The 60,700-nt window shown below is 39.3% G+C and overlaps 3 protein-coding genes, 1 long non-coding RNA gene and 5 other non-coding genes across 9 annotated transcripts; 8 read left to right on the forward strand and 1 right to left on the reverse strand.

Annotated features, from left to right (window-relative positions):
• Positions 1 to 6,690: 6,690 nt before the first annotated feature.
• On the reverse strand, positions 6,691 to 27,013 carry trim2b (tripartite motif containing 2b). The gene is made up of 14 exons (XM_051944470.1): positions 26,836 to 27,013; positions 20,651 to 21,311; positions 18,212 to 18,360; positions 16,098 to 16,278; positions 15,737 to 15,996; positions 14,666 to 14,804; positions 14,393 to 14,578; positions 13,680 to 13,875; positions 12,971 to 13,074; positions 12,712 to 12,879; positions 12,404 to 12,572; positions 11,163 to 11,233; positions 10,897 to 11,037; positions 6,691 to 10,806 (listed from the first exon to the last, which is right to left on the reverse strand). Exons 2-14 carry the CDS (start codon positions 20,747 to 20,749, stop codon positions 10,654 to 10,656), a joined length of 2,016 nt encoding a protein of 671 aa, XP_051800430.1. The 5' UTR covers positions 20,750 to 21,311; positions 26,836 to 27,013; the 3' UTR covers positions 6,691 to 10,653.
• A 4,385-nt stretch (positions 27,014 to 31,398) lies between these two features.
• On the forward strand, positions 31,399 to 35,748 carry LOC110970836 (uncharacterized). The gene is made up of 7 exons (XR_002597096.2): positions 31,399 to 31,431; positions 32,280 to 32,401; positions 33,256 to 33,302; positions 33,516 to 33,602; positions 34,667 to 34,715; positions 35,205 to 35,262; positions 35,496 to 35,748. It is a non-coding gene; the product is annotated as an uncharacterized LOC110970836 (long non-coding RNA).
• LOC127532746 (small nucleolar RNA SNORD14) lies at positions 33,093 to 33,185 on the forward strand. The gene has a single exon (XR_007940376.1). It is a non-coding gene; the product is annotated as a small nucleolar RNA SNORD14 (small nucleolar RNA).
• LOC127532754 (small nucleolar RNA SNORD14) lies at positions 33,351 to 33,443 on the forward strand. Its single transcript, XR_007940384.1, has one exon. It is a non-coding gene; the product is annotated as a small nucleolar RNA SNORD14 (small nucleolar RNA).
• Positions 34,499 to 34,591, forward strand: LOC127532756 (small nucleolar RNA SNORD14). Its single transcript, XR_007940386.1, has one exon. It is a non-coding gene; the product is annotated as a small nucleolar RNA SNORD14 (small nucleolar RNA).
• On the forward strand, positions 35,039 to 35,131 carry LOC127532757 (small nucleolar RNA SNORD14). The gene has a single exon (XR_007940387.1). It is a non-coding gene; the product is annotated as a small nucleolar RNA SNORD14 (small nucleolar RNA).
• On the forward strand, positions 35,336 to 35,427 carry LOC127532755 (small nucleolar RNA SNORD14). Its single transcript, XR_007940385.1, has one exon. It is a non-coding gene; the product is annotated as a small nucleolar RNA SNORD14 (small nucleolar RNA).
• Positions 35,749 to 37,615: 1,867 nt separating the features above from the next.
• rnf175 (ring finger protein 175) lies at positions 37,616 to 53,329 on the forward strand. Its single transcript, XM_022221159.2, has 9 exons — positions 37,616 to 37,755; positions 38,100 to 38,137; positions 38,841 to 38,982; positions 42,505 to 42,659; positions 43,847 to 43,954; positions 44,364 to 44,484; positions 47,282 to 47,415; positions 50,533 to 50,634; positions 52,436 to 53,329. Exons 1-9 carry the CDS (start codon positions 37,735 to 37,737, stop codon positions 52,554 to 52,556), a joined length of 942 nt encoding a protein of 313 aa, XP_022076851.1. The 5' UTR covers positions 37,616 to 37,734; the 3' UTR covers positions 52,557 to 53,329.
• Positions 53,330 to 58,051: 4,722 nt separating this feature from the next.
• LOC127532577 (serine protease FAM111A-like) lies at positions 58,052 to 59,441 on the forward strand (the record flags this gene model as incomplete). The annotated part of the gene is given in 2 exon segments (XM_051944482.1): positions 58,052 to 58,796; positions 58,799 to 59,441. Coding segments are annotated over 2 exon segments (1,146 nt in total), but the record flags the coding sequence as incomplete, so codon positions are not given.
• Positions 59,442 to 60,700: the final 1,259 nt, after the last annotated feature.

Genomic DNA, 60,700 nt, shown 5'->3' on the forward strand with positions numbered 1-60,700 from the left:
CTCTGAGTTTTGGCTCTGCCGATGAGGAACCCACGAGACAGTGTCCCTGTGCTACTTCTTTGTCTGTGCCCAAATGTGCCCCACGGGGCCCCAAGGCTCGTCCACCAGATGCTGTCTGGTGAGTTACCCTCTAAGGCCTGGCTCCAGGAGGGAAGCCCAGTTTCCCTGATCCAGGTGTGGTGGCAGCTTCCAATGGAATAAATGTATGCAGATAAAAGCGTTTGGGGTACTTGGTAGGGATGTTACAGTGTGGTGTGTAAGCCTGTATAAAATGCTTTTATAGGTGTTTTGTTGTTGATGTGGTCTGGAGAAAAATGTGAGCCGGTCTTTGAAATTCTTTATCTAAGCTAATGTCTCATTGTATTTCTGTAATTAGCTAAATTAATTAAAGGCAATGCTGTGACAACCACCAACTCTCAGCTTGTATTGACATGTGGCCACATACACCTGCATGTGGGTAGAGAAGTTTAAAGACCTGCTGTAACTCATGTCCAGAAATCTACTACATTCATCTGATGTCACTTGTTAAATTCTATTGAACGTGTAGGAATGTGTGGGTGTTCATGTTCATGCATGTCTGTGTAAGCAGAGGGTGGAATTTGCATTCTGCATCATTTCTATACTTGGAAATGGACACAAACACCAACATGCACACACACAACCAGGTGTCTGAACAAACACAAACACAGACACAGCACACTCAGTCATCCCTGCCAACACCTTAATCCATTTTGTTTGCATACATTTTTTCCTTTGGCCTCCAGTCCTCTGTAGTACAGCAGTTAATGAACAACGCCTGTTTTTTCTCCTTTGACCAAAATGAGAAAATGGCACAATCTGGTGGAAAACAGTGAAAATGATATAGCCAAATCTCCACAATGACACCAATAACACAGAATGCATGATTTCATGATTTCATAGCATATTTACTGCATATATTGTAGGTCTGAAGAGAAAAGGAAATGAAAGGGTTAAAAAGGACACAAAATGTGTAAAAAGGAGAGGAGGAAAGACAGATTGGTGCAACTACAGTAAGTAATAGTTCATCAACTTATGTACCTGGATGTGAATCATTGGCTCATTATTTTTCTCAACTGCCATTCATACTGAAAGTTTTTGAGGTTTTTTGGGTTTTTTTGCCTGAATAATTTATTTTAAAAACACAGGTCTTGAAGAAAATATTTTTTTCCTTTTCAGTTTTTCCTGTTGCATAATCATTGCTAAACATGAAATTACATTCAGCTTAATCTTAGAGATGGAAAACTCATCTATATGTTACAATGACAGTTACACAAGAAGCAACAAAATCCAGCTGAAGCAAATCACAAACATTCAGGCAACAGGTGACGTTTATAACACCTGCTGTAACACAGGTAATGGGGATGTAAACATGTCAAACTTTTGTGTTTGAGAAAGAAGTAAGAAGAGATAAAAACAAAACTTCCGACTGAAACTTGATTTTAACAATGTCTGAAATGATGAAGTTGGTTTGCAGTGAGCTCGAAAAGTGGATTTAATTGAGAATAAACACCAAAACCATTTTTCAGAGAAAAAGGTGCATTTAAAAATACTAACAGTCAATCAATAAGTTATTAAAGAACACCAACCTTGTCTGCAGTGTTTCTGATTCTCCTTAATATCTCGTCTCAAACTCCAAATGTGCAGTGATGCTTCTGCCTCTCTGTTGAAGATGTTCATGTGTCACAGCAGCAGGACTGTGTGAACTTTTTACATGATGCAAAACAAATTAAAGTTTCTGCGTGACTCTCTTACTGTAAACTAAACCATGCAAATCCATCCATCCATCATCTTCCCACACTTCACCCTTCAGAGGACCACAGAGGGGTTAAAGTCTATCCCAGCTGACACTGGACAGAAGGCAGGTTCACCCCAGCAGTTTCCAACCACTATGGAGACTTTACACAGCAAAAATCTTTACTTTTTCATCCAACCATGAAGCAAAATATCACTGCAACTTTTCGTACTTAGATTAGAGCGATTCAGCAACAAACTGTGGTTCAGGACCAGAGTGTTTATTTAACTAAGCACTGAGCAGGATTGACATATTTTCATCCTAATGGTTATTATTCATGTCATGAGTCCACTAGACTTGACAGGATTCAAATAATATGTAAAGAAAGACAAATGCTTTGTCAAATGGACGTGACTGTATTCTGTGGAGAGCACGCACAGTGTAGTTTGATAGCCACCGATTTATGTCCTTCATCATTAGTAAACTTTGACACCTCATCACTCAAGAATGACATGGAAAACGATTCATCAAAAGAGCATTTTCCGCAGAGACAACCACACTGCCATTTTCAAAGACTTTTTCATCTCAACCGATTGTACAACCATACGTTGAACTACCACTTGTACTTTCATCCATGGATTTTTTTAAACCCTCGGTCTCGGTGGCTGCAGGCAAAGTCGAGCATTCCAGACATCCCAGTTCCTCCTGGGGGATCCTAAGGTGATCCCAGGCCAGATGGGATATGCAATTCCTCTGAACCTATCATCGATCCTCCTCCTAGTTGGAGAAATCTAGTAAACCATGAGGTTCTCAAAATAGATATCTTTTGTACCACAGCTGTGCATTAAGATCCTGTGCATTGTCACAAGATCAGAAACAAGGGGCAACACATTTCCACTGGATGTTCATCGAATGAAAGATAGTTGCCCGTTGATTGAGATGAGAGAGATGAGATGAGATTAACTTTATTATCCCCAAGGGGAAATTAAGACGTTCCAGCAGCACAGTGCAATAGTGTAAATAGCAATAAAGCATAAAAACATAAAAACTGAGCTAAAATCAACAAGGACACAAGAAACACAGCAGACCTCACACAGAAGACCACGGCCAAAACAAGGACAACACTGCACTTCGGGAGAGAGTTCTCAAGAATTGTACAGTTTTATGGCGGTGGGTAAAAAGGAAAGTCTGTAGCGCTCCGTTTTAATGTTCAGAAGGGTGAGCCTCTGGCTGAAGGTGCTCACTCTATCCCGCAGGTCATCATAGAGTGGATGAGAGGAGTTGGCTAGAATAGAGTCAATCTTGACCCTTATCCTCCTATTCACGACCGACTGCAGCTCTTCCATTTTTAAGCCCACCACCGAGCTGGCCTTATCGATGGTCTTACTGAGCCTGCTGCGCTCCCTGGCTTTAATGCCCCCACCCCAGCAAACCACTGCGTAGAACAGGATGCTGGCTACCACAGACTGATAAAACATCTGTAACAGCTTAGTGCAGATATTAAATGATCTAAGTCTCCGCAGAAGGTACAGTCTACTTTGAGCCCGCTTATGGACTGCCGCCGTGTTGTCTTTCCAGTCCAGGTCCTTGTTTAAGTGGACACCCAGAAATTTGTAGCTGTCCACCATCTCCACTGCTTCCCCACGGATGGCGATGGGTACTGGGGTCCTCTTTCTGCCCCGCCTGGGATCAATCACAAGTTCTTTGGACTTTTTTGGGTTCAGGAGCAGATAGTTGTGCTCAGCGCAGCCGACGAATCTCTCCACTGCGCCACTGTATTCCTCATCCCTGTCCCCGGTGATGCACCCCACAATGGAGGAGTCATCCGAGAACTTCTGGAGATGACATTATCCAGATCTGAGGCACAGAAAAGATTTTGCTTTTATTTGTTTCCTCAGTGAAAAAAAACAACCACAATCATGTTCAATATGGACAAATGAGTGATTTGCAGCATCTGTGGAGTCATTGGACATCTTGATTTGTGAAAGTTTCTTCCACTGTCGAAATATCTCTTGTTCAGATCTATCCGTTTGACCCAGTGCCTTCTCGTGAATAAAAGGCATCTGACATGCAGAGTTTTTTTTCACGGTGCCATTTTGTGGAAGAAACAGGAACAAAATAATTTCTTAATCAAAGCTACAAGCAGTGTTAATCAGCTACATGCACATGCATACACGCGTTGCAGTTAAGGATTTGATGTACATCTTCAAGCCTGAACTCTTATCAGTTGGTGTATAAAGAAGCTGTATCCTACTCACTCCAGATTTGGAGGACATTTTATGTTCCATCCATCAAATGTCAAATAATCCATGTACAAAAGACTAAAGCATGCAGTTGTTGTGTAAATGGACTTGTCCCGAGACCAAATCTAAAAAAAAAAAAGAAACTAGTAGAAAAGAACATTTGAAAACATTTTAAAAACACCAAATAAGTCTGGAGTTCCTCCTAAAATGTCATTTTTCTCTTGTCCCACCACTCTGATGACCAGATTGAATGTAAAATAAAACAATTAAAATCAAATTACATAATTTTTTATATCATTTTCACTGATGTCTCGTAACTGTGGGACCATTTTTAAAATTTCAACGTAATATTTTAAATACTAATTATTATGCATGGAACATGTGTCCACAACATGTTAGCACGACCTTTTTAGCTGGTAGAAGAAGAAAACAGTGAATCACATTATACACTAGAATTAACATCATCAAACTGTTTCCTAAAGAATGGGTAGAGCAAAGCTTTGTCCTCTCTTCTATTTTTCATCTTTTCATCACATTGTCAGTCTTGATTGAATGTCTCACTCTACCTCATATTATCAGGATCAGACCAGGAGTGAACTAACCCTGACATCAACGCCGAGAAAATGAAGCCCGGATTTTGCTACTTCCCGGTCGCCGTTTTGGATTTTTTGGAGCCAGTGACGTAAAAAGCTAGCCTAGCCACGCTAGACAACCCACGGCAATGAATTTAATTCTCTGCCAGGGTGGGTCTAGTTACCCTCCATAAGGCTCGAGGTTGGATTCTCCTAAAACTGGCCGGACCAATCACCATGAAGTGTAGAGTCAGAAGGCGGGCGTAACTAAGTGACGACAGAGGCGCTACGATTCTGACAGAAACAACCGGAAACAACTAGCCTAGCCGCGCTAGACAACAGACGGCCAGGGTGGACAACAAAAACGACAACAGTCGTTGAGCTTCATTAGCACCGACTCTGAATAATCTTTCTGTTAACATGTCTGTAATATACTTGAGCTTCACCCACTGACTGTATAAATAAGGCTTCACCGAACTACCGCATCCTCTGATTTCCGACGCTCTAGGAGCCTATTCATTGCGCTGATTGGTTGTATACCTACCCAATTGCTGCAGAGTGATTTGATAGACAACCTTTTAGCCCGCCTCCCTCCCTGTCGAGCGTGCCTAGACCCTTGTGTCTTCAGAGCATGGGTCTAGCGCGGCTAGGCTAGGAAAAAGTGTCATCAAACAGGCTGGACCGGAGAGCAGCTAGGGGCAGGATTGGCTGAGGACTCTCTTATCCCGCCCACATTTTACCGCAGAGGCTTCTGTTGCTGTCTATCAAGTATAGCCATGCCCCCTGGCTCCGCCAACTTTAACGATTTATTTAAAATTCAGCATTGATTTATTTTAAGATCGGCCACCTGATCTCTCATTTTGACCATGAAAACTAACGGGGAAAAAATCCTGAGCTGTAGAAAATCAGTCTATCAAATTTTATTTTTTCCAAAAATGAATTGGGGTCTATGGAGAAAAAGCTTTTTGGAGCCAACCCTAGCAGCCGGCGTGATATCGCAAGTTTTTGACACTTCCGGGTGGGCTTCAATTCTGGAGCCAGATGCTACGTCCACTATATATACAGTCTATGGATCAGACTCATTCTTTGGACTGTTTTCCATCAGTCAGTTTGTCCTCTTGGTCAGCAGTAACAGCTAGCTAAATATCTATCTTCTACTGCTGAGAAAAAGCTAATATTAGCATGGATTAGCATCCCTGTTACTGTGATTAGAGTAGGGTTAGCAAACGGCACAGAAAACATGGAATAAAATGTTACCATTGATGTGTAAGCTGAGCCAATCCAGCCTTAGATAGGTTTTATTTTAACTATTACTGATGAATATGGAGCAGAAAACTGTCAAAAAGGTTTATTTTTCAAAAATGTTGAAGCGCAAATGTCCTCCAATTCTGGATTGACCCATTTACAGTTTGCAATAAAACTCAACTATAATTGCATCACCTTACATAATTGCACTACTTTGAAGCTGAAAAGTTTAATTTATTACATTAAGATTTTGTTCTTTGTTCAAAAACCACAGTTGAAGAGTTTTTCAAGTTTAGTTTTCTTGATTTTTGCTTGGAAACAAGAAAAAAATACACAAGCAGTAATTTTAGCTGTTATTGAAAGTTTAAAAGGGAAAAAAAAGCCTTTTCACTGTGAGACCTGAAACCTGCTTTTGGTTTTGAAACAAAGAACAGAAACATGTTTCTTTAATCTTTTTTAAATGAAAGCTGAATTAAGAAGTAATCGGTAATACACAGACTGGTTGATCTGTTTCCTTTGTGACTATTTTTTCTCTTTTTTTTCTTCAAAAATTTATCCTTGGAGATTAACATAATCAAGTTACATCTATTCAACCACAAGGCTTCTGATTTGAGCTTTACAAAAGAAGAATGTTTCATCAGTGTAGACATGTTCATGCATTGCTAGTTCTAAATATGATATCACAGAATTTAAGTGGAAAAATGAACAGAATAGAATTCACAATTAACGCTGTAACATGCCATCCTGCGTATTGTGGCGGAACCTCTCAACATTTTTCTTGATATTTGAGCTCCAAGAATGAGGGCGACTCTTTAAATATGTCACATGGCAAATTTAATGTGCAGGATTTTCACAAAACCAAACCACAACAGCTGGCTGCCATTTAGGAATCAATGCTTTATTTCAGTGTTGAGTGTGTGTGAACATTAAGAGATAGCCCATAACAGTGAACAGACATGACAGATAGTAATTACAGAGAGCGAAAGAGCAGGCAAGTGACCGATAAGAACTGAGCTGTGTTCCAAAACACCACATATCCATTTGAGGAAAAAAATGTAACCAGTATATAATGTAGATCTATTTCATGGTGAAAACTCACACACACACGCACTCACAGAAGCCCAAAGATATTTTTCAGCGGAATCAAAGTTCTCTCAAATGGATGTGTAGCCTCCAATCTAATCTATTTATGCTTGAAATGGTTATTATCTATCTATTACTTGCTGTATGTCTACGCAAAGTTTCAAATCAAGATTACTGAGAAGGCAGTTCCATCATAACAACTTTGAAACAACATTCATATGTATTACTGACATTAAGGCTGAACATCCAGCAAACAAAGCCTGGATTACTTTAAAAACCGTGGCCAGATTTTGTTGAAACAATCAATGAGCGCAGACAAATCCAAAAATCTCCTCCAGGATTGTTGGGCGCTTGAACAAAGTCAGAAAAAGTACTTTTAAAAGACTCTTGAACAGACTGACAATCAGCACAAATGGGGAATTCTTTCCATTTTAGCCGATTATTTTCATTGAACATGCACTTTTGTCCGTTTTTTTATTTTCGTCTAAAAACTATAATGTCTTAGCTATCTGTAAAAGTGATGAGCATTCAGCATCTAAACCAATGGCAAAAATGAGCTATTAAGTTAGCCTGTAACCACATTCAAAACTGGCAGTATTAGCATTCAAAAGCAAATTGTTTTAATCAATTTGATCATTGTGCTGTACTACAGGTTACTAGTTAGCTTTTTGACCATTGGTTTTGATCGGAAATGCAATGCTAACAACCTATTCCGGCTAACTGGCAAGCTTGAATATTTTTTTGCCCCACAGCATGACAGTTTCAACTTGACAAAAATGACAACAACAAAAATAAATAAAGAACAGGAATAAAATGTAGCAAAACACACATAACAGCCACCACAGTCACATTCAGATAAAATGTACAAAAAGAAGAAATGTAATGGGCACTTAAGAATCTCAATGCACATGGTGGAACACAATCTAATGGCAAGATTAAAATGACTAATCAAAACAATAAATAATAAATAGAAGTAATAAATAACTTAGAAAATCTTCAACCCGGCTGTGAACATGGTGATTATTGTTTCTCTTAATTCCTTCTTCAAAAAAGACTGAATGTTGTGTGAATAACTGACAGGACGCCACTTCTGCAACCACAAGCATCTGGTGTTTCTCACATATTAACACTGTCCAACTCAACGATCATGTAAATAACGTAAATGTGGTTCTTGCCTCGTCAATAGCTCATGTAAATGCTCTGTGTTGTTATTATATCACACGGCACTTTTCTAAAAGTTATGAGTAAATGCTTTGGAATTTCACAGGTGTTTGATGTCCTTAAGCATACTTTACTGATGTTACTGTCATGGTTGCTTGACTCGTTTCCACATAGCTTTAGGGGGATATATAGTTTACGCAGTGAAGGACTCTGGGGAATTAAACCAATGCAGACGAACAGTGGAACATCTGTTAGTGCTGCTTCTGAATGCTAACGCAACAGGAGTCAATTTCACTCGACTGCACTCCACTACAGTCACGTTTCCATCTTGTTTATTGTGTTTTTGAATGGTCCCATTAGAAAATTAATGGCTTGGGATGGTTTTTAGCATCTTTTCTGAAGAAGTCTCACCTTTCCTTATCTTCATCTTCAGACAGCGCCAGTTTGTTTTTAACAACCTAATGTAGCCTCCAGTAAACAGGTTGATGTGTGTCTGCAAAGCCACCTTTTGTTTGGTGCCCATAATTCTGTATAATATACAGACTATGCCCTCTAGTGTTCAGTGTTATGAAATGCATCATTTCAAAGATGGACGGAAGGCAATAGGTTTTACCCCATCTAGTATTATGGAACATGAGCGTGGAACATCAGTATTTCCCGCTGTAAAATGGCCATTTTAGTACCAGGGTAAATATGGATTGACTCACTTCTGGAGCCAGTCTCATTTGGTCCAGTGGTCATTCAAGGAAATGCAGGGGTTGGCACTTAGTTTTCAGCCTTGGAGGTTGCAGTGTGGTTAGAACATATAATCATGAATCGTGCATTAAAGTAGCTCAAATTTACTATAGCACTCTTTCCAAAATCCATTTCAGAAGTCCACATTGTTCTAGATGGTCAAGGCAAACTTCAAACTGAAAAAAACAGTGAAGTAGCTCCACAGAGTTCTGGTTGACTAGCTATGTGGAAACGAGGTGTTAATCGTCTTTTGGTGCGGGTGAACAGTTTGCAAAATGGGAGCTTACAGTTGAAATCTGGTATGTCAGATGTCAACAATTACATAATAACAGAGGCATGCTTCTAAAACATTGAGGTATTCTCTTTTTTTGGGCAGAACGTGAAATTGTACAAGCAGGCGACAGCACTTCACGCAACTCTTACAGCATTCTCGAAATCCTTGGTTTCGGCAAGGATTGAATCAAACAGTCTGCAATTCCCTCCCCCACTCTTTTCTCTTTTGCTACGGAGATGTTGAGCAGAAACGAGTGTGAAAATGTTGCTGATTCCAAATATGTTGATTACTTTGAGCATTTTACATATTATTAAACGTCTTCTCACAAATATATAGGATAGATTTATAGACTTGTTCTCATTGCAACGGATTTTTCAGGAAAAATATATGAGCACTCAAACCAAGCAGAGAGAGACAATGATGCCCATCAAAGCTACCGAGTCAATCAAGCCAATCAATCGATCAATCAGTCACTCAGACAATCAGAATTAGAGTCAAGCAATCGTTTCTAATTTGTAAAGAACACTAGCATATGGGAAACAAAATAAACATTCCATATTCAAACAATCCTAAGTTACAAACAATGCACAACAGGCTAAAAGTGGCCCATGTCTTAGTCTACCGTTCAGTTGTTTATAATCTGCCAAAATTCACTGGAAATTTGACTGGGAGAAGTTGCCCCCCCCCGCCGCCCCTCCATTTTTTAGCAATATTTACAAATTAATGCGTCCCTTGCTGGGAGTTTCCCAACATGACTGCGTGGCTCTACTGCTGCACGAGTTTAAAGTTGAGTGCAGATTTAGTAGCAAATTCTAGCTTCCAAAGTTACGGGTTAAACTGCAGGGACGTTTGTTATAATGTAAAGGATCAAATAATGTCACAGACATAGACCTCTTTTAGCTCATTGGCTATTATTTTGTGGATTAAATACAATATGAGAAGGCAGAACATTAGAAAACTTTCAACCTCCAATCCATTCTCTTCACTTCATATCCTATATGTATGCTTTCATGCCTTTGATACTTCTTTGATACCTTTATCCAGCATTCACTACATTGTAGATTACGGAGGCGGTGGTTTCACAGCTCTTCTCGGAACCTTATTTTGTTTTCCCTTTGTTTTCTTAAAGCCTTTTTCATTCAATCCTCCATTGTTCCACTCATGTCAAATTGGAAGAAGAGTGGCCTCTTGATTTGGCATTGTTAATTTGTTGCTGCACTTCACATTTCGCTTGTGTCGCCCATTCTGGTGTACTTCTTTGTCAGGAATATCGTATTTTTCCATTCCATCTTATTTTCTATGAGCTTCATCCCTTCTTCAGACATCTCAAAACCATCATGGATGACAAAGTTAGATATTCCCATTGCAGTTGTGACAATGTATTGATGGCAGTTTAGCTAATCCGTCTCCTTTGCTTTTTCCTGTCTTCTGTCCATGCTTCCATCCAGAGTTACAGGCAGCAATAGAGGTTCATGCAGTAATTCCTACAATTTGACATTGCACACCGTATCTCCAACAACATCCAACAACTGCTCCCCCTGTCCACCTCTCTCCTGCCTCCTCTTCACATCTCCGTCTAAGCCTCCATCATTGTAGGTATCGGTAGACTTTGAAGCAGTGGTTGCCAGAGTCGGCAACCACCACATGTCCATCTGAGGTCAGAGCCAGACCTTGAGGCCCGTACAGAGGGTCTGCTGATGTGTTGATGTAGGATAGGAAGGAGCCGCTGCCATCAAAAACCTGGAATTATTGAAGAGAAAACGTAGTCATTTTCCAAAAGGAAGCTCATTGTCATTACATGTCGACAAACCCTGCACGCCAGCGTCATACCTGTATCCTGCTGTTGCCCCAGTCAGCTACAATGATGTTCCCATTGATGTCCACAGCTACACCGGTGGGAGCATTGAACTGGCCATTTCCTTCACCGTTTGATCCAAACTTCAACACCAGCTCTCCCTCGGGGGTGAAAACCTGACCAGAGACACAAAGAGGAAGACATCAGATTCTATATTCAGCTAATCCTAGAGCTAAACATTTATTGTTTACTTGTTTGCAAATGTGAAATCAAACAAAGAAGAACATATACTGTTTAGTACCTTGACAGAGTGGTTATGGAAGTCTGTCACAATGATCTCATTGTTCTTGTTCACTGCTGCAAAATGTGGACCTTCAGGACAGGAACACAAGAACAATAAAAAAAACAGAATGTGCTTTCAGTTAAGGCATTTCAACAAGCAAATTGTTTACATTGGTTACATTACAACTGCTGCTTTCACAATTTTCGCTTCAGTCACTTTTATGTGCTTAGACAGATCTTAAAATTAGGATTGTGGAATTTTATAGTCATCTGCAGTAGCACAATCCTGAGCCTGATTCTTTGTTTGCATCTGTTCCCACACAGAAAAGTCAAAAATAAGCTGTAAAATGCCCTTAAGATGTTTCACTAGGATGCAGGATCGCTGTCTCACAGTTTAATGAAACACTTGTTTACTGGACTGAAGTCAGTAATTCCCTTGCAAGTCTCTATGACGGTACTCCTTTAATAGCTAAACTCCCACGATGCTCTTTGTTTGCCAACATGTAAGTGCTCACCTCTGTTCCTCTGGTCCTACAAGATTAAACCATAAGACTAGCTAATCTGCAATATTTGAAGGGTGCATTATCTTGGAAAATCCAGATGGGATTGAGCGCAAAAGAAAAACCTTACTTGGGACATTTCTAGCTTAGACTAAAATTGTTTTCAGAGGTATTACTTTATCTGCTTTGATTACACCTTAAAAGAAACTTAAATTGCTTTCAGTGAATGCACTTCAACTTTCAGACATAGCACTTCATTTGACAACCGTTTTGACGATTTACAACCCCTTTGACTGCAAGTTTCGCTGCTTTCAGAGATCAAAGCTTGGTTTCTCTGAGAAAGTACACCGCAACTCACACATAAATGCTAGTTTCACAACTTACAAGTTGTTTGACACTTAAAGCAGTTCTCAGTGTTTACATGGCACTTCAACCACCTTCAGAACACTTTAAGATAAATATTTTCATTGTTGTCATGGTATCTCAGCTGCTCTCAGTGCTCACACTTTAGCAGATATTCAGTCCCTATTGGTGGTTTTTACCTTGGTAGACAATGTTTCTTTTTGACTGACCCATTTTTAGTGTATATATTCAACCAGAATTCCAGTTTTACTCATATACCATAGTATTAGTAAGTGATGTTATTCATATATGTGATTTATATCATTTGGAATATGATAATTTAGTCTACAAAACATTCAAGATTGGCTTATTTTCATATCTTTCCTGGCAACGGTTTATGTTTTTGAAACAACGTTACCTGCAAACTGCTTGTCACCATTGCCCCGGCTACCAAACTTGGTGATGAGCTTGCCAGTCAGTTGGAAGATGAAGACAGTGCACGCCTTGTTGTCCACCACAATCACGTGACCATTTTCATCCACGGACACACCCTTAGGTCCCATAAGTCTACCGGAGCCGAGCTTTGCCTGGTGGATCACAAGTACAAACATGAAGACAATGGATAATTCAACAAGGCACAAGATGCAAGAGAGTGAAAGGTTAGTTTTTATGCAACTTAGGGTCACCTTTTAAGTGTTTTTGCCCATGCCACAACAGCAGACCCACCTTGAACTTGCCCTCGCAGGAAAAGATGCTGACCCATTTGTTGTCGTAGTCGGCAATGATTATGTCACCACTGGGGTGCACGGCTACACCGGTGGGGCGCTGCAGTTGGCCCGGCGACCGTCCCCGCACTCCAAAACGACTCTTGAATTCTCCCTCGTTGGAGAAAATCTGGAGATATAGTGCAACCTTTAGATTGTCACTTAGACGCTGGGTTTTGCCGTTAAAGACAACATGACCAGAAATAAAAAACAAATGCTACCTGGACACACTGATTGTTGCTGTCGGCAATCAGTATCCTGCCAGTGGAAGAGGCAGCCACTCCTTGGAGGTTGGTGAACTCTCCTTTATTCCTGCCTTTTGTTCCTGAAGAGCACAAAAAACAGTCTCAAGCATCTATTAGACATGGTAAATCTTGGGATTCAGAAATTTCATATATAGGTGAAGCTTGATCTGTTGCAGTTCCTTGAAATTGCAATTGGACCCTGGTAGGTAATTTTTAAGGTTTTACCTTTCTGAATTTGCTTTAAAAATTATATGAGGACTTTAATCCTTCAAATCCTGTGCCTTTTGTTTTTATTCATACAATTATGATCCTATTTTGACAATATATTGAACTAGTACAAATTAGAAATACCTTGTCTGTATGTGTGACATTGTACATTACACAAGGACAGTTTCTACTTTAAGCACAGACAAAATGAGACAATCTGAGGTCCTATCATCCTGGAGTGCTTTTGGTTTTGCCTTGAGCCTCATTAATTGAACCAACACTTACATTTTGATGTAGCCATTCTTCAACAAAAAAAGACGTCACCAGGCTAAACCAGGTTCTGTTTTGTTGCCCAAATTTAGGGGTTTAAGCAGTGAACCAAGTAAAAATATCTGTAATTTCAATAACTGTAGTGCAGCAAATGCCGAAGTCCCCTTGTTTCTCTGCACTATTTCTTTCTTCCAGATGTGTTTCTCACCAATCCGGAAGATGAGGTCATCCTCGATGGGGTTCTGAGTTTTGCGTCGCGGGGTGCCCAGGGCACTGCTGGCCCTCTTGGAGCCCTTCTTCTTTTGGCCAGGGGACTTCCCTCGTCTCTTTGCCCCCTCAGAGGAGCCTGTGGATGGGGTGGCATTGGCTGCTGAGTTGGTTGCTGTCGTGGTGGATGGAGATACCTGGAGAGGTGGCAATGGAGGGAGAAGGCGCTGCTTACAGGTATGAATTCAACTGCTTAATCCTCATTTGGGTCGTGGGGGGATGGCGCCTATCCCAGCTGGCTTAAGGCAAAGACGGGACACCCTGGACAGGTCACTTGTTTATCTCAGGGCTACATATTGTGGCAAATAATCACACTCACATTCCCACCTATTGACAATTTAGAGTTACCAATTAACCTGAGCAGGTTTTTGGACTGTGGGAGGAAGCCAGAGTACTTGGAGAAAACCCATGCATGCACAGGGAGAACATACAAACTCCATGCAGAAAGATCTCAGGACAGGATGTGAAATGGGGACATTCAGCTCTAGTACCCTCATAGATGCGTGAAGAGTCCCTTTTGCCCTATGCTTAGTATTTATATGTTCCTCACAGGACAAATTCCATGTCTGTAAAAAGTTTTCACTCAATGTGCAACCCCCATAGTTTTCACCTCTTTCCCTTCTTTATCACAAATGAAAAGATAGCTCTACCTACCTCTACTTCTGCCTCTGAGACCCTGGTGATGGTCAGTTTGAAAGGACTTCCCTTGATGTGCTGGTCGTACAGTCGAAGTGCCAGGGAGAAGTCGCCCTCCTTCGGCACGATGTACACAAACTCATATGTCCCGTTCTTGTGGTCCACGATCTCACCATCTACGATGCTGCCATCTGGGGTGAACACCTGCATGAACACACGAGTGATGTTTTGTAAATTTCTTTTACTCTTGTTTCCACAAAGCTGTGATAGATTGTGGGTGTAAAAACTAACCTCAGCCGATAGGATTGCGTTACCACTCTTGCACGCTCCCCCAGACTTGTCCCTTGTTACGATAGTAACCGAGGCAGGATGTCCGACTACACACTGCTCCAGGCCGGCGCCCATGGCTTCACTTTGGCTCGCCACCGCACTAAGGAAGACAAGACAAGACAAGACAAGATAAACTTTATTGATCCCACAGTGGGGACAGTTCACCACTACAGCAGCTCAAAAGATGTGCGGTAAAAGAATGTTATAGACAGTACCACAATTGCAGAGAAACATTATATACATGTGATGACATTTTCAAGAACACTATATACAAAAGGATGGACAAGGAAATCTGTACCCCATGTAGATATTCCATTAAAAATCAACTGTTTTCAGTTAAAAGAGTCATCTACCACATTCATTCAATGTCATCTTTATAGAAAAAAATGCTTTTAGTTTTAAAAAAAAGGATATTTCTAAGTGACCCCAAACTTTTGAATGGCAGTGTAAGTCAGTGGAATGTGTAAGTAAGAAAAAAAAGTGCAGCAGTGAAAGAGGTAGACCAGTGAAGTTATAATGTGTCATTGTAGTCTGACTGATGTAGGGATGAAGGACTTGTGGAAACACTCGTTCTTACACTTAGGGTGTAATAGTCTGTCACTGAAGGCGCTGCTTAAGGAGTTTATGGTCTGATGCAGAAGGTAGAAGGTGCTTCCTGTGATGGACAGTTTGGCCAGAGCCCTCCTCTCAGACTGAGCTGGTTCTTTGAATCAATCTGTTGAGTCTGTTCTCGTCCAGCACACCTATGTGGTCAGATAGGAGACCACCGATGCCACCACAGTGTCATAAAAGGTCTTCAGCATTGGCCTGCATACACCTAAAGATGTGAGCCTCCTCATCAGGTATAAATGACACTGACCCTTTTTATAAAAAGAGTCGTTGTCTGTCCAGTCAAGCTTGTTATTTAGGTGAACGCCCAGGTACTTCATGCTATCCATGTCAAGTCCCGGGATGTTCAGTGGAGGAGTGTTTCAGGGTTTCCTGAAGGAAGGGTGAGATGGTGTTAAGTGATAATGATAAGCGTGGTCTCACCTGGTGGTGACGATGGTCCCCAGGTTGTGTATGGACTTCCTCAGCCCGTCCGTCTCCATCACCAGATCCAGCTGGTCGTTCTCCTCCGGCTGGCATGGCAGGCCCAGGCCCACCAGCTCCCCCAGCTTCTCCCGCAGCTCCTGCTCCACCTGCAGGCTCGCCACGCAGGCCTCCCCAGCCAGGGCCTCCTCCGTCTGGGTACAGGTGGCCATGATTTCCCCCTCTCCCCGGACAAGGCTGTCTACCTGCGCCTGAAGGACCTGGAGACACAAAGAGCTGATCTTTATGGGGTTTTGTTGTTTTGTTAGATGTATTTTATTGAGTGAAGTTTCCCTGTAGTGTAAAACTTGTGTGCAGATGCCTTCTGTTTGAGTCCGTATGTGACTTCTAGCTCCATCAGCAGGACACTCTTCCGGACATCCAGCTGCTTGTGCAGGTCCTCGAAGCTCGACTGGATGTCCTCCTCAATGGAAGCTCTCTGATTGGTCAGCTGCTGAAGGATCTCCTTGACGAAGGACAGGGCATCTGAAATCTGAGGGAGTCTAGAACCGGAGTCAAAATCAAATGTCAGGTAAACAAAAGATGAGGCTTCATCTGCGCTTTAACACTTTAATTATTCATGTGTGCAACAAGCATGAATATACAGTTTACGCTTTGTTTTTATTGTATATATGAAATGTCAATGTTTCTGTCTAACTTTCACATCTTGATTCATTCTTGTCCTGCATTTCTTTGGCTGTGCACTAGATGTCAGCATCTCCCTACTATTCCACTAACTGTACCTGCACTTTAGATAGACAGGTGTATAGAATATGTGTGTGTGTATATATGAATATGGATAGATAGACAGATATTTATTTAAGTATTTTAATTTTAAACTATTATATTTTTGTCTTGCGCTGTGATTTGGAGGTAAATGACATACTTTTCTCTGTTACATTTGAACTACATTGATTTACATAGAAAACCTGTTATAATATCGGAAAAAAATTGCAGTTTTCCAAATGAAACTCTCCAGTGGCATGTGGTTTTGTCAGAATTAGCCTCACTCGTAGTAACTGCAGTTACAGGAACAACAATAATTCAGAAAGATCTGGTAACTTTTTCCTTTCTTGTCCTTATGTATTTAAAAAGGCCCTTTTTGCTATTTCAGAACTCTTACATTTGTGTGGAAAAAAACTCAGAAAGTCACCAAAATACTAGTAAGCTGTTTGAGGAGCAGGGTTTTTATTCCTTTTATGGATTTGTTTTGAGCTACAGATTATTGATTTTAAATGTGAATTCTGTACTCCGGACTCTTTTGGGATATTTCCGGGCTTAAAATCCTATTGTTTAACAACCGCTGAGAGAAATTTCTGCAAACACTGAACAATGTTAGTGAATGTAAAGAAAATATCTGAGAAATTAGCATCTTGGTGATTCTGGATTTTTTTTTTTTCTTATTTTTGCAAACTTTTTTGCTTTCTTTTTCTGCCTCTGTCTAGCTCATTTGCTGTTGAGGCTGCGTTGGTGATTTATAAATGGAACTTTAGAGCATTTTGGGTGCAAATTCAGAATTCAAGTGTTGTTACGCTGCACAGAGACCAATTCACCAAAAAATTCAATTCTCTTCAAAAGAGCATCATCTTAAAAAATGATTAATGCCACTAAATTTGAGTAAAGCACAGACTTTGCTTAACCTGAGCCAATGCAGAGCAGTGAGAGTGCAGTTTCTAAATCGAGAGGTTACACTAGTCCATCAAAAAGGGCTTCAGCTCACTTTAAATCTTATGGCACCACTATTTAAAATCATAAATATCCTTGAAGGATTAAGCTTAAGTGAGCTTAAGTGAGTATAGAACCTTCACCAAACAAGTGAAAGATTGGTTTATGGAGAACCAGAGATGTGAACATTAAGAGTGTGTGATGTGTAGAAGTGAATGTTACCTTGTACGTGATGAGTGAGTTTATTAAGTTTATGAGATTATAAAGGCATTTGCTTGGGATGATGAATGGCTGACATGTTACGGAAGTTTTTGAAGAATAATGAGTTTTAATTCTGCAACTCTATGAATGGGACTATTTGACAATAGTCAAAGGTATTTTATGTGTATTTGCACCTTGGCCCCCGTCCCTTTCCCAAAGGACTACAGATGGAAAAAGGTCTGGTACAAACATCTTTGCTCTTGAGCTTAATGTCACTGTACACTGTCCTGATAAATAAATAAATGAAATGATTCATTATACCACACATTATCCCCCTAAAACATTTCAAAACCCCACCAATCTTTTAGCTGAAGACAAATTTCACATCCAATCACAAAACATCTGCTGTCGAAGAGTTTTGTGCATATTTCAGCACCCACACTTTCCTGGAGAATAACCTTTCTTCGCAAATTTGATATTTTTAGCAACTACTGACACACCAAAGCAGTTTAGAAGACTAAAAGTAACTTAGTTGTTTTGTTTTTTAATAAATGGCTAGCGATCCAGGACCTGTTGTTGACAGATCCCAGCCTCTCCTGCAGGCTGCTGCGATGCTGCTCCAGGGCCTGGGTGAGGGCCACCTTCGGGTGCTCTCCATGGTCCGACACACAGTCTTCACACAGCGCAACCTCACAGGCCGAACAGTACAGGTCCGCCACCTGCAGATAGAAAGGCAGAAGAGAGGATGAAAGCTAAATTCACAGGTTGCTTTATTCAGACACAAGTCAGTCGACACAAGTCTTTGTCGTGGTGCCCCTTGCTAGCTAAAATGCTGTCTGCTGACCGACATGAACTGTAGTAAGCTTTATAAGCTTGTAGCTTCTTCAGGGTGTCCATTTTCACAATGTAAAAACTGACAAGACTCCATTGATCTCAAGTGGAGATTTGACTTGTGTAACATTGTGAAATAAACAAACAATAAAAAAATGATAATAGTCTGAGTGACGCCTCTTCTGGTCTCTATAGTATCAATCAGGTACTACAGCTGATCTACAATTAGCTTATTTTACTGATCACCTACGTAACATAAAGGAATAGCTTGGGTGCAGTTTTTTTTCGTAATTTTATTAACTTTAATGTACTTGAAGTGTACATTTTCAAGGAAATCTTACTTTATATCAGAAAAAAATGAATATTAAATAACTAAAAATGTAACCTTATCAACACTACGGTTCAAAAGTTAGAGGTCACCCAGACAATTTTATGTTTTCCATGAAAACTCACACTTTTATCCATGTGCTAACATAACTGCACAAGGGTTTTCTAATCATCAATGAACCTTTCAACACCATTAGCTAACACAATGTAGCATTAGAACACAGGAGTGATGGTTGCTGGAAATGTTCCTCTGTACCTCTATGGAGATATTCCATTAGAAATCAGCCACTTCCAACAAGGATAGTCATTTACCATATATCTTTGTAACGAAAAGTTTTTGAAAAAGTTTTTATCATTTCATATTCTAGCTATTCCTCAAAAAACATGTTTTTGGTATCATTCCATTCAATTTTCAAAATTAACTTCTATATTTTTAAAGAAGCTGTAAGATTTGTGTTACTACTCCAAGTTCTTTGTCACTGATAATATCATACAACAGGTGATGCACAAACTTTGAGGGATGGACATCAGCAACAGCTGGAGGAAAGGAAGTAAGTAAGTAAAGTTTATTTATATAGCACTTTTCACAGATATAAAAATCACAAAGTGCTTTACATTAAAAGAAAAGAAAAATAAAACATGAAAATACAGTAAAATAAGCCTCCACGATGTAAAACCACATTTCTCATAAAATCACACACATGAAAACACACGTAAAATAAAACACATAAAATCATGCACATAAAATCACACATGTAAAATCACATAAAATCATCCACATAAAAGCCCTCTCTCAACTAAAAACCTGCTTGTATAAAAAAGTTTTCAGCTGTTTTTTAAAAGAATCAGCTGAGTCTAAGCATCTCAAGCAGACAGGCAGCGCATTCCACAGTCTAGGAGCTACTGCCTGAAAGGATCGGTCACCTCTAGTCCTAAAAAGCGTGCATGGAACAGATTGCAATCTCTGACCTGAGGACCTCAGTGCACGAGCTGGTGCATGAGGAACAATAAGGTCAGAGATGTCAGAGGGAGCTTGATTATGCAGAGCTCTAAAAGTAAGGACTAAAATTTTGAAGGAGAGGAAAAATGTCAATAAAATGGATGATGACATTCTTCTATTGCTCTTCTGGCTAATATTCTTCTTTTTCAATTATCAAAATGTTCAAAATATGTTATAAAGTGAAAAATAAAGATATTTCAAACATGAAATCCTTCTTGTGAGGACAAAAATACAATACAAACAATAATACAAATGATTATTTTTAACCAAAATGATCCAAATGGCATTAAAGCACTTTCATTCTTATACAGATAATTTTTGATCCACTTTTGAAAGAGTGCATGTAAGGGTTAACAATGCCTAGACTGTATTTCTAATTCATTTCATGTCATCTTCATTGGGAAAAATGCTTTTGTTTCAAAAATAAATACATTCCTAAGTGAGGCCAAACTTTTGACTGGTAGTGTACATTAGACTGTTATTACTGACGCATTAATGTGAACGCACTCTCCAGGAATAAACTGATTGTTTGGAGAAATTCTGAAAATACTGAGAAACACCGTCACAATGGCCCCTAGCACAAAGTGACGTCTTCACAATGCAACATTATTTAAGTTTTCTTCTGTTTTGTGTGAAAAACTCTAAATTTTTAAAGTAACTGAAGCTGTTGGATGACTGTGGTGAAGTTAAAAGTGTGATGTTTTTGAATGGAATTTTAAAACATCATAAAAAAGAGAGACTCAAATAAAGCACAAGTAACTAGAATCTGTGCTTTGTATGCACAGTGAGCTTTTCATCTGGCAAACACTTCACGAAGAAAGAAACGAGCGTTGTCAGTGTTGCACTCTTACCTTCCCTGCATGTTGTGGGCAGGCGTTTTTGACGGGCGGAGCCTCCAGGACGGTGCACTCCTCACTGCTGCTATCTGGGGAGTGTTGGTGGGCCTCCATCTGCGAGCGGCAGCCTGGTGGGGGTGAACCTCCGAACACACCCCTTGTTCCCCTCTGCAGCCAGGGGAAGGGGCTTTATTTTCCGATACAGCTACTGTCTTTCTGAGCAGCTTGTTGTGGTTCTTCTTCTTGTGTTTCGGGGTTTATTCCATCGTACATTCAACGGGAGGGAGTAAAACATTCAAACAAACTCCTTATGGAAACCCTCGGCAAAGTCTAGCTTGACAAAAATGCTCCGTTCTTGACGTGTCCACCACTAAGAAGAGAGGCTAATGGTCTTTATCTGAGCCTGTAGTCAATCAATCTTGGCATACGTCATTCCATTAAATTCCTGTTGGGCGACAAAAGGCTCCAGGCATTAAAATCTTGATAAATTTCCAATTTAAAACATCCTTCTGCTTTTACGTGTTGTCCGCTCCCAGAGAAATATTAGTCTCTTGAAACCACAAGAATTATAGTGTAAGAGGAGCGGTCTGGTCTTCTTCCAGTCTGTTTTCGGGAAAGTGACAAGCCTTGGCGTTAGTTTAATTTACAGTGGGTTGAAGATGAAATCCAATGTGTCCTGGAAAAAAGAGACAAAGAGGGATCAAGTTAGTTAGCTGGAAAAACAGACAAACACGGACAAAGAATGATTTGACACTTTCATTCTTCTTCATTGGTCTTATTTAGGAAGTTTAGTGATAATCGCTAAATGATTAACTGACATTAACAAATTATCGAAATAAAACATTCATATCAACCGATGAGGCAGAAAATGAAGGACAAATGAATCAGGACCTGTACTGTGCATAGCTGCAGTACCTAGTTGAGCCACCAAGTGGAGTCTCTGCTTGATGAGATGGCAGACTAGGGCTGGTTTGTTTGTTACTGGAGCAACCAGCTTGGACTACAGGAGATCAGTGTTGACAAGCAGAGAGCATTGTGGGGCTTTAGCTAGCAATGGGCACCATGACAGAGACTTCTGTGGTTTGTGGCTGAGGGTCAAAGAACATTCCTACAACTCAATCCAGTCTTACTCTGCATGTCACAAGTCTGTGGTCCAGAATAGCTTCATCAGAACATGGAGATATGTCCACAGTGCTTCATTCACAACCAACTGATTATGGATTTATATTGCTGCCGACTAAGACAACTTATTAAACTTTGCATCCCCGTTTGTGATTATTAGGTGCATTTCCCCCATTGGGTAATAATAATAATTTAGGTAACATTAAACAAAACACAAACTGCAACAGCTGGGAAAACGAGCCCAAAACCAAAATAAAAATAGTCCGTCTTCCCCACTATAGGAATGCCCATATGTTCCTACCAGGTGGCTCATTAGATCGCTGCGTTCCTCAATTAACTCCCACATGGTACGGTCTACAAAGATTAGGCTGTGCAACAAGCCTTGGGACAGGTGGTACGATCCACAGATGGAGGAGGGAGGTGGTGTTGTTGCTTGTAGGACCTACAGGAGGCATGAAAAGTAGGAGCAAGGTACTAATAAAGAGCTCCAGGAAGCAGCAATGTAGGTCACCAAAATGTCTTCAAAGAGGAAGAAGAAAGAGGGGGTGAGGTTGTGGTTTCTATGGTAACAGACTGCTTGGAGAGAAGGGGGCGGGTGGTGGCGTTGCGGACAACGTGGAAACACAAGAAAACGTGAAGCAACCAGGAGCCTTTTTAACCCTGACATCCTAAATTTAGCCGCATGTGTGCCGAGAGCAGAAATGACGCCAGCGCTGGCGTTACAAAGTGTCGCAGTTCACAGTTTTTAGGCACCCGGTTGGTGGTGATGATGCAGCAAACTGCCTCGATTTGATTGGATTTGACTGTATCTCGATGTGTGAAAATGAGAGAATTGAGAAACCTCGAAGATACAACAAAGTTAAATGTATTGGACAAATTCTGCAGAGGCACACTGAAAAAAAAGTTTTTAGCTGTCATTTCTCCTAAATAACAGATATTAACTAGTAAAAGAACAGAATCCTGTACCAGATCACATGAGCTTTCACAGATTTAACCACATATGATGTACATTATCCTCTGTATTATATATTAGATTTTACATTTCTGTCCATTTGTATTTATTATTATTATCAATACAAATGTGAAGCTTTTTTTTCATAAATTTTTGTCTTTGTTCTCTCTTTCTGTCCATCCTCTGGGTTTGTTTTTCATCGTCCCGCTGCCATCCAAGGTGTTTTTCTTCTCACATGTGCGTGTGTAAAATATGAACCCAGTGTTGTCGTGAATAATTTATCGAGGGGAGGGATTATGGATATGAGTTCTGTGTGAGCTTGTCCGTAATCCCGTTTTAACACCTCCTCCCCCAAATATTCCGTCCACGAGCCGCCACAACCCTGTCTGACATGAAAGCTGCTTTACAAAGACGGACGTGCAGTTAGTGTCCGTCTGAAAAAACTAAAAGCTCGTCACAAATGCACACACGACTGAGAATGAGGGAAATATTTTCAGCTATTTTTTGTTTTTATTTATTAATTTGTCAGTGCAAATGAAGAGGATTGTATTTCCTGTCAGACACTCAGTGCTTCTGCACCCCCACTCCTCCATTCAAGGATTCTCTGCAGTACAATGCTGCAAAGGATTATGGGGCAACAGCGAGCCTCTATTTTTTTGTGTGCAGTGACTGTCGGTAACTGTCACAGTGCGCGACACAATTGAACTCCTTCTTTCTTTCATTCCCGATATTGACAAAGTTCATCTATTCATCGCTGTTTTGGACGCATCCACATGTTTTGTGGAATCAGACGCGTTTGCAGCCAATTGTTTTTGGGTTTGTTTGTGTCCAAGTCTGGCATCTAAAGATCAACCATATGCTTCTGTAGTTTGAACAAATCTAAGTTTCTGACACTGTTGATGCTTTTCAGAGCAGACACTGTATCAATAATTACAAAGACTGTTTTGAAAGTACAGGACTGAAAGTAGAAAGGAACTCATTTAAGCCTGTCTGTGATTTACAGTCAGTCTACCAGCATGAACATGGTTCTGAAATGAGCAGTGGACTTCCTCAGTTTTGGACCTATGGACTGTGTCTATGTCTTCAGCGTGGCTTCACACGGAAAAGAATTAAACAGAAGAAGTGAAAAATCCAACTGAAACTTCACAAAGATGGAAAGGATGGAAATAAGTTCAAATTTGGGCTGAAATAACTCAAAACTGTTTGGTCTATAATTACTTAAAGGACTCAAAAATGTGGAAAAATGACACATCATACAACAAAACAATAAACTACAATTACTCAAAAATTCTCCAAATTTGTTCAGAATGGCTCGAAAATGGTCAAAAATGACTTCTTAGCAAAGCTGTGATAGGAGACTGAGTACATATGAGCATGAATGTCTGTGGATAAACCAAAACACTGGCTGACAAGAAGATTGAGGAAAAGCAATATTCCAGGATGAGAGCCATCCAAAGAACCAAATCACTCAAGAGAACAAAGTGAAAGCTACGACCTGGACAAGTTTGCGACCTGATTTGAATCCAATAGAGAACACCGCTGAGGTTTTCAATTTTACATGAGAACAAATGCTCCATGGTCAGACATAGAAGTATTATTGATGCACTAATGTGTAAGTAGCATTTTACTGCTGCAGCTGGTTGAGGTGGGCTGTAATTAAACTTTATCATCATCAATTATTAACCTGTTCATTTTTGTATCAATTAGCAGGAGAAAACCGTCAAACGATCACATCACGGATCTCCAAATGACAGTTCAAAAACTCAAAACATTTACTTCATTCTTGTGTTATTACCAAAAAAATCCCAAAAAGTCCATTAAAACCATTTTTAGTCAATGATCAATCAATTATTAACATAGCTCTCTATGGTCTGAGGGATGAATAAACAGCACTAATCTGGACACAACACTCTTTGCTAATTGAAGACCTACTTACATCACCCTGCTTCAGACTCCATTACATCCCAGATGGACACACAACTGTAGCTGTGAAACCAGCTTCTGGAGAGCGGCTGAGTAAATTCACAGCGTGACGTCACACCGACAGCAGAAAATACAGCTGACACGCCAGTAACCTGAGCTTCCTCCTCATATATTCCCATGAAAAGGTTGTTTTCCTCTTGACACCTGCAGGTTTTGTTCTTTTGGTGATTTCATAAATGAAATGTCGATTTGACAAAATCAGCCTGTTGGCTGTTTGCACCTTTTTGCATCTGTTTGTTTGTGGATATTTTGGATTTTGTGTCGTGGTTTTGTCTTTGCCATTTTTGTGCCATTTTTTTTGTTGTCATTTTGCATCTCTTTGCCATCATTTCACGTCCCACACTGATCCTCTGTAGCTTTGTTTTGTTTCATTGTGGTTGTCTCACTCTTTATTGTCGTTTTGAAAGTCTTTGTAGTTATTTTGTGTCTCTTCGTAGTTCGTTTGGGGCTCTTTGTTGCTGTGTTACGTCACCATGCTCATTTTGCACATTGTTGTAACTGTTTTAGGTATCTTTACGGGAATTTTGCGAGTCCTTGTAGCTGTTTTGTTTATCTTTCTTGCTGATTTCCTTCTCTTTGTAGTTGTTTGTAGCTATGTTGTGTCACCATAATAATTTTGCATCTTGTATCTGTTTTGCATGTCTTTATCGCTGTTTTCTATCTCTTTACAGCAATTTTGTGTATTTATAGTGGTTTTGCATGTCTCTAGCTGTTTTGTGTCAATTCATAGTCATTTTGTGTGTCTTTCTAGCTGCTTTGCTTCTCTTTGTTGTTATTTTGCGTCTCTTTGTAGCTATATTGCATTGCCATAATTGTTTTTGCATCTTGCTGTACCTGTTATGCATGTCTTTATAGCTGTTTTCTGGCTTTTTGTGGCTGTTTGGTGCCGGTTTATAGTAATTTTGTGAGTGTTTGTAGCTGGTCTGCATCTCTTCATGGTCATTTCTGTCTCTTAGTAGTTCTTTAAATAGTTATTTTGCGAGTCTTTGTTGCTGTTTTGTGTGTCTTTCTATCTGCTTTGTTTCTCTCTGTGGTTGTTTTGTGTCTCTTTGTGGTAATTTTGTGAGTCTTTGTAGATGTTTTATGCCACTTGCATCTTGTTATGGCTGTTTTGTGCCAGTTTATAGTCATTTTATGAGTCTTTGTAGTTCTTTTGTGTCTCTTTGTAGCTATGTTATGCCACCAAAATCACTTTGCATGTTGTTGTAGCTGTTTTGGATATCTTTATAGTCATTGTGCGAGTCTTCGTAGCTGTGTTATGTATCTTTCTTGCTGCTTTGCTTCTATTTCTTGTTATTTTGCATCTCTTTGTGGCGATGTTGCATTTTTGGTTCTTCTTTCTTTTGGTCTTTCTGCGCCTTTTCTAAGGTCTCTTCATTGGTTTTCCAAGAAGCAGCCTCCAGCGTTATTTCATGTGGACCACTTGGACCAATCAGCCTTGACGTTCACACCTCTTCGCAAGGTAAACTACACACCTGACCGTCCATGATGCAAAGAAAAGATGATTCATCGGACCGGACCCCCTTCTCCCATTGCTCTGTGGTTTCGTTCGGTGGTGGACACTCTGATCCAGCCACAGTTTGTCTCACCTGGTGGTTCACCTGCCGCCCAGCACCTCCCAACCACCGTGGAGAGAGAACCAACCCCATCCACTTCCCCCGACGACGGTTTTAATGTTGTGGCTCGTCACTGATAGAAATCAGAGTGGATCAGCCCAGTTTTCTGTTCACAGAAGTGACGTACCTTCTGTTACTGTTAGCACCCGGGATGCTAACGTGCACATACAGGCCTGACACACATATGCACACACGCACGCACACACACACACACACACACACACACACACACACACACACACACACACACACACACACACACACACACACACACACAGAGAGACCTGTATTTGCTCTGCTGCTTTGATCAGTCCGCATTCATTCATTTATCCACTCATCATTTATGCTGCAATCTGTCCATCCTCAATCCCTCTGCTCTTCCTCCTCCCTCCCTCCCTCTCTGGCAGGAAAACACAGCATGCTACAGCTGCTACTGTCATCCTCAAACATTCCTCCATCCATCCACCCATTCGTCCACCCATCCCTTCATCCTCTCATCCCAGATTAAACGCAGAGCCACCACTCACCACGTCCTCCTGAGGCGATCGCTGCAAGTGTCTGTTTTGCAGCCTGAAGCCATCGCGTCATGATAGCGTCTTGTTTGCTGCCTCTCCTCAGTGTGTGTGTGTGTGTGTGTGTGTGTGTGTGTGTAGGAGGGAGGGGGAGGAGGATATCATCGTCACGGCAACACCAGCAGCTTGCAGCAGCAGCAGCATCACTTTGAGGATGGGGAGGAGGAGGAGGAGCATCCATCAGAGCACTGCTGCTGCATCCTCCAATCAGGAGCAAGATACGGAGGAAAGGCCGCAGTTGATTGGTTCATCCGCCTGTCAGTCATAAACTCTCTCTCTCTCCATGTATCTCAGTGTCTCTCTCCCTTCACCTCTCACTTGCACCATCACCAACCAACCTACATGAAATACATTTGTATCAAATACAAAATTAAATTAAAGATCAAATTAATTCACTCATCAATTCATCTGTATGAGTAACATTTAAATTATTGTTCATATTTTGACTATTGATCATTTAGCTCTTATTATCCAATATAAGTGATTATATTTCTAAAATATAAACATGTAAAATATTCATATTTATATTAAATACCAGGTATAGTCTAGCTGTTCAGGTGAAGCTCATTTTAAAAGTCTTGAACTGCATTTTTCTCCTTCACATTGTGTTGATATAATTTCATTAAAATGTCTGATAGTCGTACATTTAACCATCAAATACACACAGTTATATCAATCTAATATTTGATTGATATAACTGTGTATATTTGATTGATTATTATAACATTTTTGTTCACCAATTCATTTATTTTTTTCTGATTTACTTTTTCTTTGTCAATGATGATTTTTCTTTGTCAGTAAACTGCTTTTGTGCATAATTAATTGTCTTTATCAAATATGAACAATTATATTAAGAAATAAACATGTTTGGATTTACATGTTGATTGTGCATTAGCTTGCTAGCTTTTAATGGAGAATTTTTTAAAATTAATTATGTTTATTTTTGGGCTGCACAGTGTAGTAGTGATTAGCACTTTCGCCTTGCAGCAAGAAGATACCGGTTCAAATCCCGGCCTGGGATCTTTCTGCATGGAGTTTGCATGTTCTCCCTGTGCATGCGTGGGTTTTCTCCGGGTACTCCGGTTTCCTCCCACAGTCCAAAAACATGCTGAGGTTAATTGGTTACTCTAAATTGTCCGTAGGTGTGAATGTGAGTGTGATTGTGTGTCTGTATATGTAGCTCTGTGACAGACTGGTGACCTGTCCAGGGTGTCCCCTGCCTTCACCTGAGTCAGCTGGGATAGACTCCAGCACCCCCCATGACCCTAGTGAGGATAAAGCGGTGTATAGAGAATGGATGGATGCTTATTTTTGATAACATTCAATGTTTGTTTTATTATTTTTGCAATATGTGATATTAATATTGGGATTATTCTATCTGAAATCACCTTTCTGCTCGACCGTGCAACTTTTTTTTAATCATAACCTCTATGCATTTAAAATGCTGTTTGTAAAATCTGTGTGCACTTTGCAATGTTCTATTTAAAATAAAAAAATACAAAAAAAATTGCTAGTTGAACCACTTTCAACACCGGCATTGTTTAAGAAAAGTTGATTATGGCAGTGCGATGGTATATGAAGCTAAAGTTCTACAATTATCGTTGTAAATTTTCATATTTTGTGCTTAATTTGAATAAATAATCTAAGGATTATGCCGTCTATATGTCCAAGATTGCAGATTCTGAATCAGTGGAATGATGTGAAATAACTATGTCAATTGTTGTACTAAGAATGTACCAGCAATTGTATTTTATATATAAAACACAGTATATACTATTCTCATTTCAGTGTCATTTTGCTGTGTCTCTGTAGCTATTTTTGTATCCTTTTGTAGTCATTTTGCTTCTTTTTGTCGTACATATATATCAGTAATGATACATAATAATGATTATGATGAATTTCTTATCATAAATACATTAGAATACATGCTACCTTCGACTTATGTTCAGTCTTTGCAATAATAATACTATATCGGTAATTTTATTCATCAGAAAACCCCAGCAATCCCACTGATATGTGCAATAATGTTTAGAAATAGTACACTCCTGTTCAAATGTTTGGGGTCACATAGAAATGTCTTCTTTTTTTTTTTAAAGAAAAGCAGTTTTCTTTCAAAGAAAATAACATCAAATGAATGATAAATCCAGTGTAGACATAGTTAATGTGGTAAATGACTATTCTATCTGTAAACAGCTGATTTTTAATGGAATATCTCCATAGGGGTACAGAGGAACATTTCCAGCAACCATCATTCCTGTGTTCTAACGCTACATTGTCCTAACTAATGCTGTTGAAAGGCTAATAGATGATTAGAAAACATGAAATTGTCTGGGTGACCCCAAACTTTTGAACAATATTGTATATACTTCATTTCATGAATATCTCTCCACTGTGGGCTTACCAAAAGGTTACCTTTTTGGAAAAATTCTAAACACATTATGAAATATTTTTCTTTAACCTTTTATGGGTCATTCCAGAATTGGAGGACATTTTGGCTTCAAAATCCTTGAAAAATAAACCTTCTCTTATATAGTTTTCTTCTCCATATTCACCCTTCTCTAATCACAGTAACAGGGTTGCTAATCCATGCTAATGTGATCTTTTTCTCAGCAGAAGAAGCTAGATGTTTAGCTGGCTGTTACTGCTGACCAAGAGGACAAACTGACTGATGGAAAACAGTCCAAAGAATGAGTCTGATCCTGATAATATGAGGTAGAGTGAGAAGTTCAATCAAGGCTGACAATGTGATGAAAATATGAAGAATAGAAGAGAGGACATACATTTGCTCTACCCATTCTTTAGGAACACTGTTTGATTATGTCAATTCCAGCATATCACGTGATTCACTGTTTTCTTCTTCTTCTACTAGTTAAAAAAATTATGCTAACAGGGTTGTTGTGGGACGCACGTTCCATGCATAATAATTATTTAACCCTCTATGGTACAGCGTTGCCACATGGCAACACCCACATTTTAAGCTTTCTACACACAGATAATACATCCCCAGTTATGATGCAATGCATTAAAAAGAAGTGGGGTTCTAAGTTAACCAATAGCAGTGTTTAAATTTGTCACATGACTTTCTGGAGGCCAGTTTGAAACCCTTTTCTGCAGACATCTTTGTCGGGAGGAGCCTCACTATTTGACTCCTAAAAATTCACCAAAAAAAGTGTTTTTTCGAAATTTTTCAACGGGGAAAAAAATATACACTCAATAATAGGTGAGTTAAGTTCATTATTATGTAGTTTTTTGCACTGTACTTGATCAATAAATAATAGAAAATGTTAAAAATGTGTACGTTGCCATATGGCAACACCGTACCATTACAGATTGCTAGCCTGGTATGTTGATAACATTTTGTATTTAGTTATAGGCCTACTTTGCAATTGCACTGGTGTACACTGATCTTCTATAGTCTATAAGCTATAATAATGCACTTTGTGAGTCCTTTCCACATTGCATATGATGATATTTGACACATCTTTCTTCCATTTACACCATGAATGCAATTTTTTTTTTATGGTAAATCACGGAAAAAAGCTGAACGAGCCCTCCCACTAGATGATAGTGAAGATGACAAAGGATTCAGTGACGAGAAAAATGCGCTGCTTGAAACACAGTAGAGTGAGGTGATGAAGACAGTGAGATGGATGAAGACTATGAGCCAGAGAATGAGGACAGTGGAGACAGTGAGGGCAGAGACAGTGAAAGTGAAGTGACAGGTATTACCAGTAAGAGAGTGTAAAATGTATATGGCAATCATGTTCCAGTCTCCATTTATGTATTGCATTAAACTATTAGTTTAGTTAGCTACTGGGGATTGTTTATACTACAACATGAGTTTTAAAATAAATGTTATATACAATTTCAAGCAAAACTCTCTTGTTTTCATTACTTTCCATTATGGTACGGTGTTGCCATATGGCAACGAACCCTAAAAACTACTAAAAAAAATCATATTTATTGAAAATGTCTCTTAATTATGTTTACTTGATCTGTTTTAAGACAAAAAAACACCCCAAACATTTTTTTTACCAACTGGGATCATAGTGCGTTACCATAGAGGGTTAAAATATTATGTTGATTACATTTTTTTTCCTGCAATTACAAGAGACATCAATGGAAAAATATACCAAAAATGAGGATTTAAATGTCATTTTAACAGCTGCATGTTTTAGTATTTTATACATGGATTATTTGAAATTTGATGGGTGAGACATAAAATGTCCTCCAGCTCTAGAATGACCCTTAATTCATTCTTGTTCATTGATTATAATTTAGGCTATTCTTGTAAACAAATAGAAAATGATTACCTTAAAATAGCATGATTACCTTCAGTAAACATTTGTATTAAATATACCTTCTTGCCACATAGCTTTACGCTTACCGTTTTAATGTGTGAATACTTTAGTTGCAGTTCGTCCTCCGGACCAGCAGGGGGCAGTAATGAGACTCAGCGGCGCTGCGACAGATATAAAACAAGCGGCAACGGTCCGAGCCGGTCCTTGTAAACCGACGGCAGGAGGAGAGACGATGGAGCTGCGTTACCTGGTAAATATGGATTTAATCTTCACTTTAGCTCACAAATTTAACAATATCCTGGTTACCTACAGTATTCTGAGCGTCTCCGTTGTGATGTTTACCGGATTTCACCGGTTACTTTAACGGATGGTCGCAGATATTTTCACCGTCGGCTTTGGATCTCTTATTTCAACTTTTATCTAACATCAAATATTTGCAGCTTTTTTAAAAAAAATGCATATAAGCTTCGTAGTGTAATTATTTAACGTTTAAAATGTCAGTGAAAGCTGTTAATAAATGAACATGATAGCTAAGTTGTGCTACTGTACTAAACTCCATTCAAAAGTGGAAAACTTTATTTAAAACTGCGGTTAGTTTCGGTTCGAGTAACACGTGGTGCAGCTTTTTACAAAGAAGAAGGTAGCTTTTAGCCTCATTAATACTTGTTTTATTCAACTAATTGTTTCCAAAATAGACTTAAAAACTAGTTTGACTATTATTGCACAAAGTCCTGCACTTTTAAATCAACAGCTTCCCGAATTAGTCAATTATATTAAGTTAAATGTCTATTTTGTGCTCGTTTTTAGCAATAAACTGTTTAATAAGTCAGGTTGTGAATGGTATTTGACCAAACCCCACTGGAAAAAGGGAAGTTTGAGATTTTGTTCACAATATAAAGAAAAGTTTATTTTAACTAAAATCACAGTGAAACCCCCACAGTTTTTGTTTATTTCAGTAATCTCAACAATGATTCACTATTTAGCTCAAGTAACTGCAGCTTTTTTGCCTGACATAATTGCTGTTATTGGGAATTATTTCAAACAGTCAAATGCTGTTTCCTGATTTATTTATTTATTTTTCCTTTTGTGTCCCCACAGATTCTATCAGCCACCACTGAAAATGACCTTCAGGGACACCCGGCTCAGCGGTCATAAAATGGAAAATGTGGTCAATTCCTTGATGACGAGACACCAATCAGCAAGTCTGAACCTGTGGACAGGTCAGTTGAGTGTGTATTCCCTTTTGAATTGATGCGACGCCCCTCCAAAATTTCACTGTTTGTCGACAAGAAACTGCAGCAACAGATTTTGTATAACTAAAATAAAAAAGCAATTGGCTACTAAGATTTAGGCACTAAATTTTGTTTTTAAAGAAGTCCCAAAAGTCAACAACTTTACATATCCCAGGGAATGTTTTGTAGTTTCTGAAAAGCAAAATACAATCTGTTTAAATCTGTACCTTAAAAGAGCCACTAAAGTTTTTTTTTTTTTGGCATGATTGAGTTATTTTGCTTGCAAACTATAAATTACTTGTCTCAAGTTATATATTTTTCACTCTGCAGCACACAAACTCACTGCATCAAATGGAGCAAAAGCTGTGGTTTTGTGCTTTATAATCTGGGAAACTCTAAACATCCTTGATGGCAAAATAAGCTTTAAGATTTCAAACATAGTTTTGTTTCTACAAATTTTGTCACAAAAATGTTTTTTGTAGATGTATCACATGTAACTTGATTCTATGTGTAGTTTTTCTTGTTTTATTTTGGTTTTGTCTGCATATTTGGCAGCATCTCGTGTGTAGTTTCTGAAATTATTCAATAAAGCTGTACGGTTTCACTCTGGATGGGCTGTAGAATCATGTTTTGAGAGGATTTCTGTTTTGGTGTGTAATCTTACATCTGCATTAGCTGCTCGCTGTGATGACATGTTTTCCTGCCATTCGTAGTTTCCACCAGAGGTCTGCAGACCAAAGATGGTCCAAACCTTCCTTGGATGTCTGAGCGAACGTTTGAAGTCTGTGTCTCTTTTGCGTTTCTTGCTTTCGAACCTGACTTTATCTCGATCTTAATTTCAGGCTGAATCGATGCTGTCCAGACGTGGAGATGAAAGCTGTCAAAGCTGGTAAGGTTTACATTTGTGCTTCAAAATTTGTGTTTCCTTAAGTCCTGCTCGCTGTGATGATGCTTTTCCTGCCATTCGTAGTTTCCACCAGAGGTCCCCCAGACCAAAGATGGTTCAAACCTTCCTTGGATGTCTGAGCGACTGAAAGGGAATAAAGATGATTTTTGTCCTCGTCATTTTAATAACTAAATAAATCTCAAATCTCACTTTCAGGCTGCCAGTGAACAGACGTGCTTGGGGCTGATGGAGGTGTTTCCATCTGGAAAAAGCCCACGGATGACCTCCAAGATGATCTTACAGGTGTGTTTTTGGCTGAGAAGGGAACATAAAAATGCAGTTGCACCAACACAGATAACAAAGAGCTTAACGCTATCCAGTGGCTGCTCCAGAAACCATCAAATATCCAAAAGAGACAATGCTGAAATGCTTATAATGCACCATATTTGATATCAAGTGAGCTAAATCAGAATTAAAAATAGCATGTCCTTAAATCATGTTGACTATTAAAGATCTCTGACTGGAAGCCTCTGGAAGTCACGCTGCAGTTAACTGAGCATTAATCACAACTGTAAATTTAAATCAACATGACGGATTTCGTTCAAAGTGCTACACTGCCAGAAAACTGCTGATGCCTTGGTTTCAATTTACGTAAATCTGACATTTAAGCAGCTTGTTTCACTCTTTTGGAAGTCTATTTTGGTCTCTGTGTATATAGCCCCCTAGCTAGCATTCAGGCCTCAATCATGCATCTCTGTTATTATAAAGTGAGTGTGTTAGAAGCTAAAAATTAGCTCATTTCTAGTTCTAACCTGTGATTATTTGGCAAAATGAATAAGTTATCAATTACCATGTTGATTACAATAAATTTATCAGTTAACAAGATGAAGAATTGTCCATAACCGCACCACTTTAAAGTTGGACTCTGTTTACATGGCTAAAAAGGAGGAGTTGTTTTGTAGGTAATGCTTAAATTGAGCTGAAGTATTATTTTTATTTTTCTTAAATGAAACTAACAAAACAAAGTCTGAACGACAAAAAGCTTGAGAAAGTAAGAGCTGAACCATGTTTGGAGGTCGGATTTGTAAAGACGCGTCGTTGCCACAGTAACCCATGTAAGACGCTGATGCTGCGTCGACATGCCAAATGCCAAAAGTTCAGCCACGTTCTGGAAACTACTTTGATCCATTGGCCACAATTCGCTGTGATGATGCTTTTTCCTGCCATTCGTAGTTTCCACCAGAGGTCTAACGACCAAAGACGGTCCAAACCTTCCTTGGATGTCTGAGCGAATTGAAAGAAATGAGTAGAATCTAATAAGTTAGTGTTGTTTGCCTGAAAACTAATGCATCTCTTTCATGTTGCAGGTCTGTGCTGTCCAGTGGAAGGAACTGAGGCGATGATGTACGTTGCCAGGTTGGTATTTAGTCTTTCAGACCAATGAAAGTTTAGTAGTTCAGCTGTAATTAACCCTTGTGTTGTCTTGAGGTCAAAAATGATCCAGCCACTGTTTAATAGCATAGAAACCCCCTATATGACCTTTTTCAACTTGAAATTCGATGACTTTTACCTAAAGTGATCCTAGCATTAGAAAAAGTGAAACAGTCTTAGTTCATATTTTCATCAAAGCTGTACATGAACAGTGTACAAAGATTGTTAGTCATTTTTGACCCTTGGGACAAGGGGAGTGGACAGAATCTTAGGACAACACGAGGGTTAAAGAAAATGGATAGTTGAGTTCGCTGTGATGAGGCTTTTTCCTGCCATTCGTAGTTTCCACCAGAGGTCTAACGACCAAAGACGGTCCAAACCTTCCTTGGATGTCTGAGCGAATTGAAAGAAATCAATTGAATCTAATATTTTAGCGTAATTTTCTGGAAAACTCATGTCTGTTTCGTGTTGCAGGTGTGCTGCCTGGTTAATGTCCAGTGGGAGGAACCGAAGCAGTGATGTATGTTGCCAGGTTGGTATTTAGTCTTTAAGACAATGAAAGTTTGGGAAGCAAACTAATTTAAAAAAAACATGGATAGTTGAGTTCGCTGTGATGATGCTTTTCCTGCCATTCGTAGTTTCCACCAGAGGTTTAACAGCCAAAGACGGTCCAAACCTTCCTTGGATGTCTGAGCGAATTGAAAGAAATCAGTTGAATCTAATTTAGTGTTAGTTGCCTGAAAACTAATCTCTTTCGTGTTGCAGGTCTGTGCTGTCCAGTGGAAGGAAGTTTCCTTTCAACCTAAAGGTCAACTGGATGACGAGCGCTTCTGTCAGCTGTAACGGACAATTTTTTTTGTTTTTAAATTTCATTTTGTTTTTATCAGGAGATAAAAACCGAGCAGACCAGCTGCAGACAGTTTTTTTTTTTTTCTCCCCCACAGTGTAAAAATGCCAACTCATGACATCATTGGTATCTGAAGATGTAACTGAAGAAATAAAAGGGGAAAACTGCAAATTCAGACTCTATTGTCATTCAGTAATTAACTTCACAGATGCTGTCACAGGACGAAACTGATGCACTACACTGACAAAAACACAGAATATAAACAGTAAAAGATGCACAAAATGAATGCCATGAACGGAAGGGGTCTTATTAAAGATACCTACGCAAACTGAAATGCTACAAGATTTGGCACTTTATTTCATAGATGTATAAACACTAAAATGTTGCTAATCTGTATAGATTAGTAACTATGTATACAGTAATATATTACCATGTATATAGAATAGCTATATATTTTAGTGATGTATACATTTATGTATTTGTAGCATATATTAGTGTATATTTATATATATATATATATATACATATATAATACACGTATGTGTGTAGGTATACACAGTATGGATAATGTTTTTTTTTCAGCTGTAGGGTCTGATTTAGTATCCTCATTTGGATTATTTTTTCAAATTCTGATAGTTGAATACATCCAATTTATTCCAGTTTATTCTGATTTTGTCAAAGTTTGTCAGTTGTAGCAGTCTCAGTACAGTAATTCTCATTCCGTTAATCTTTATATGCGAGATGTTATTGTAACAGCAGTAACAGGAGAGTTCCAGCAGAGGGCTCTAATGTGATGAGCTGCCCCTCTCAGTCATTACACACATGGCCTGGAAAGTGTGTGCATTCTTCACTCATTGCTCCCCTTTTCAGGGCTTTTACATACAGGTATTTAAAAGGTCAAAGCTTTGGGAGGAGAAGGGAATATTTAGTAACTATCAGGACTGTTTGAAAAAAAGAGCAGTGGAAGTGGATGTTTTTTAATGCAAATACATTTTTTTATTGACACTGCATTTAAAACAAATAACCTAAAGCTATGAGTAAAAAAAACAATACATTTTTATGTGTTTTAGGGATCACAATCCTCAAAATGAATGATTATTTTTTAGTTAAAAAAATTTAGTCATTGAAGATTTATTTATTTTTTGATGGACATTTTTGTCTGTAAGGTCCAGATTTTATTTATTTTTTATAATCTGACACCTCATAAATACTGTTACAATCAATATTGGTGATAATCATGAACCTTTTGATGTTACCATTTATTATATTAAATATGTTTATTTTAAACAAAAAATGAGTGGTGTCATGTAAACAAAACGGTGCTGTGAGGGTCAACATCTTGAAAGTGAGTTAATATTTGATAATTAGAATTAAAGCAAACAAAATAATTTTGACATTTTATTTTGTATATTATATATCATATATATTTTATATTAAATATTTTATTGGCAGTTGTTCTGAGGAGGATGTTTGTGATTCTGAGGTCCTGATTATAAGGTTTTATTATATATATATCATAAAAGAAAACTTTTTTCAACATCTGGTTTTAGTCATTCTGTATTTATTTTCTCACTCTGTCTGTTTCTGGTTGTTTTTTCCTGATTTTGGCCATTTTTGTGTCACATTGGAGACATTTTGTGTCTGATTTTAGTTGTTTTTCATCTCTTTGTTGTCATTTTGTCTGGTTGTGATTAGGATTTGGTATCGTTTTGGTTGTTTTGTGGCTCATATTGATAATTGTGCCTATATCTGTGGTTGTTTTTGTTAGATTTTGGTCGTTTTGTCTGACATTTGAGACATTTTGAGTCAGATTTCAGTCATTTTACATCATTTCATTGTCCTTTTGCCTCTTTGGGGTTATCTATTGCCGCATCTTGGTAATTTTGTGCTTCGTGTTGATAGTTGTGTGTTGTGTGTGGTTGTTTTTGTCTGATTGTTGATATTTTGTGTCACATCTGAGACATTTTGTGTGTTCAGTGATATTTTATTTGACCCATTTTGTTCATTTTGTGCCACACGTCGGTTGTTTATATTTCGTTTTGCGTTTTACGTCACCTGACGTTTTGACCCTCCCAGTCTTCCGTAGTCGCACCGGCTGTCACAGAGGGCTATCGTATCGGCTGGCTTGCACCTAGAGGTGGGGTAGAAAAGTCGACAATGGCGGATGTGCATCCCCAGGTGAGTAAAGGCGAGCGAGCATTTCCGCGGAGCCCATATTTTCACCGTGTACGCTGATAAAAACTGTGGTTAGCTCGCTAGCTAGCTGGGTAGCTAAGCTAAGTAGCTAGCTGAGTAGCTCAGGTCAGCTGTCAACACTGAGGCTGCAGCTGCTGTTTCGACGTGGCAACACGGAGAGTAATATCAAAGGCACTAAATGGGAAATAAAAGACGCCTCCTTTCATTAAAGACGGTTTTAGTTTGTTTTCTGTGCGTAGTTTCCCCCTCAGGCTGTGTTAACCTACATAAAGACGTCCAGTGAGACCCACTAACCTCCCAGCTGCTATTTCTGTTCTTCATTTCAGGACGACCTGCTGAAAATGACACACAGAGAGAACTGGAAGTGAGTGTTTCTGCTTTATTTCTCCATCTTTAAACCATTTCACACCCACACAGGCATGCACGTGGATCACAGTTTGGAGATTTTGTCTGTTTGGGGTTATTTATTTGTTCTATTTCAGTCATCTTGTGTCTTTTTTGTGCTTTTTTCTGTTTTCTGTTAAATTTTGGTCGATTTGTGTGTGATTTTGGTCATCTTGCATGTCTTTGTTGTTGTTTTGTCTCTAGGGTTATTTATTTGTTCCATTCAGTCATCTTGTGTCCTCCTTGTTGGTGTTTTTCAGAGTTTGGTTGGGTTTTTTGTCATGTTTGAGACATTTTGTATCAGTCTTTATTCATTTTACGTCACTTTGTTGTCGTTTTGTCTGGTTGTGTTTATTTCTTTATCCAATTTTGGTTATTTTATGCCTCATTTTGATAATTGTGTTCCTCTTTTTGGTTGTTTTTGTTCACTTTTTGTTGTTTTGTGTGTGATTTTAGTCATTTTGCATGTCTTTGTTGTCATTTTGTCTCTCTGGGGTTAATTATTTGTTCCATTTCAGTCATCTTGTGTCTCATATCGATAATTTTGTTCTTCTTTGTGGTTGTTTATGTCAGATTTTGGTCGTTTTGTGTCACATTTCCAATTGCTGTCCAATTTCGTCATACAGTGACAGGAAAGGCTTTGATTTTATACAAATGCTGTGTTTGCTTTTTTTTGGTTGCAGGGTGCAGCATGAGCGTCTGCACGTGAAGCACCGGGGACACGAGGCCATGCACGCCGAGATGGTGCTGATCCTCATCGCCACGCTGGTGGTGGCCCAGATCGTCCTGGTGCAGTGGAAGCAGCGGCACCACCGCTCCTACAACGTAAGTGGGGGAAGGAGGACCATTCATCCACAGTGATGAGGACTGTGCTTTAGGCCCTGTTTACACGACAACGTTTCACCTGAAAGCACAAAAGTATTTTCTTTGCCTTGTTTGGTTTCCACGACAATGGAGCGCAAAAGAATCTATGTTTAAATTGGAGCTCTGGAAATGCAGAAAACGCTGTAGTGTGCATGTCAGGCCAGTAGTCAGCGATGTAACTTTGTAGAAACGGACCCCTCGTAACCACGACCCATGCCGCTGATGTAGAGGCGGCCTGATTATCTGGCATATATGTTGAATGCGTCTTTGCTGACTACAGTAATGGTGCAAATGCAACCAATGCACACTTTGCTGAAGGAGATTAAATAAATTCAGTAGACTCAGCAGCACAAGCCCAACACGGTAGTCCACCGCTGCTATGCTACATGTCCACAGGATCAGTTTTTCTTGCATGGAAACGCGCTGCATCTGAATATTGTCAAACCAACACGGCGGCTTGGTCACAGTCTTTCTCTTTTATTCCGAAAATAGTTCAGCGACAAGCATTTCTGAAGGAATTTGAGGCGAAAAATAAGCTGCTGAATCTGTCCTCATTTTGGTTCAACAATGGCTAGTTCAGACGTTTTACGAAAGTTTCGCGATGCGTCAGACCTCCACTTGCTGAATTTGCATAAAGTCAAAGTTGAGTTTACTTTATGCAAATGAGCTACAGGGTGATTAGAAACTGATGGGTCGTATGGACTCGTACCAGAAGGGTACGAATTCACAGGACCCATCAGTTGCATCCGAGGGAATCAGTGACTTGAACAAAGTTCTTCCTCCAGCTCCCTCTGTCCAACGTTGCAGTCAAAAGTTTGCCTTCCTGACCAGTGTTGTCTTCTGGCACCCTTCTAAATGTTGTGCTCGAACTGCCAGCCTTCTGATAGTATCAGGTTTCCACGACCACGACGACCAGCTGCTTCATTGTGTCTCACCACATATCCAGCAAGATTAAGTCTACGTTTTCTAATGATGGTTGACGAGCGTGAATATGAGCCGTATCGCGACTTGTTGATGAGGTGTGATTTCCAGGAGATGTTTTGTACTATCCATAGCATAGCAGAACTAATTCTGTCTCTTTCTGGTTGTTTTTGTTAGCTTTTGGTTGTTTTGTGTCACATTTGAGACATTTTGTGTCTGATTTCAGTAACTTTACGTCACCTTTTTGCCATTATGTCTGTTTACGATTATAATTTCTTCTGTGTTTCCGTTTTAAGGGTGTCATATTGTCAATTTTGTGCCTCTTTGTGGTCGTTTCTGTTCAGTTTGCTCGTTTTATGCCACAGTCAAAACACTACACACATGGACAAAATTGTTGGTACCCCTCAGTTAAAGAAGGAAAAACCCACAATTCTCACTGAAATCACTTGAAACTCACAAAAGTAACAATAAATAAAAATTTATTGAAAATTAAATAATCAAAAACAGCCATTACTTTTGAATTGTTGATTAACATAATTATTTAAAAAAACAAACTAATGAAACAGGCCTGGACAAAAATGATGGTACCTCTATAAAAGATTGAAAACTATTTGACCAGAGTGACATGATTAACTCAGGTGTGTCATTTAATTGACATCACAGGTGTTTCCAAACTCATAATCAGTCAGTCTGCCTATTTAAAGGGAGACAAGTAGTCACCCTGCTGTTTGGTGAAAAGGTGTGTACCACACTGAACATGGACAACAGAAAGCGAAGGAGAGAATTGTCCCAGGACATCCGAAAAAAAATTATAGACAAACATCTTAAAGGTAAAGGCTATAAGACCATCTCTAAACAGCTTGAAGTTCCTGTGACAACAGTGGCTCATATTATTCAGAAGTTCAAGACCCACGGGACAGTAGCCAACCTCCCTGGACGTGGCCGCAAGAGGAAAATTGATGACAAATTGAAGAGACGGATCGTTGGAATTGTATCCAAAGAGCCCAGAGCAACCTCCAAAGAAATTAAAGGTGAACTCCAAGGCCAAGGTACATCAGTGTCAGATCGCACCATTCGTCGTTGTTTGAGCCAAAGTGGACTTCATGGGAGACGACCAAGGAGGACACCACTGCTGAAAAAAACTCATAAAAAAGCCAGACTGGAATTTGCAAAAATGCATGTTGACAAGCCACAAAGCTTCTGGGAGAATGTCCTTTGGACAGATGAGACCAAACTGGAGCTTTTTGGTAAGGCACATCAACTCTATGTTCATAGACTCAAAAACCAAGCATACGAAGAAAAGAACACTGTCCCTACGGTGAAACATGGAGGAGGCTCAGTAATGTTTTGGGGCTGCTTTGCTGCATCTGGCACAGGGTGTCTTGAAAGTGTGCAAGGTATGATGAAATCTGAAGACTATCAAGGCATTCTGGAGAGAAATGTGCTGCCTAGTGTCAGAAAGCTTGGTCTCAGTCGCAGGTCATGGGTCTTCCAACAGGACAACGATCCAAAACACACAGCCAAAAACACCCAAGAATGGCTGAGAGAAAAGCGTTGGACTATTCTAAAGTGGCCTTCTATGAGCCCAGATCTGAATCCCATTGAACATATGTGGAAGGAGCTGAAACATGCCATTTGGAGAAGACACCCATCAAACCTGAGACAACTGGAGCTGTTTGCTCATGAGGAGTGGGCCAAAATACCTGTTGACAGCTGCAGAACGCTCATTGACAAATACAGAAATCGTTTAATTGCAGTGATTGCCTCAAAAGGTTGTGCAACAAAATATTAAGTTATGGGTACCATCATTTTTGTCCAGCCCTATTTCATTAGTTTGTTTTTTTAAATAATTATGTTAATCAACAATTCAAAAGTGATGGCTGATTTTGATTATTTAATTTTCAAAATTTTTTTATTTATTGTTACTTTTGTGAGTTTCAAGTGATTTCAGTGAGAATTGTGGGTTTTTCCTTCTTTAACTGAGGGGTACCAACAATTTTGTCCACGTGTGTACATGTCTGATTTTAGTGATTTATACATCACTGTTTTGCCATTTTGTCTATTTGTGGTCACTCCCCCGCCCCCCCCCCCCTTTTTTTTGGGGGGGGGGGGGGTCATCTTGGATCCCACATTACTAATTCTGTCTCTTCATGGTTGTTTTTGTTAGATTTTGATTGTTTTATGTCTAATTTCAAGTCATTTCACATCACTTTGTTGACACTTTGTCTCTTTGTGGTTATTTATTTGTCCCAATTTTAATCATTTTGTGTCAGATTTTCTTGAGTTTCTGTTTATCGTTGTTTTTTTTTTCCAATTTGATGATTTTGTGTCACATCTCAATAGTTTTATGTCTCTTTTTGTAAACATTCTGCATTAATTTTGGCCTTTTTATCATCATTGTTTGTTAGGTTCAGTCTGTTTCTCCTGCTGCTAATATCACTAGATTAATCCCAGAAGGCTGTTGGTGTCAAGCTTTTCTCTTTATGCTAAACAAGCAGCAGCACATGGAGAAGGAGAATAGTGAAAAGAGTGAACACAGTTTCTGGTCCGTGTCCTCCTCAGCTGGTGACTCTGGTCCAGATGTGGGTGGTTCCTCTTTACTTCACCATCAAACTGTACTGGTGGAGGTTTCTGTCCATGTGGGGGATGTTCTCCGTCATCACCAGCTACGTCATCTTCAGAGCCACCCGCAAGCCGCTGGCCTGCAGGACGCCCAGGTACGAGCAGTTTGTTGGCACCAATCACCAAAAAAAAGTGTTAAATGTGGTTAAAGTCAGCTGGTCCAACGTAAAGACCCATTAAATCAAAATAAATGTCAACTTGTGGCTTCTTAGCATGAGTTTGTCCACGTTTTCTTTCCAAACAGGGAGCATTTTATATTTTTAGGATAAGTTTATTTTGACTTTTTTATTTTCTCCTGCCATGTTTTTCCTCACTCTTGGCTCATTTTTCACTGCAATTCAGTGAAATATGTACGAATTCACAGCATATGTCACCTCACAGCGCTTAACATGGTTGGAATAAAGTTCTCTATGGAAACAGAACAACCACGAAGGAGAGAGATTCAGAATTGTTTTCTGTGTAGCACGGCACAGTTATGATGCCACAAATCACAGAAAAACAATATTATTTATCATAAAAACGTTGAAAAACAACCGTAGAATCAAGATGTACATTTTTTCAAGTGCCCACAAATGTTAAAAACAATGAGCACTGTTTGCAGTTCATCCACAAATTATCACAATTTTTGCTATATGACCGTTCGTTGCAGGTCAGTCATTAATAGTTACACAGTTACGACAAAGACTGCAGAATTTTTAGCTTTTTACAAACTTCTTAATGCATACTGTTCATTTTTAGCAATTTTTGAAAATTTAGACCTTTAGAATAAAGCGATTGTAGGCTAAGATTTGGTTGATTTTCCCATTGAATCTAAAAGTCACACATGAGGAGTTCAGAGACTGGCAGACCAAAGTAAATAAGTTCACTGGGAGAAAAAAAAAACAACAATTTTTGCTATGCTTGAATCTGTTATGCGGCAAAAATAGAAAACATGGAAGTACACCCCCTGTCAAAAGTTTTAGGACACGTTCTCATTCATTTGAATGAGAAAGCTTCTCAGACCCCAAACCTTTGAACGGTAGTGTATACGCATATAAATATTCCAGCTCCCAGATGTGAGCGTTAGCTGCCTTTTCTTTGTCTTAACATTAAGCTCATTTGGTTTTTACGTGGTGGTGGAACAAAACAAGGTTTTTAAAAATGTTACTTTGATCTCTTGGAGGTCATTTATGTCGCTTTTGTTCAGCCAATAATTCAGAACCCCAAACGACCGACACAGTCCATGTGCCTGTGGCAGTAAGATCCACGTTTATAATAAGTTATCTAAACTCCTAATTCTTAGGATGGTCTACAAATGGTTCCTGTTGATCTACAAGCTGAGCTATGCGGTCGGGGTTCTGGGCTACCTGGCCATTATGTTCACCATGTTCGGCTTCAACGTCTTCTTCAGGTGAGTCACTGCTGACAGCCAGGTAATGTTGCTTATCTTTTTTTGAAAAAAACATCATAAAATAATATTTTTAAGCTCAGATGTGGTTAATTTCACCTGAGTAGCTCACGGACAGTTGGTGATTTGTTCTGTTTTCGCTGTTTCTGCCTGATATAAAGTATCATGTAGGTGGTTTTTGTGAAGGTAACTTACAAACTTAGAGATTTGGACTGAAAGTTGCGAATCTGGCGACGTATTGGGACAAAACCAAATACGTGTTTGCTGTAAAACTTATTCCACTTTGATCTGAGCACCTGTAGACAGTCTTTCTACTGAAAGCCTAGTAAACACTATAAAGCCTGATGTGACTTGGAGCCTTTTCAGTCTATTTAAATTGACAGCAAAAGAATGATTTCCTGACTTTGTGTAGGATCAAAGCGGAGGACTCTATGGATGTCGGCGTGATCATGCTGTTCTACGGGCTTTACTACGGCGTCATGGGCAGAGACTTTGCTGAAATCTGCTCTGACTACATGGCCTCCACAATTGGGGTAAAACACTATATGCTTTTTTCTTAAAAATGACTTTCATTTCCATGTTAAAGGTATTTAAATATATAAAATGTGTCGAATCTAATGGTGTTTTAAAGTGGAATGCAGTTTAGATCAATATTTGCAGCCCTACTTGTGATTAAATGTGAATAAATGCACACAACAGAGGCCTCGATGTGAATTTCTGTCACACTTTGGTAATTTTTTGTCCCATATTGTTGAGTCTGTTTCTTTCTGGTTGTTTTTGTTGGATTTTGGTTGTTTTGTGTCGCATTTGAGACATTTTGTGTCTGACTTCGCTTTGCTGCCATTTATTCTGTTTGCGATCAGTTTCTTTTTACGATTCAATTGTTTTCTGTGTCATGTTGATACTTTAGTGTCTCTGTGGCTATTTTGTTTTTGTCCCAATTTGGTAATTTCTTTGTCATATCTTGATTATTTGGCATCTCTTTGTAGCAATATGTCCTTTATTTTGCTCATTTTGTGTCTCATATTTATAATTTTGTGGCCATTTGTGGTTGTTTCGGTTCAGTTTGGGTTATTTTGTGTCACATTCAAGGCACAGCATGACTGGTTTTAGTGCTTTTGCATCGTTTTGCTGCTATTTCGTCCCTTTGTGGTCATTTTCCTGTCTAAAGAAATGGCTCATTCAGACTGAATGAGGGTTTTTTTTGACTGGTCTCCCCAAACTCCTGATTAAAACACACCAAGAACCTGATGAAGAATCAAATCTGAGTCAGAAAGACAACAAATTTAGTTGAACCAATTCTATCTCAAGGAGGTGTAGTTGAGGTGAAAATGGATAAATGACTAATCAAATATTAACATTATTATCAGATTTTGTCATATTTCCAGAAGACCACCTACATTGAATCAAGCCAGGTTACTGTTCCTTAGGTGTCTTGTTACATGTCTAGAGGTTTCCAGTAATTCTGGTGCGTGTTAAGTACCAAATATATTTAAAGAAAATAGTCAGTGATTCATAAAACTTCAGTATTTATGTAATTTAACAGTGAATTTCCGAATGTCTGACGTTGGGGAAACCACAAAATCGTGTTCATCTCAAAACACTCGTGTGGTTTACACACGTGGACAAAATTGTTGGTACCCCTCAGTTAAAGAAGGAAAAACCCACAATTCTCACTGAAATCACTTGAAACTCACAAAAGTAACAATAAATAAAAATTTATTGAAAATTAAATAATCAAAATCAGCCATCACTTTTGAATTGTTGATTAACATAATTATTTAAAAAAACAAACTAATGAAATAGGGCTGGACAAAAATGATGGTACCCATAACTTAATATTTTGTTGCACAACCTTTTGAGGCAATCACTGCAATTCAACGATTTCTGTATTTGTCAATGAGCGTTCTGCAGCTGTCAACAGGTATTTTGGCCCACTCCTCATGAGCAAACAGCTCCAGTTGTCTCAGGTTTGATGGGTGTCTTCTCCAAATGGCATGTTTCAGCTCCTTCCACATATGTTCAATGGGATTCAGATCTGGGCTCATAGAAGGCCACTTTAGAATAGTCCAACGCTTTTCTCTCAGCCATTCTTGGGTGTTTTTGGCTGTGTGTTTTGGATCGTTGTCCTGTTGGAAGACCCATGACCTGCGACTGAGACCAAGCTTTCTGACACGAGGCAGCACATTTCTCTCCAGAATGCCTTGATAGTCTTCAGATTTCATCGTACCTTGCACACTTTCAAGACACCCTGTGCCAGATGCAGCAAAGCAGCCCCAAAACATTACTGAGCCTCCTCCATGTTTCACCGTAGGGACAGTGTTCTTTTCTTCGTATGCTTGGTTTTTGAGTCTATGAACAGAGTTGATGTGCCTTACCAAAAAGCTCCAGTTTGGTCTCATCTGTCCAAAGGACATTCTCCCAGAAGCTTTGTGGCTTGTCAACATGCATTTTTGCAAATTCCAGTCTGGCTTTTTTATGACTTTTTTTCAGCAGTGGTGTCCTCCTTGGTCGTCTCCCATGAAGTCCACTTTGGCTCAAACAACGACGAATGGTGCGATCTGACACTGATGTACCTTGGCCTTGGAGTTCACCTTTAATTTCTTTGGAAGTTGCTCTGGGCTCTTTGGATACAATTCGAACGATCCGTCTCTTCAATTTGTCATCAATTTTCCTCTTGCGGCCACGTCCAGGGAGGTTGGCTACTGTCCCGTGGGTCTTGAACTTCTGAATAATATGAGCCACTGTTGTCACAGGAACTTCAAGCTGTTTAGAGATGGTCTTATAGCCTTTACCTTTAAGATGTTTGTCTATAATTTTTTTTCGGATGTCCTGGGACAATTCTCTCCTTCGCTTTCTGTTGTCCATGTTCAGTGTGGTACACACCTTTTCACCAAACAGCAGGGTGACTACTTGTCTCCCTTTAAATAGGCAGACTGACTGATTATGAGTTTGGAAACACCTGTGATGTCAATTAAATGACACACCTGAGTTAATCATGTCACTCTGGTCAAATAGTTTTCAATCTTTTATAGAGGTACCATCATTTTTGTCCAGGCCTGTTTCATTAGTTTGTTTTTTTAAATAATTATGTTAATCAACAATTCAAAAGTAATGGCTGTTTTTGATTATTTAATTTTCAATAAATTTTTATTTATTGTTACTTTTGTGAGTTTCAAGTGATTTCAGTGAGAATTGTGGGTTTTTCCTTCTTTAACTGAGGGGTACCAACAATTTTGTCCACATGTGTATGTTAAATCCGATCAGTTAAAAATAACCGTGATCGATCCCTTGATAAAACCCTTAAATACTGTCACTGTGTGTTTTCAGTACTACAACAAGGGAGGCATGCCGAGCCGGAGCCTGACCAACGACATCTGTGCAGTGTGCGGTCAAAGGATCCTGGTGGATGTGGAGGAGGAAGGATTCATAGAGGACACCTACCAGCTCTCCTGTGGACACATGTATCCTCAAGTTGTGTTTGGTCACTACAGGAGAAGAGGCTTTTTGTCATAGCATTTAAACCAAGGGGTGGTTTATTTTGCATCAAAGTTTCAGGAAATATTGCCACTGCACAAAAATACAATTTGTCCAAATGGTATTGACAGTACAATGTAATACTTTGGCACACATACAGATGTACACTACAGTTTACGTACACTTGTAAAGACCATGTATATCATGGCAGTTTTGAGTTTCTAATGACTCTTTTAAACCCTGAATTTTCTATGAATGAATGACTGGAGTCTTTGCCATGAAATACAATCTTGGACTTTTTTAGGAGTAGTTGGTCCCAATTTTGTACTGGTTGTTGACTGTTTAGGACTGGTTTCAGACTGTGTTCTGACTGTTTTTGAACATTGTTTTTTGGACTGCTTTAGGTTTGATTTTGGTCCTGGTTTTTGACCTGTTTAGGGCTGTCTTGGGCGGGTCTTTTATTAAACCCCAAGAACACCAAACATATCATCAAGCATGATGGTGGCAGTATCATGCTCTGGGGCTTTCTAGAAGTGCTTCTGGACTGGTTTTTATGTTGGACTGGTTTTGGACTTTCTTGGGACTGGTTTATGTTTGGTTTCAGCCTTGGTTCTCCTGGTTTTGGATATTTAAAGTTGGTTAAGGATTTATTACCTCCGCCAAGGAGGTTATGTGACACCTGGCATTTGTGTGTCCGTCTGTCTGTCTGTTAGCAAGATAACTCAAAAACGCCTGGGCAGATTCACATGAAATTTTGAGGGGATGTAGACTATGGTAAGAGGAAGAGCTGATTTAATTTTGGTGGCAATCCGGAAAGGATCCTAGATTCTGGATCACTTTGAATTTTTTAGTATGTGGTTTAGTATGTGGTCCAGAATATGACAAAAACATCATAGGTTAGTATGTCGTCCAACAAATTGGAGCAAGGTGTCCAGATAGCTCAACTGGTTAAGAAGGTGATTCGTAAACAGAACTGTGTCAGAGACGCAGGTTCAATTCCAGCTCATGATCCTTTACTGCATGGGTTTCCTGTTTTCCTCTCTCCCTGTTGATTAATTAAGAATGGAATAAAATTGTTCATGAAAATATGTGTCTTATGTTTCCATGAAAATACAATACAATACTTCAATTTCTAAATCGTACATAAATGTATGTGAATGCAATGTTGCATGGGAACGTGAATATCCTTGGCGGAGGTCTGCGCTCTCTGAGTCATAGTTTGGTATGTTGTCCAAAATGTAACTGAAACGTCTTAGTTTAGTGTGACGTCCAAAATGTACTAAATCGTACATAAATGTATGTGAATACAGTGTTCCATGGGAATGTCAATATCCATGGCGGAGGTCTGCGCTCTTTGAGTGCTTTTCTAGTTTTATGCTGAATCTGGTCCTGGATGAGGGCTGGTTTCAGACTGTCTAGTGCAGGTCTTGGGAGTTTTTTTAGGAGTAGTTTAGGTTTGGTTTCGGTCACAATTTTGTACTGGTTTCTGACTTTTAAGGAGTGGTTTCAGACTGTATTCTAACTTGTTTTGAACATTGTTTTTTGGACTGGTTTAGGTTAATGTAATCGATTTTCTGTAACATCTCTAGTTGCTCCATTGTAGGGACAATATACCAGTCCTTCCAGGATTTCGCAGGCGTTTTTCGTGATTGTTGCGGCCGAAAATGCCTGAATTCTGAATTTTCTAAAAAATTGCGATAAAAGTTGCGATGTTTTAAGCTTATTTTTTGTGATGAAATTGCGGGAGACAGTGACAATTGCTAAAAAGCTGCATTTTTTTCCAGCTTGTAGAACATGTTTCAACACTGTAATTGACAATGTTTATTCCGAAATTAATTATTTAACGTTACAACCCATTTCCACAAAAGCTGTCACACCATGGTGGGACATTAGCAGCAGCCAGATACTGGTTTAACATGACGTGACCTAAATATGTAGCCGGCGACGGGAATTGATGGGACTCAGAAACACCCCCACAATTTAATCAGTTGTTCTTTGTGTCATTTCCAATACGTCCATAGTAGTAGATTTGTTGTAGGATCACAATCATGTGATCGTCAGCAGGCCGCTGCGGTAGCGTTCACCATGTTGCCATGGTTACCGTGCCGCTATGAATCCTTAACAAATCCGTGGATCCAAACTTTAAGCCGTATGCCATTGTGCCATTTCTGACCGACCATGAGAATTTCATGCACATCTCTGAGTCTGTTTTTGAGTGATGTTGGTAACAGAGGAAGGATTCACACACGCTGATGGTCACAAAACTCCGCCGTGTTCTTTGGTGGAATAATTAATCTAATTTACCTTCATTCTTTCAGTGCTCTAACAGATCTGGATGCAACAGTTTCCATCATGGTGATTTGTCTGGTCTGTTGTCCGCTCATTTCAGCCGTTCTAATATGTTTCGTGTTTTTTAAAAAAAAAAGTGTGTATCAATCAATGATTTTTTTTTCTTTTTTTGTATTCCACCACAGTATTGCACGATTGTAAAACAGTTTAGCTGCGCTTTGGTGAAGAACATCACTGAATTAATTGTTTATCATGGTCTTCAGCAGTAATTTTTGTTGGTAAATGAGAGACATTAGTATCGCACATGTCAAATCATAAACAAGGAAGTGAATTCGGTGACGTACGTGCATTAAGTTTGTGCTGGGAGCTGCTATGATTGGTGGAACTCACGGGAGGCGGGCCAAAATTGTGGGAAAGTTGCAGTGATTGGACAAAATTGCATGACCATGCAAAATTCGCGGGGACTGGTTGATTTCGCACAATCGCAACTTCGCAAATTCCTGGAGGGACTGATAGACCGTGTTCAAGTATATTTGTATTGTTTTGTAAAATCCTGAACAGAACAAGCAGAAACATTGAATATTGAATTTCCCAGACAGGTTTCTTCCTTCCAGTTTGCGAGCAAGGCCAAGCCAACTGGCTGTCAGCTGTTGCTTTGTGTTTACTGCACAGACATGAGTGTTTTCAAGTCGGTTTTGTGACTATAAAAGTGAGGGGAGTCTACGACAGGATGCTGTAATTACCAACATGGAGCCTTGAGTAAACAATGTTGATGTGTGGCTGTTTTCCATCCTTAACTTGGCTCGTCCCTCCAGATTCCACGAGTTCTGCATCCGCGGCTGGTGCATCGTGGGGAAGAAGCAGACGTGTCCGTACTGCAACGAGAAGGTGGACTTGAAGAGGATGATGAACAACCCGTATCCTTTAGTCCAACCTGTGCAGCTTGTTCTGTCCACCCCCCACACAATCAACAGATTTTCATGTACAACTTAAATATATGTAAAGAATCTGCACATTTTTCATCTGCACACTAGGAATCTTTTCTGACTTACTGGCCCTTGAAATGGTGCCACACTTTACAATTCCTGTCGCATTTTTGAGTCCTCATGAGTTCAGGAGGTGAACACATGAAATTCAGTTTTCAGGGCTAAAAAATACATTTGAGTTCTGTCCAAATCAGTTCTTGGTCATTGCATGTCAAATAATCAAATCTTACAGCGCAAAAATATGGATATTTTTAAAGATTTTAGCTTCATGCATGGCTGTTTGTAATTTCTCACATTGAAAGTTACTGACTATTTAAACAACAGTACCTCAGCAACTATTAAAGATAAAAGCCTGAATCTTGGCACTGTTTCGCTGTTGCTCATCATGTCTTTAAATCAGACAATTGTTTTGGTAAATTGTGACAATTTGAAACTTAATTTGTACATTTTTGAAAATATTTTTTGTAATTTTGCACAAATTATGAAACTTTTTTGACTCTTTTTTTTTGTAATTTTGACCAAACAAACACATCCAGGGTTCTAATGATTGTTTCTATGACTGTATGTCATAGACAGTAAACTGTTCAAACTATGATAGATCCCATAATACTGATGCTCAAAGATGGTTGTAGAGAAAATGAACAAAAAAAACACAAATTAGTCTTTTAGGCTGTGACAATTTTTTGCTACCTTTTGACCAACTTTATTTGTAATTCTGGAAAAACTGAAATAATTAGACAAAATTTGGCGAATTTCGACCATTTTTGACTATTTGTGGCATAATTTGTAAATTTCTGATACATTTTTTTCATTATTTTGGGCAAATTATGAGAAATTTTGAAAGGCTTTTGACTCATTTTGGACTTTTGTCTTCTATCACAAATTAGGGACAATGTTTTTTGAAATTTTGGATGAATTATGTGACATTTTGGACAACTCTTGGCTAGTTTTTGACTAATTTCATTTGTAATTTTGGATGAACTGAGACATTTCGAGAAAATTATGCTGCTTTTGACCATTTTTGACTATTTGCAGCTAATTTGTATATTTGTACAAAGGTTTTTTTTTTGTCAGACATTTTTCTCAATTTTTGTAACACATCCAGGGCACCAATGATTGTTTCTAAGACATAGTGTCATAGATTCTGATTGAGTTCGGCCACATTTGCAAAATGTGTTTCTGTTTTCTGATAATTCACCAGAGAAATCTTAAAAAGTGCATTCTTCAAGGCTTTCAAGGCTCATATCGTCAGGTGGTTCATCAGAACCAGTTCTAGACAATGAAAAGATCCTTTTACACACAGAAGATACCAGAATCATCTTCTAGACAAGAGTTCTTCTGTGGCAAAATGACATTCTATTGTAGCCATTTGTTAACACTTGCAAATGTAGTTTTACTGAAATGGAGAAACAGCATTCACAAGTTTTTTAGAACAGGACAAATTTCAAGGGTCAAACTAGTCTGCAGCATCCAGAGCTTGTTTGAGTCTTCCAGATTCTCTGATGGCGTTCGGTCATTTTGTCAGTTTATTCTATCGCCCTGTTTTAGTTTGAACAGTAGAGATGACGTCTGATGTTGGCATTTTGTATTTTCTACAGGGCAGGAAAATGACGGTCTGCAGATTATTGTGGTTTCAATCTCAAGTTTTACATTTTGTCAGTGTCGGGCTTTGAAAACATGATTTTTGCCTTGACGCGATGCAACGCTCCTTAATTCTTTGACCTCCTTCCAGCTGGGAGAAGACACATGTCCTGTACGGGCAGCTGCTCGATTGGCTCAGATACTTGGTGGCCTGGCAGCCCATCATCATCGGTATCGTTCACGGGATTAACTTCACCCTCGGCCTCGAGTAGCACCCTGAGGAACGCCGACGTAAGTACGCCTGGAGTCGAGGAAAGCGCGATAAATGTTCAGCAGCACATGGAGGAAGTCCCCGCTATGAGAAACCAATTCTGGCTGCTTCCCGAGTCTTTTGCTTTGTGTTTTTGGACTTGCACAAGTTTACTGCTCGCAGGCGGTCTGGGTCTCTGCGTGCAAAAGGACACCAAGAACCCAAAACTGCTGCCAAGTTGAACAAACCCAGTCAAGCACAGATTCAGCTTCGGACTGTTTGATGCTAGGAAGTTTGGAGTGTCGCCACGCATGCTGTTCGTGTCGAGGCGACGTTGCCACTTTGCGGTTTTATTTGCACACTCCTCCCTGCTGGTTTTGTCGATTCTGCTCGTCAGACTTTTCTGTCTAAAAAGCTGTGGAAAACCTGTTTACATTTCGTACGCCTTTGTTTGTTGCAGAATTCTCATTTTATTTTTTATGGAGCTGCAGTTGTTGCTGAAAATGTTCAACTTAATGTAGCAGCTGATTAACAGCTCCGTAGGCTTGTGGCAGCCAAATCTTCACGATGACTCAAGGGGTCAGTTCAAGTGTCATGTTTTATAATGGCTTTGCTGGGATTCGCCCAACACGGCAGCTCAAACAACTAACCTGTTGACATTTGGTGGTTTAATTTGGAAATGTTGGAAGTTTCCCGTCATGTAACGGAGCTTTCTTTTGCCAAATCGGACAGAGATTGCTTCTTTATGAAAACTGCTGCTGATGAAAACTTTTTCAATAAATATTTATAAAGTTATGTTCTGATGCTTTAGGTTTAGTTTTATATATTTTTTTTGACTTTTGTATTTGTTCTGCATGTTTTGTGTTCATGCTGTCACTTGCGTTGCATATATGACTGATTTTTCAGTTGTACTGATATGAATCCTGCCAAAAGGTGAATTTCTCAAACTAAATGATTTCTTGTAATTGCGTATCAGCTTCACATTACTCTGCTGCCTTGTTTATATCTGACAATACAGAATTTTACAGAGAAAAACAGCAGTTCAAAGTAAGAAAAAAATAATAATAGTAAAGGGGAGAAACTGAAATAAATTGTTACAAAAACAAAAATGACTTCCAGAACCTCTGTGGAAACAGCAGAACCACAACTAGAAGTGAAGATGTTCTGTTTGCATGGTACATTTAAAGTCACAGAAGTCATAGAAGTAAAGCAGTTCATTAGTGATCGGTGGAGCATTTACCCCCCCACACAGTTTTACTTTCTGTTGGCTTGTTTTCATTAAATTTTCAGTTCAACATAACTGTGACTTATACCAGCAGACCCTGAAGAAACTCAGACATCCAGTTTGGTGAGTATGTTTCTATTTTCCACTTTTAAAGTACTTTGAAATGCAATTTTTTGCACAGTGTAACGTACCATGTACCTTAGTTGTTGCATTCCAGTTCATATTTAAATACCGATGCACCGTGCTAGCCAGACTAGCTAACCAGTCAAAAACTGATGCGAGGTTAAGCTAACAACAGGTGTTTGTGTCGGGTGTTGTGACTCAGTATGCCCGCTAAAGGCTAGTGACAGTCAGGCAGCTTTGTGTCAAGCATGCAGTCAAAAGAATCACCTCTGGATGAAATGTCTTCAGAAAATAGGTTCTCAAAAGAAGAGTCTTGAAACAGTCGGAGGCTGTAAGAACAAACATGAGCACATGACACACAAAGCGTTATGTTATCTGAAGTACTTCTGCAGACTTCTACACACTCCTCTTCCTTCCTGAAAAGCCAAAACCCATCATCTTCAAACCCAGACAGGGTATTTCTATCATCTTTATGTTTGAATTGATTCACATCTGTGGGGTGTATGATATATGCTAGAATAATCGTTTCAAAAGTTTGACCTTCTCCCTTTCTTAAAAAAAATCTCCCAGTCCTCTACTTCCACAACTATTCTTGGGTTTTCCCTGTTTCATTTCTGTTTAGCTCATCTTTCCCTTGATTTCAACTCACGAATGCAGACAGAGACTTTGTTGTCTTGTTTGGGTTTCTGTTTAGTTGTAGTTTACACAGATTTTTTCAGTGTCCATGAACAAAGTTTACATGTCATGTTTTCCAGTTTTGTTCTTGTTAACCACGCCTGACGTATGTCAGCGGGGTTACTGCATTCGCTTCGGTATCTGGCTGGGTAAGTATGTATGTGTGTATGTCCGTTCCGATATCTCTGCAAGTGCTGAAGTCAGGATAATCAAACTTGGCACTGAAGATCAATCTAAGGTCCCCTGCTCAGTTGTGGAGTTACAGGTCAGCAGATCAAGTAGGAAGGGATATACGTAGGATGATCAAAATTGATACAGAGTATCATGCATGGGCGTGGTTCTGCCCTCTGCTGAGGGCTCGTCTAGTTTCTACTTGAGTCTGGTTTAAGCAGCCTGTTGACCTAGTTTTAACATATGTGACCAAGATCTGTGGGGACGCTGGTTCAGGTTAAAGTAATATTTGGGAAGTTTAAATGGGGAAAGCTTAAACTAGCAGGGAAAAAAAGCTGATTTAAAAAAAAGATGAGACCAAAATTTAAGATATAAATAGGATAAGATGATTAAAACACATTAGTAAACTGAAAAAAACAAAGCAAAAAAAAATTGGGATTGGAAGAAAATGAAGAGGATATTTGGTGAGACTGTGGAGGTCTATAATCTTTACTATATTGTTTCAGAGTTCTTCCTGTGCAATCATAGTTTGTACATTTAGTGTTTTTTTTTTTTAACCCTTTGGCTTTCCTAAGATTCTTCCTTCAGTTTGGTTGGATATGGATCAGCACAAAATCAGGGGGTCAGTGGAGATGACAATATTAACAATAAACTGTGTTTGTAGTGCTCTGTGGAGGGAGAGGGTGGTTATATCATTTAAATCGGTGATATAACCAAAATTGAAGATTTACATTGTACATGATGATTGATAACGCACTGCATTAGACTGACAATAAAGAAAAATAAATTAATAATCTTGGACTGGTAGAATATAAAGAATATTTTTGATGCGACTTTGGAGGTCTGTGGTCTAAACTACATTGTTATAGAGTTCTTTCTGTGCAGTTATGGTTTATACATTTAGTTTTAAGGTGAAAAATGTTCATCCACACACCCAAACTGAAGATAGACTTGATCACTGATGGACTTTCCTTTGATTTTTTGGGGAAAATTTTCAATGGCATGTTTAGAACAAAGTGATTTGAATAAAATATAACATTATTTATGCTTCTGTTCAGTGAAGTTCTTCATGGATGAATAGTCAATGGGCAGGTTTAGGCGTTCTGAAGGTTCATCTATATTTGATCCCACGAGGTCTGACACGTTTTCACACAATGGGTTTATGTCACTGGAGGAAAGCATTTCCTTTCCTTGCTTTCCTGGGGGAACAAGCAAGTGGAATGAAGGAGGTACCGTCAGACGTGGAATTTCTGAAGAGTAAGCGCAGATCAGGAGATCACTGCTGTTGATTACTGCTGCTGACTGTAGAGCAAGTACAGGCTAAATACTATCGGTGAGGCTGATGATGCACATCTTCAAGCTTTCTCTCTCTAAATTTAAGGATTCACGCTCTGCCAACCAAAGGATTAAATTTGTCTGCTCAAGGCTGCAAAGAAGAACAGAAGTCGATTTTCTTCTGTCATCACTACGACGACCAGAACCTCACAAGTTCCTTCACGACTAACGGGTAAAGTCATTTAAGTGTGTACAAACGCCTGATTTCTGACTTGATTTCAAACCATTTAAAAGCAGCTATGAGTTGGATTTGAATCTACAAGTAAAATGTTTGTCAGGACAGAAAACTTCTGATATGCGTGTTTGTAACTGTAGTTCAGAAAAGTTCTGTCTTCAATGTAAAACAGAAACAGTCGTGTCTTTAGAGAAACAGTTTCTCTGTTGCCATCCTCTCTCCCTCATGGACAGGAAATGTCCCAAACATTGCTGTTTCTCAGACATCAAGTATTTGCAGATGTTGAAGAAAACATCCGTTGTCAGTATCTGACTGTTATCTGGTCAGATACTACATAATAAAATAGGAATGAAATACAGAAACTCTACGCATGAACACAACATGGTGACAGAGATTTTGCAGATAGCTGCACCCAGTGAGGTGAAAGGGGGGTGTTGATTCAAAGGTCAGAACATTGACAGTGTAAGAGATGTTTTACTTTTCATTTTTTATTACATGAAGGTCATCTGGACTTAATTTTCACTCAGTCAGATAAGGCCAAATAAAGTAAGACACAGAATTTCTTGTTTCAAAGCAGAATTCCAAGAATCATCCTCATCTGAAAAGTTACAGGAAGTGGCCATCCATTTGGCCACATAGACACACTTTGTGCAGAGCAGCAGGCAGAAAGAATGGTTGAAAAGAAACAGCGGTGCCTGGTGGTTACAGCCAGGAATGTCCCAAACATAGCAAAATAGGAATAAAATACATGCACACTACAGATAAACACACCACGGTGACAGATTCAGAAATGCTCTGCAGAAATGGAGGGATGACAGTTTCTTCAGTTCTCCATCAATCAGGTCTACAGGGTAAAGCAGCCAGAGGAAAAAAACACATGACAGTCCATCTGGAGTTTGTTCAGCTGCATCTAAAGGCTCTGACAGTATCAGGATAAAGGTGATCTGATCATATATAACAAAAACTCTTTAAGCAGAAATCACTAGCTAACAGCGTCCCAATAGTGCAGGCATGGTGGTGGTGGCAGCATCATGGTAGCTTCAGAGCAGCAGAGATAAAAAGGCTGGTCTGAACTGAGGGGAGTGAGAGAGATGTGGAGGGACCTGACCATAGAAGTTCAGATGCTTCACTAGAGTCTGATGGAGTGTAAGAAGCAAAATGAGATGTACTATTAAAATCCTAGTGTACAGACCCTAACTGGGATATGGAAAATAAACATTTTGCATTGCTGTATAATAATTTATTCAAGACTAATCAAGGCTTCTTCTTCTTCTAGAGAAGTGCGGAAGCTACAACTGCCAAAGGACTGAATTAAGACCCTGAAAACTTTCTATAGCAGACATACATCATCTCAGGTGAGTTCATGAAGTAACGTTATGGAGATTACAACATATGGGAGTGCAGGACAACAGCAACACAAACCTTCAACTTCAAGGTAGTGTCTAGTTTTGTGTAAAGGTTAAAGTTCACGAGGCGCTATACAAAAAAAAATCTCAGTTTGTGCCTTCAAGAAACAAAATTTTTGCATGAAACTCCCTGGAATTCTCAGTTCTTCTTGCTTTACAGATGGATGCACCCAGTCAGGTGAAAGAGGAGGAAAGGCAGGAGGAAGAGGAAGTAGAAATGGAGGAGAAGGAAAAGGAAGAGGAGGACAATGTTGATTCAAAGGTCAGTACACTGATAGAGTGCATGAAATATGTTTGGTTTTTAATTTTTTTTTATTCCATAATGGGCTCAAGTAACATTAATTTTCTCACTCTGATTTTCAGCAGGGTCGACACTCCCATCAGTTCACAGAGAAATTCACAAATAAAGACAAGAAAATGTTCCGCATTTCCTCTGGTCTATCTCGTTTCTGGAATGCAACAAAAAATTCAGGGAAAAACTTGCAAGGACTGAGCAGAAGAAGACGAGTGGAACCGGGAGCACCAACATCTCTGACAAGAGTTGTAGTGATATTAAACGGATGCTGAGTGAGTTCGATGGCAATTCCTTTGGAAAGCGACTGGAGCTGAAGAAGGAGAACTTTGGAAAGATCCAACAGTATTTCAGTGAAATTCACAGACTCAGTAAGCTGCTCAAACTGGGCAAATCAGTTTGTAAAGTCATTGTTAGTGATGTTTGCCAAGGAACAGGGTTTGTGCTATTTGATAGGTTGATCCTGACTAATGCACATTTATTTAAGGATTGTGTTAAAGAAAACAAGCTGCAGGAGGATATAGAAGTTTATGCCCTGTTTAACTTTGATGAACCTGAGCCTAACACTAATTACTACACCTTTACCGCAGAGAAAGCGTTCATTGACTTTGACTTGGAGCTGGATTACGCCATTCTGGAACTCAACCCTCGGGGCCAAATCTCCAACCAAACAGCAGAAACAGAGGAAGCTGAAGTACCACCAGGGCTCCTGAGTAGATTTGGTCCTCTACCTGACAATGGTGAAGCCTGTCTGATTGGTCACCCAGCAGGAGCAGTGAAAAAAATAGATCCTACATGCATCATTCCAATGGAGAAGAGAGAGGAGGCTGTGGACAAACAATTACATTCCTACAAAGAACACTCTTCACTCTCCAATCAATCATTACCGTAATCAAACAAGCAGGCATTGACAGCATAATGATAGGAGGAAGCAAAGCAGATAAAGTTGTGACCTACAACACTTTCATGCATCACGGAGCTTCTGGCTCCCCAGTGTTTGATGTTAGGTGCAGAGTTTTTGGTTTGCACACTGCAGGATTTTGCTATGGGTTTCCAAAAAAGAGAGAGAGTGTGATTGAGTTTGCACGACCTCTGCTGACTATATTTGAGAACTTTGTGGGCAAAGTGAAGAAGAATGGGAAGGCAGAGCTGCTGGAGAGAATTCAGGAGGAAGGAAAGGGAAACTCATTCTTGAAAAAGATCTTTGAGTGTATAAGCCAAACAGAACAACTGAATGATGAGGAGCCAATGGAAACCAGCTAGCCAACATGATCAGAAGCTCCTCAATGTCAAACCACATCTGGTTGATCATTTTCTGCCTCATAGAATCATTTTACTCCAAACATCCAAACCACCAAGTGCATTAGAGGTGTTTTTTACTCTGCAACTCATCAGATCCAACTTTGTATTTTGAGATGCCAATGTATGCCAATGTGACTGTTAAATGTCCATACATCTTTGGTTCTACAGATTTTAAAATTACAAATGTTTCTTGTAGTATTGTACAGCAGGATTTTCAGAGTATATACTAAATTTTAACGTTCATGTTACTAACCTACCTTTTTGTTATTTATGTTGCGTATGTAAGCTACCGAATACTTCTATCCATATCTATTGTGAATCTCCCTAAAATTGATCCTGTTTAATTGCCTGATGCTTCAATTGGATTTATTTTCAGAGGGTTGTATTGTTCTGGCTTTTCTGTTCTGTTCTGTTCTGTTCTACCCCCAGCATGGACGACAAACCAACAGCTCCCCCTAGTGGCCATTTGACCACATTTCCAGCAAAAAACATCCCATATTGTGAGCGAAAAATATGATTCTGTTGTTGTATTTGACATGAACACATACAGCTGAGAACAAAAGTTTTCATCCACTTCAAAAGACTATCTGTATCATGACAGTCTTAAATTTCTAATTATTTATGTAATTTGATTTTCCGTGCAGAACGTGTTTGCCAAAAAAAAAAAAAAAAACAGTCATAGATTTTGAATCTTTCCTGTGGATTTATTAAAGGTCTTCTGGAAATCTGACTAAATCCGCTGGATCTATTTCAATTGTCAGTTTTGTGGATGCTAAAAGCTGTGTTTTCTTACTCTTACTTACAATTTCAAAGCAGCTTCAGACCCTATAATCAGCTGTAGAAGCAGCATCTTCAGACTCAGATGAAGTTTGCTGCTGATCACATGGAGAAAGAAAAGGTTTTCTGGAGGAACATTCTGTGATCAGATTGAACAAAAATTGAGCAGAAATATGTTTGGAAGAGAGACGGTGTCCTTTAACCCAACACTAAACCAACCATCAAGCATAGTGGTGGCAGCATCATGCTCCTGGACTGGTTTTAGACTGTATGTCGGACTGGCTCTGGACTTTCTTGGGACTGGTTTATGTTTGGCTTAAAGTTGGTGCAGAATTTGTGGTTTCAGACTGGATTTTGCAGTGTTTGTAAGAAAAAAATAATTTAAGCTTGGCACAATGGGTGTCAACGCCATGAAGTCTCACATGCAATGTGACGGACACAAATCAGCCGTAAGAGACAGACAGCAGTTAACTGTGGCTAGTTATTTTTCTGTGACCAACAACGTAGCGTCTTCGGGATCTACTTCGACCACCACAAACGGCACACATGCAGATGTAGCGACCACTGCTACCGTTGGAAAATCAAACAGTCTTCGGGTATCTTTTGGATTGAATGCAACGTTGCAGGCGGGGGTGCTCTGGTGTCTGGATTGTTCCAGGCCATGTTTCTGGATTCAGAAATAGTA

The sequence above is a fragment of the Acanthochromis polyacanthus genome, chromosome 24, assembly GCF_021347895.1.
Source record: "Acanthochromis polyacanthus isolate Apoly-LR-REF ecotype Palm Island chromosome 24, KAUST_Apoly_ChrSc, whole genome shotgun sequence".
Lineage (NCBI taxonomy): Eukaryota > Metazoa > Chordata > Actinopteri > Pomacentridae > Acanthochromis > Acanthochromis polyacanthus.

Excerpts from the sequence above, each read along its gene's own strand:
- trim2b (XM_051944470.1), bottom strand. The coding sequence starts at position 20,749 with ATGGAGGCCCACCAACACTCCCCAGATAGCAGCAGTGAGGAGTGCACC. Across the intron at positions 14,805-15,736 it reads GGGACCATCGTCACCACCAG|TGCGGTGGCGAGCCAAAGTG; the intron begins GTGAGACCACGC and ends TGTCTTCCTTAG. Across the intron at positions 14,579-14,665 it reads ACGCAATCCTATCGGCTGAG|GTGTTCACCCCAGATGGCAG; the intron begins GTTAGTTTTTAC and ends GTGTTCATGCAG.
- rnf175 (XM_022221159.2), top strand. The coding sequence starts at position 37,735 with ATGGCGGATGTGCATCCCCAG. Across the intron at positions 43,955-44,363 it reads GGCTTCAACGTCTTCTTCAG|GATCAAAGCGGAGGACTCTA; the intron begins GTGAGTCACTGC and ends GACTTTGTGTAG. Across the intron at positions 50,635-52,435 it reads AAGAGGATGATGAACAACCC|CTGGGAGAAGACACATGTCC; the intron begins GTATCCTTTAGT and ends ACCTCCTTCCAG.